Genomic DNA, 72,089 nt, shown 5'->3' on the forward strand with positions numbered 1-72,089 from the left:
ACCACCAGGGAAGTCCCCAAAGTACTAATATTTCATATAAATAACTCATATATATTGGAAAGGAAACATTAAAACTTCAAAAAATAATTGGGAAAAATTATGAACAGATATTCCTGAAAAAAAAAAGAGAAGGAAATCTGGTTTTATAGAAAGCAAAACATGTTCAAATGTAGTAGTTAATAACAAAAAAGAACAAAAAAAACCACTTATATTAAAATTTTTTTTAATTATTCAATTTTGGCAAGGTTTTGGTGTAACTGGGCTACTCATGCATTACAGGAAGCAGTATAAACTAACACAGTTATTTGGGATATAACTGGAACCCACATTAAGAGTCATAAAAATGATCACTTTCTTTGACTCAACAATTATGAATATTAATCCCAAGGAAAAATTTAAAAATAGGAAAACATTAAATATGTAAAAATGTTTATTACAGTTATTAATTTCACAAATAAAAATTGAAAGTAATATGGTATGGTTATGTTATGAAATGTCTACTCAATGAAATATGCTGTCATTGAAAATTATAAGTATGAAGACAATCTAGACACATGAAGAAATATATATGCTAGATATGTTGCATGATTACAAGCATGAAAAATGTATATATATCATGACAAAAGAATATACAAAGAACAGTGAGAATGGCTGCTCTATGATGTTGAATAATTACTAGCCACTTTTTCCCCCTTTCCAATATTCATTTAATACCTTTATATGATTTCACAGTAATTATAACTTGAAACAATATTAAATATACTTCATTGACATGGCCTCTACAATTTAGTAACTCTAAGGAGTATGCTTTCACTCAGTAAGACACACAGGAAAGTAAGGAAGACAGTAATCTTAAGGGCATAGGTAGCTTTCATGGAGAAACAGTAACAAACCAGGACTCATGAAGATGGGAACATAGGTCCAGAACTGAGAGTTTATATACAAGAACACTGGATATGGGCGGGTTTGCCTACACTGGATCCTGCCTAGGTGAGACTTACATCATGGAATAGCAGAGGAGAACTCAAGCTCTTTCCTCATCATTAACTTTCAAGAAGAAGGGAAGAAGAGTTAGGTCAAATGTCCTTAGTTCTTAGAAGAATTTAGAACTCTTCTAAAATTTACCAATCAAATAAGTCTCTTTACTTGCTCTGCAGTGAAGTAAGTAAAGGGATGGAGAGAGGCCCGGAGTATTACATTAATTGGGCTCTTTTAACATGGAAAAAATTTGGGGAGTAGAGAGCAAAAGTAAAATTAAATGGAGTAAGCATTCAACTCCAGAAGCTACAAAAAAATCCATAGAAAGTAGAATAAAAGAAAAAATAAAGATAAAATCAGAAATTAAAATGAAAACAGAAAAATAAGAGATGATTAATAAAACCAAAAGAAGTTTGTTTGAAAAGACCAATAAAATAGGCATACCTTTTATCAAGTAATCAAGAAAACAAGAGAATGGCATTAAGTGAACAATACTAGAAATTTTAAAAGGCAACATAACTACGGAAGTTGTAAATATTTTAAAAATCAGGAACATTTTATTAATTTTGCCAGTATATCTGAAAACAGATATAATAGTCAATCTTCTAGAAAAATAAAAATCACCAACACTCACTGAAGAAGAAACAGAAAACCTTAATAGAGCAATAACTGTTAAGAAAATTTTACTGGCATAAAAAAACTCTTAGTCCTCTAAAACGTACAAGGCTGTTTTAAAATGTACCCAGGATTTGTCTTAATCAGGTAGTAAGACATTAAGACACAAAAATTACTGTCATGAAAGAAGAAGTTTTTATACTTTCAGATCCCTAAAAATAGAAGGCACAGCACACCAAGCAGGGAGGCCACACAGGAAAGCACCAGGGATGATCAAGAGGCAGAAGCAAGGGGGAAAGCATGCCCAGATCCTTTATTGTGGTTTTTGGTGGGAAGCAATGGGTGAGGCATGGCAGGCAAACTGAGCACATTTAGAATTGGATAGTTTGAATAATTTTGGCAGGCTCTGTGCTATAAAGGGGTAGTCCCTAGTTGTCTAGCACCTGGCCCTAGGGTGATTTACCACAGGGGGATAAAAGTCCCAGACTGCAGCACTCTGATAAAAGGAGGAAGTTATAGACTCAGGGTTGGTTGGTTTGCACAACAAAGATATGTTCAAAGGCAAATTATGTTATCTCTAGGAATAGCTAGTCCAGGAAGGAGCAGTCTCTCCTCAAGTACATAAGGCCCCAAGATGTCAAGGCATCATAGAATACCAAAAATAAAAAACATGATTAATATACAGGCATAGGTGAGTTTTACCAATCCTTGAAGAAAGAAAAATTCTATCTTTGCAAACTGTCCTAGAGAATAGGAAAGAGGGAAAGCTACCAAACTCACTTTATGAAGCTGGAATAACCCTGACACACAAAGCAGAGTAGAAGAAAATAAAACTTTAACTAATCTCACGAACACAAATGCAAAATATTAAATAAATCATTAGAAAACTGAATATAGCACTGTATTAAAAAGATCAGATAATATTTATAATAAGAATGCAAAAATGATAACTTTAGGAAACTATTAATTTAATTCACATATTAAGAATATTGTATGGGGGCTTCCCTGGTGGCGCAGTGGTTGAGAGTCTGCTTGCCGATGCAGGGTACCCGGGTTCGTGCCCCGGTCCGGGAGGATCCCGCGTGCCGCGGAGCGGCTGGGCCCGTGAGCCATGGCCGCGGAGCCTGTGCTCTGCGGTGGGAGAGGCCGCAACGGTGAGAGGCCCGCGTACCGCAAAAAAAAAAAAAATATATATATATAAGAATATTGTATGATTATCTCAAAAGATACATTTAAAAGCATTTGATAAAATGCAGTCCCCATTCATGATTTAAAAAAACTTCTCAGTAGGGCTTCCCTGGTGGCGCAGTGGTTGACAGTCTGCCTGCCGATGCAGGGGACAGGGGTTCGTGCCCTGGTCCGGGAGGATCCCACATGCCACGGAGCGGCTGGGCCCATGAGCCATGGCCGCTGAGCCTGCGCGTCCGGAGCCTGTGCTCCGCAACGAGAGAGGCCACAACAGTGAGAGGCCCGCGTACCGCAAAAAAAACCCCCAAAAAACAAAAAAAAAACTTCTCAGTAAAATATTAATAGAAGAGGATTTCCCTAACCTGATTATTTGGTATCTACTAAAAACATACACAAACAGTATGCTGAGTGGTTAAACTTCAGAAACATTGCCTTTTAAAGTTAGGAACATGAGGGACTTCCCTGGTGGTGCAGTGGATAGGACTCCACGCTCCTAATGCAGGAGGCCCAGGTTCGATCCCTGGTCGGGGAACTAGATCCCACAGGTATGCCGCAACTAAGAGTTCGCATACCACAACTAAGAAGCCCATGTGCTGCAACTAAGGAGCTGGCAAGCCACAACTAAGGAGCCCTGGAGCCACAACCAAGGAGCCTGCCTGCTGCAACTAATGAGCCCGTGAGCCACAACTAAGGCACCGGACTGCCACAACTAAGACCCCACATAACCAAATAAATAAATATTTGAAAAAAAAAGTTAGGAACATGATAATACTCAATACTATCACTCCTATTATTCAACATTGTACTGGAGATCCTTGCAAATCCACTGAGATTTTTTTTTAAAAGAATAAGAGCTTTAAGATCCAAAAATATATACTTTACCGTTCTTAGTTACGAGCAATAGATGCTGCTGACTCTGGCTGATTAAGCAGAAAGAGTTTGTTACAAGAATATTTGGCAGCTCACAGAATCATTGGGAGAGTTGAAAAACCAGGCTTAAGGCTGAATTTCCAGAAGTACCCATAACACGCTGTAGAAATAGTCTGACAAGGAATCCTTTGCTGCCACCACTGAGCCCTGTTACTGTTAGATCACTGTCACTTCTGCTCCTGCAACTTGACTGCAACTGCTACCCCTGCTAACACTGATGCCAGCTCTGCTCTATCACTACTGTTACTTCACTGCTGTCACCACTACAGTATCATTAAATGCCTGCTCCTCAGTTGCAAGGAAGGCTGGGAGGGAAGTTTGGAATATTTTAAGCTCCTACAGAGGAAGAAGTCTTTGTCTTACAACCAGACTCATAAAGCAGGAAATTTCCTTAAACATAGAAAGGAGTTCAGATGCTGGATGGCTAAAACAAATGACAAATGTCCACCCAGAAAGAAAAAGTAAAAACTGCTGTTATTTGAAGATGCTACAATAATCTACATGGAAAATCTAAGGTATTTTATAGGCAATCTTGTAAAATTCACGAAGTTTATAACATAAAAATCAATGGCATTGCTATAAATCAGCAATAAAAAATTAAAAACCTAACAGGAAAAACAGATACTATTCACTATAGTAAACATACTATAAGGTACCTGGGTCTAAATCTAACAAAAGATGTATACATTTTTTAAGAAGAAAACTATAGCATATTATGAAGGATATAAGGAAAGCTTGTTAAAAATGGAGACACATACTATGTTCTTGTTTGGGAAGACTCAATTTCAGGATATGTCAATTTCCAAAAATTTGACGTCTAAATTTAACATAATTCCAATAAAAATCCCACCTGAATTTTTTTTTTCCAACCTGGATTTTTACGCAACTTGAGAAATTGATTGAAATGCAAATGGAAGAGTAAATATCTAAAAATATCCCCCAAAATTCTGAAAAAAACGAACAAGGAGGTGGGCCTTGTTTTTTTTTTTTAATTCATTTATTTTTTGGCTGCGTTGGGTCTTCGTTGCTGCGCGCGGGCTTTCTCTAGTTGCGGCGAGCGGGGGCTACTCTTTGTTGCAGTGTGTGGGTGTCTCATTGTGGTGGCTTCTCCTTGTTTTGGATCATGGGCTCTAGGCGCGCGGGCTCAGTAGTTCTGGCTCACGGGCTCTAGAGCACAGGCTCAGCAGCTGTGGCGCACGGGCTTAGCTGCTCTGCAGCATGTGGGATCTTCCCAGACCAGGGCTTGAACCTGCGTCCCCTGCACGGGCAGGTGGATTCTTAACCACTGTGCCACCAGGGAAGCCTGGGACTTACTCTTTAAAATACTTAGTAATTATAAAGTTTTAGCAATTAAAATAGTTTTGTACTGGTTCAAGAGTGTTCAAAGAGATCAGCTGAGTGAAACAGAAACTCCAGAAATAGACTCGTGCCTTTAAAAGATATTTATCTATAACAGAAGTGATATTTAAATCAGGGGTGAAAGGATGGATGAGTTAATAAATAAGATTGGAACAACTCACTTTCCATACAGAAAATTAAGATCCCTACTTCACACAAAACACAAAAGCAAATTTCAAATAGATTAAAGAAAGCTCCAAGTGTAAAAAACCAAAACTTTTAAACTGCTTGAAGAAAATATAGGCAATATCTTTAGAATCTTGGGTCACAGAAGGTGTCCTAAACTAGAAACAAAAACAATAAATCATAAAGGCAAGGAACTAAAATTTGGCTACATTAACATTTTTTTTTGTATGACAGAAGACATATAATCAAAGTGTAATAAAAAGCACAAGTAACTCAATAGGAAGATGGCCATAGTGTATGAACAGAGAATGAAGAGACTAGGCAATCCAAATGGTTTATCAACATGTGAAAAGATGCTCAACCTTATCGGTTATTAGGAAAAAACAAGTAAAATAACAATGAGATTTCATGTATCATTACCAACTAAGGATTGGCATGCAAGTTGAGTAAAGGTAAATCTCTTAAACTACTGGCATAAGTATAAACAAGTATAATCACTTTAGGAGAACAATTTGGAAGTAGGCAATAATATTTAAATAACTTCTAGGTTTTTAGAAACTCTTGCTTATGTACTCAAAGAGACACATGCAAAGATACTCATTATCTTGCGACTCATTGTCACTTCATTAGTAACACCAAAAAAAAAAAAAAGGAAACAAATGTCCATCAATAGGAAAATGAATGAGTAGAATTTTCAGTAAAATGTGGTAATCCATAGATTGAAGAGTGGTTAAAAGGAACTAAATAGATCAATATGAATAGATGTCAAAAATATAATATTGATGGGGCTTCCCTGGTGGCGCAGTGGTTGAGAGTCTGCCTGCTGGTGCAGGGGACACGGGTTTGTGCCCCAGTCCGGGAAGATCCCACATGCTGCGGAGCGGCTAGGCCCATGAGCCACGGCTGCTGAGCCTGCGCGTCTGGAGCCTGTGCTCCGCAGCAGCAGAGGCCACAACAGTGAGAGGCCCGCATACCGCAAAAAAAATAAAAATAAAAAAATAATAATATTGAGATGAAAAAAAAGCAAGATGCATAATAATTCACACATTATGAAACCATTTTTGTAAATTGAAAACATATGTAACATTGTACATATTTATATATATAAAATATTCATTGATAGATATACAAAAATATATAATAATTAGATGGAAAGATACACACTAGCTAGCCCTTAAGATGGCCCCCAATGAATCCTGCCTCCTAGACTTCATGCTCTGTTATAATTTCCTCCCCTTGAGTTTGGCCTGGGCTTAGTGACTTGCTTGTAATGAAAAGAGTGATAGAAGGTCACTTCCAAGATGAGCTATAAAAAACTGTGACTTCTCCTTTGTTGGCTCTGGCTCTCCTAGCTTTGATGAAGCAAGTTTCATATTGTGAGCTGCTCTTGTAGCAAAGAACTGAGGACAGCCACTAGCCAAGAGGCAGGAAGGAACTGAAGCCCTCAGTACAACAGTTCTCAAGGAACTGAATCCTGCCAACAACCACTGAGTGAACTTTGAAGTGGATTCTGCCCCAGTTGAACCTGGAGATGACTGCAGCTCCAGGTGACACTTTGACTGAGGCCTTGTGAAAGATCCTGAGCCTGAGGATCCAGCTAAACCATACGGATTCATGACACACAGAAACTGTGAGATAATAAATGGTGTTGTTTTAAGTCACCAACTTTTGGGGTAATTTGTTATGCAGTAATAGATACTAATACTCACACCAAATTATGAGGGTTACAGCCTGGACTGGGGAAGAAGGAGTAGGAGGGAGTGGGATTAGAGGAAAAACAAAGGAGAATTTTAAAAATTACTTTTATAAAAATGACTTTAAACAAACACTACAAAATGTTATTTGTTAAAATCTGGGTAGCAGATACATGGGTGTTTGGTACATCATTGTGTTTTTCTGTATTTTCTTTATATCTCAAAAAAGAATAAATGGCCAATCCCAGACTATCAAAAAACCTAGGGCTGAGATGCTATCTTCCAGCTCTCTGGATATCAGAAATACACCTTTTGTTTTCAACTTCAGCTCCACAAAGTTGTTGGAGCCTTTCTTGGTGTATTTTTTAAGTTATTGCTTCATTTATTCTCTATAGCGCTGTTTGTAGGAGATAATGGAAAAGAGAGTGAGCTCATTTAAATTCTAAACTCGAAATCACCAGATTTCAGGAATGATGACTCTATAGACAGGAGGAATTAAAAATGGAAGGGGCATTGATTTATTTTTGAAAATTATTTCATGCTACATTGAAAATTCAAATTACCCAAGCACATGCCAAAGAGGCGTAATGAGACAAATGTAATTATCCTACAATTCGGACAAAACTCCTGTTCCGTGAGAAAGCAGCATTGGGCTACTTACATTTTTGGTCCTTTCTTCTTCTGACCTTAAGATAAACCAACTTTAAAAATGTTTATTTCACAAGGTTATATTAAATTGGTATATGATAAAGTAGCAACTAAGTTAATGGATGTGTCATTTTCATTACATTTGCTACCTACTCACTGCTCCTCATGCATTCTGGTGATTTTCTATAACTAATCATATATATTTAAATCATATGGGCCTATAAAAAAGATATTATTTGTGATAATTTAATAATCATGCAACTTCAAATGTTAGGCTTTACTTTTAAGGATCATTTCCACGTTTTATTCCTTTTCTTTGGATTAGCCAGCCATTTTATGAGGGCCATCTTGTGTTCCTCTTGTAGAAAATCCAGTATATCAGTGTTTCTTTCAATTCATAATGAATGGTACAATTAAGATTTAATTAGAAGCACACTAGTACAGGAATTGAAAGCTACTCTGAACCTGTAAATGAAACGTCACACTTTAAAAATTTTCACATGTTGCAACCCAGCCTCTCTAAAAAGCTGCCATATGTAAACTTAATTTGAGATGGAGCTTTTTAAAATAACATGATTGCTTGTTACACTGAACCTCTTTCTTGTCATGTGCTCAACAAAAAAGCTTATTTTATCTAAAGAAAGACTCACAGATGCTTCAAGGAAGAAAAGGGGAATTTTCACTACATTTGTTTTAAAAAGAACATCCTGTACAAGTACTTAAGGGTGAGAAGAAGACCTTACACTCATTAATGCATGTCCTACCTACTTCTCCTCCCTGCTTTTCATAGCTTTACAAAGAAGCACATTTGGGAAGTGATTTGTCCATCATATATGAATCAATTTTGAATAAATATGTAGCTTTATATTTATTTTTTGTAGCTTTATATTTAAAACAATGCTTTAGAAAACTAGTATTTCCTGTTAGAATTTGTGTCTTCAATACTGCTTTAAATCCCATTAACTTCTTTTCAAACTTAGATGTATCATTTCTAAGACTGAAGTAGAGGGTACATTTAAAGATGATGTTGCAATTATGGGTTTTCTCATTTTAATTGGGATTAATTAATTTTCTGAAAGGTAGAATGGAATAGCCACTTAGTGTAGAGGTTTGAGTCTTGGTGAGGTGAGAGAGATGAGTTCAAGGCTGCTGAAAATACCCTACTGACATGTTTTGGCTATAGGAAGAGGAATGGCTTTGTTCCAAAGTGGATTTCAGGCAACTATATGTATAACTGCCTAGGGCTTAAAGGGCTACAAGTAGAGAATTAGTGTCTTAGAAATTTTTCCTATCTGTTTTATTGTTACATCTGGGTCCAGAGGACCTAACCACGGGATGAAGCAGAGAAATAACCAAGTGCTTATGATCATTATGGAGATGAGGACTTGCAGGAAATCCTAAACATCCAAGGTCTTGATATTCACAGGATGATCTAGAATTCATGTTCTAAAGGGAGAACATTTCTGAAAACAACTTATTACCCACAGGTCTCTGTCATTAAGGCATGGTAGTATCCTAATCAATATACCTTCTAATAATGGGGTAGATGATATTTTAATATCTTTTAAGAGGAAAGTAGAAGGATTTTCCAGAGATCATTATTTTAGAGAGCTGGCTAATTATCTCATGTTTATAGATCTCCAGGAAAGATGACTTTAGTAATCTTGAGCTTTAAATTTCTCTTTCTACAGTCTTTATATTATAAACAGAATAATAGCAGCCATATATACATTTATTAAAATCACATTTCTCCCAGGACGGAATTCATTTACCCAGAATTTATTTAACCAATCACTGTATATGTATATATCAATATCGATATCTGTATCTATGTATTAAGCCAGAGCTTAAAATCAGCATAGAAAAACAGACTTGCTGCCCTGACTTGATATAATTCCATTCTAAAACAGAGAAACTTGATGTTTTAGGTAGCTTTGTGTCAGGTAAGTATATGATTTCCTTTCGATTTTATGAAATAGTGCAAATAGCTTACGGATCTTCAATTCTTCCCTTACGGACTCCTAGATGTCTAGGGATCTCAGGCTGGAACCCACTGGTTTACAGGACAAAAACAACTGAGTCACTGCTTGTCCATTATGGTCATTTCAGGCACTATGATAACTTAGTTGAATCTCTGCAAAGCTGACCTGGATAATTAACATACATTTGAATTTGAAGATGGCTCAAAATCCAGGAATAAATTTGCTACAGTCAATTAAATCTCTTTGTGTAAGAATCGTTCAAATAATGAGCTATATTTTTAAAAAACACACTTATGGTATATATTGAAGTGACCCCCCAAAAGCCCAATTGCCTCAAAATTCCTCCTTTTACCCAACATACCTTAATACCATCCACTTCCTTTTCCACAGCATGGACTCCAGTAGGCTACTGTTTAAGATCAATTTTCCATGAGGAGGTCCTTACAGTAGATACCTATTAAGTGTGCCATCCAGCCTCCCTTCTCTGCAAACTTCTCCCTTTCCCTTTCATCTTCATGGTCACAGGATAGCCTCCAAGCAGCCATGGGTATAAATTATGAACCCTAATTTTTGTCCTGGCTACAGGTTGGGCTGAACAGAGATTCATCCTTGGAAAACTTCAAATTGGGAGTAAAAGATCTGGTCTTTGCCTAGGTTTAAATCTTTAATGCATGAAATATAAAAAATGGAGTTTGTTCAGCCATATTTTCTACCATGAAGACTGGGTAAAGAGATACATAAAGTGGGCAAAGACAGAGAGAGTGTCTGGTGCATAGTTTCAGTCCCATCCTGAGACATGGCCTTGGTTTGATCCTTATGTATTTTCCACTTTTTGCTTAAGTTAACTTGAGTTGGGTTTTGTTTCTTGAAATCAAAAGAGACCCAACAGACAGACTGTCTTGATGGAAGCCTGTTGTCAAGTCCCACAGTCACATTATTGCCTCTATCAGATCAGCCAGTAGTTAGTCTCAAATGCACAGAGAATCTCTGTCTCTGAAGATCTAGGAATACAAGCCAGGTACCCAGGAGAGTCAAAATGATATCTTAGTTCACATCTGACAAGTCCAAGATTGACTGACTGATTTGCTGTAAAACCAAGTAATTATTTTAAATAGTTGCCATACCCTTTGAAATGTTAGCAGACTAACAAAGGGAACACAGATAGGCAACTATCTCCTCCATGGTACTCAGAAAAGCAGAACGGTTGTTTTTGTGTGGGTAATTTATTTCTCTAATTTTGGAGAGAAAAAAAAATGACCCAGTCCATAGTTTTATTATTCAAATACAGAAAGCATAGTTTTCCATTCTTCATACAAAGCTGAGGTGGACGCAGCTGGAAATAACTGAATAATTAAAATATCAGTCAGAACAGGGGAGATTAAGTGACTTTACTTGAATAGAGCAATTGGGCAGAATTAGAATTGGAAGGAAAAGAAAATAGTTTACAAAAGAGGGAAAGCAAACAATTTAACATTGGCTGGATCTTCAAGTAAGGGATGACAAGTGGTACTTGCTCCAAATGTTGCCATAGGTAAACTGAAGAACATCCATTTCTCTGAGACATGGACATTCATACATTTTACCCTGTTTGTAACATTTGCTTCCTCCTGCTTCTGTTGCCATGTACACAGTGAATATGACTTAACTTTCAAAGAATACTTAAATTATGATATTTAAAAAGGCATACTGTATAGAAATAGCACCTTATTTATTTCTCTAGCTATCTATGTATCCCAGGAAATCTAATAATGGATAACAAACAATAAATAATAAAACATACTTTGAAACTGCCAAGAGATACATAAAATCTATAGTATATGGTTATTAATAAGAACTGAATAATTAACAAGATTTTTAAAATAGTGCAATCACCTTTCTATTTATAATTAGGTATCTGTATTAGTCAGGGTTCTCCAGAGAAATGGAACCAACAGAAGATAAAATATAGATATAGATATATAGATATACATGGGGAGGAGGGAGGGATATTTATTATGAGAAATTGCCTCACATGATTATGGAGGCTGAGAAGTCCTAAGATCTGTAGTGGGTATAGTTACTGATGTATAGTTACAGTCTGTGTCTGAAGGCCTGAGAACCAGGAGAGCCGATGGTGTAACTTCCAGTCTGAAAGCTGGCAGGCTCAAGACCCAAGAAGAGCTAATGTTGCAGTTAAAGTCCAAAGGCAGGGAAAAAAGTCAACGTCCTAGCTCAAAGCAGTGAGGCAGAAGGAGTTTCCTCATACTCAACCCTTTTGTTCTCTTTAGGTCTCTGCTTGATTGGATAAGGCTACCCACATTAGGGAGAGCAATCTGCTTTACTCACTGTGCTCATTCAAATGTTGGCTTACCCAAAAACACCATCACAGACACAACCTGAATAATGTTTGACTAAATGCTGGACACCCCATGGCCCAGTCAAGTTGACACATAAAATTAACCATCACAAATCCACCCCTTGTAAACTTGGCACCCATGTGCATCTCCTTAAAACAAGCTTAATCTCTAAATAAAGACAATAACAAGGTCATAATTCTACCCACCATGATACAACTATCCTGCATATGGCCAGAAACACACTAACCACTTCCACAGAAGAGGAGGTAATGTCCTGGAATGGTGTTTGCTCTTTTCCTTGATATCCCATAACTTAAATTCTACGATGTAAAATTAACGATACTTAAATACTATGACATAAAGCCAATATATCTTATTTTATATGATAAAGGAATAAGAGAGGGAAGAAAACAAAGATATTTGAGATACACACACACACACTCATAACAAAATAAGGAAGAGTACTCATGACAATTACGTCCTCATTTCTATAACTAGTTATGTGGTCACAACTGGTATTTATAACTACCCTCTTCCACTACTAATTTTGTATTCCTTTTGTCTTCAGCACTTCAGCTGATCATGGTTCTTTACCTGGTGGAGTGACCCAAATCTTCATTCCCGAAGGGTCTGGGACATCAGTAGTCCTGCCTGGATTGGGCTGTTGTTATTTTTCCATTGGCCTTAATCACAGGGCATGGTGATACTAAGGGATCTCCTATATTCCAGACATACTCTTCCTTACCTCCATCGTGAAGCAGTAGTCCAAGTCCCCCTTGGTAGTCAGGATCAGTCACCCCAGCCAACACAGAAATTTCCTTCTTTGCTTACTGATTAAAATGCATGAGGAGCCCAGTGTGGTCAGGCAGCAGTTTTAACTTCCAGTTCAATGGAATCATTGTGTCTCCTGGTGGAAGCATTCCACCTTTTGCAACTAAGACCTCTAAGCTAGCAAAACATAAGGTCACATGGACAGGAAGCAAAAATTTTGCTACTAAGTCACTAGGGGTGATAGTGAGTGGTGACACTCCCATTTCTACCCCTTGAGTCCTGGACCTGTGAATCCTAGGAATGGGAGAAACAGCATCATGTATTAGGTATCTAATTAACAACCAGATTTTCCTGTTATATTAGGACATGGATTCGGCGATCAGAATTTGGTCACTGATAATGTACAAATACTGAACACACATATTAATGTGTATCTCTATTCATTTCTTTATTGAGCAGATATTTATTTAAAATATAGATACAAACATTAAGTCCTAATAAGATTCATCTGTTAGAAATACACATTTACAATCAGATAGTCTGTCAGGTAAATGTAATTAAACTTCACTGTTTTAAAAATATCTTCTAACGCAGAGGCTATAAAATACTCTATTTAGGAGTAGGAGATTTGGAAATGAGATTGGCCACCAGAGTGAGTACATGAGACTCCCTGCGAAGTGTCATGAATGAACAACATGATTTATGTGTTCCACGTGTTCAGGTCATTTTAGTCATGCATGCAAAGTTTACGGACATTAGGAGTTAACTTATTGCATTTTTGCATATTAAAGAATTAGGAAAATAGAAGTATAAGTTTCCACTGATATATTAATGGAAAAAGCATTTAAAGCAGATGTGAATTTGCATTACATAAGTTCAGTGTAGCAAATGTACTGAGTACCTATTAAGGCCAGGTACTTCTGAGTATACAAATACAAATAGGACACAGTTCACATTCTCCATGAGGTTATCATCTCATGGGAGTGGGGGGTAGTGAATAAGAGACACATTCTAATTACTTTAACGAAGAGTGAGGTAAAAGAGGGGAAACTGCCATTTAAGATAGCAAGTTGAATGCATGATTAGATCTGCTTCTTCCTGAAATCTCACCAAAATGACAGTAAAAGGATTTTTTTTAAAAGACACACAAGGACATAGACAACAGGAGGGAAGAAAATAAAATAAGAATATTGGAAGCTGGAAAGCAGATGGACTAATGATAACTGACTTAGCAGAACCAGGAAAATTAAATCCTAAGCCTGCAGTGGGAGGGGAAAAAAAAGCAAGTGAATTACATTATAGAACTCTCAAATAACCCAGGAAGTGGGGGACCTCAGGTATCTCTGAAAACGTAGGTGGAGGAGCTAAAAAGAAGATGATGTTTGAAAGTTTGTTTACAATACCCTCCCTACAACTCTGTCTCACTCTGATTCCATCAGAATACCCCTGAAGTTCTGATCTCTGGAGAAAGTGAAACAGAGGGAGTCTGGACCAAGAGGCACAAGCATATTTGAAGGCAGGAGTGTTTTACTAAAAATAGGGTAATTAAATAAAGGTTTACTAACAGAGTGCAAAGACTGAGTCTTTTTCCATTGCTAGGATCTCAGAATGCTGGCAGCCAGATAGCATATTGGCAAGTCTTCTCTGAAGAGCGTGATCTGCACAAGAGAAAAGATCTAAAATATTTATGTTTTCAGTTCTTTGTTTTGGGTGACCATTCTGTGCATTGTAAGATGTTTAGTAGTCCTGGTCTCTACACACTAGATACCAGCAACACTCCTCCCCCTGTTGTAACAACCAAAAATGTCTCCAAACACTGCCAATGTCCCCAGTGGAGGAGGATAAATTGTCCCCAGTTGATAACCACTGGCCTATAGTGATCCCTACAGTCAAAAAGCCCTTTCCATGAGCTTCCATTCAGCTTTGTAGTGCCTCTCTCTTAAATATAAGCAGAAAGAGCCAAAGTTCACCAGAAATCCAAGGAAAAATGAAGAAAAAAGCAGCTTGGAGGAACCAGGCTGTGAGGAAGAAGAAAACTTTAAAGAGAGCATATAGCATCTACAAAAAAAGAACTACTGGAAATTAAAAATGTAGCAGCAGAAATGAAAACTTAGAAGCAGCACTGGAAAACAAAGGTAATGAAATATCCAGAAAGTAGGGTAAAAAGACACAGAAATGGAAAAATAGGAGAGGACATAGAAGATGAGAAAATTAAAGTAACGGCCTAGGGGGACTATATTAGGAAGCAGCTTAAGTTGCTATAACAAAGAGACTCCAATATATAGTGGCTTAAATAGCAAAGAAGTTTATTTCTCTGTAGCCTAGGGTAGGTAAATGGCTCTGCTTTATGAACAGCTGGCTCTGTCATGCCAAACATGTTACATCCATATCCATCCCTGTAGCCAGGGCTGCTGTTTCAGTTGTTAACATTCCCTAACTAGCAGGAAGGAGGTCAAGAAAAGTCTAAACTTAAAGATATGACTCATAAGGTACATGTATCACTTCTGTTCACATCTAGCTGCAAGGGAGGCTGGGGGATGTAGTCCTGCCTATGCCGGCAAAATTCAGGAGAGAGTTATTAAAAGGAAGAAGAGGATGGATATTGAAGGAAGTTGAGCAATTTCCTCAATAAAGTCTAACATCCAAATAAAAGGAGATCCAAAGAGAGAGAACCAGAGAAAATAGTGGGGAGAAAATCAGCAAATACATATATATTAAGATGACTAGGTTTTCCTGGGGTAAAAAGCAATCCCTAAATCTTAGTAGCTTATAAAAACAAAGGTTTATTTCTCATTCAAGTTGCACGTCCATCACAAGTCAGTCAGCTGGGAGTTCTGTTCCATGCTTTCTCACTTAGGCCAACAGAATTTCCATCATTTAGAAAAGTGTTAGTCATTGTGATGGCAGGTGGGTGGGACCCCTGGTGAATCATACACTCATCTCTAAAGCTTCCACCTGTCATTCTTGCTCACATTTTACTGGCCAAATTAAGTCAAATGGCTAACCTAACTTCAAGTCAGGACAAACTTCAAGGGCACAGCAAAATGCAATCCTATTATGTGCACAGGAGAAACACTGGAAATATTTAGTGAAAAATATTAATGACTACCACAGCTCACCTAAATAACTGGTTCACTCTCCTCCCTGCAGGCAATATACACACTCATTCCCCCTCCATGGGAAACAGCTCCAAAGTCGCATGTTGTCATTGTATAAAGCTCAAAGTCTAGACTCTTGGGCTTCCCTGGTGGCGCAGTGGTTGAGTCTGACTGCCGATGCAGGGGACGTGGGTTCGTGCCCCAGTTCAGGAAGATCCCACATGCCGCGGAGCGGCTGGACCCATGACCCATGGCCGCTGAGCCTGTGCATCCGGAGCCTGTGCTCCACAACGGGAGAGGCCACAACAGTGAGAGGCCCGTGTACCGCAAAAAAAACAAAAACAAAAAACTATGATGAAAGTTATGTCATTCTTCTCAGAAAGATATACATACATACAAAATTCTATAAAAAAGTTTCGTAGGATTCACAAATGCCCTGAACTCACTGATAGCTGACAAGTTAAGAAACTATCTTTTCATTTTTATTAATTTTTTGAGTAAGAATAATATTCACACGGAACAAAAATTTTAAATAAAGTTTACAATGAACAGTCTCTCTTCTAGCCCTGTTCCCATACTACTCAATTCAATTCCTCTTCTATCAAAGTGACCACACTTAGTGTATCCTTCTGGAGACAGTCTATGCATATGTATGCATGAGGATTAAAAATTCTTTTTCTTGACACTTTCTTTTTTTCTATTTAATTTATGTTGGCAATTGTTCCACATTGGGTACATAAGACGTCAAATGCACAGAATTCTATTGCATTGCTGTACCCTAATTTTTTTACAATGTATTTTAAATTTTGAAACAATTTCAAGCTTACAAAAAAGTTGGAAGCACAGTACAAATCATTTCTTTCCAGAACCAACTGAAAGTAAGTTGCTGAATCAAAACGACAATGAGATATCACCTCACACTGGTCAGAATGGCTACCATTAAAAAATCTAAAAATGATAAATGCTGGAGAGGGTGTGGAGAAAAGAGAACCCTCTTACACTGTTGGTGGGAATGTAAATTGGTGCAGCCACTATGGAAAAAAGTATGGAGCTTCCTTAAAAGACGAAAAATAGAGCTACCATATGATCCAGCAATCCCACTCCTGGGCATATATCCAGAAAAGATGAAAAACTCTAATTTGAAAAGGTACATGCACCCCAATGTTCACAGCAGCACTATTTACAATAGCCAAGACACGGAAGCAACCTAAGCGTCCACTGACAGATGAATGGCTAAAGAAGATGTGGTACATATATACAATGGAATACTACTCAGCCATGAAAAGAATGAAATATTGCCATTTGCAGCAACATGGATGTACCTAGAGAACATCATACTAAGTGAAGTAAGTCAGACAAAGACAAATATTATATGATATCACTTACATGTGGAATCTAAAAAATAATACAAATGAATGTATATACAAAGCATAAACAGACTCACAGACAGAAAACAAACTTATGGTTACCAAAGGGGAAAGGGAGGGGGAGAGGGATAAATTAGGAGTATGGGATGAATAGATACACACTACTGTATGTAAAATAGATAAGCAACAAGGATTTACTGTATAATAGGGGAAAATATTCAATATCTTGTAATAACCTATAATGGAAAATAATCTGAAAAAAAATATACGACTGAATCACTTTGCTGTACACCTGAAACTGACACAGTATTGTAAATCAATTATACCTCAAAAAAAAAGTAAGTTGCTGACCTGATGTCCTATCACCCCTGAATGCTTTCCTGTGTATTTTATATTTACAAATAAAAACATTCTCTCACGTAACCACAATTATAAAAATCAGGAAATTAACATTATACATTACTACCTTCTAATTTTCAGATCCCATTCAAATTTCGCTAGTTATCTGAATAATATCCTTTATGTCAGGTGCAATTCCTCAATCTTTTCTTGACTCTTGTAGACATAACACTATAGATTATAGGCTAGATATTTTGCAGAATGAAACAACTTGATTTATCTGATGTTTTCTCATGATTAGAATCAGGTTATGCATCTTTGGTAGGAATATAACAGAATTGGTGCTATGTTCTTCTAACTGCATTCTATCAGGTGGCATACAATTTCTATTTGTCCCATTATGATGACGTTTATGTTGATCATTTGATTAATGTGGGATCTGACAGACTTCTCCACTGTAAATTTACTCATTTTTTCCATTTATAATTCATACATTTTTTAGCAGATGACTTTGAATATATGTAAATATTTTAATCCCCATGAAACATTCAGCTTATTCATTTATTTAAATATATCACTATAGGTTCATGGTTTCCTGTTTTATTCAATGGTTTACGACCCATTAACCATCATTATTTATTTTGATGCTCAAATTGTTCCAGATTTGGCCAGTGGGAACCTAGTTAAGCTGGCTTCTGTGTGTTCTTGACACATCCCCATCATTCTCTCAGCACTTCCTTACTTTCTGGTACAAAATGATGATCCAGGCTAAACTTCTGCTTTTCCTACCCCAGTGGTAGAATTGGCTATTCCTCCAAGGATTCTTGATTCCTTTTAGTGGGGAATGACATTTAGAAGCCACAATCTATTTCTATATGTATTTGCAGCCACTAATAATACATACATTGCTAATTCTAATCCAACACTACAGAGTTCATTCTACTTTTCTCCCTTTTCATATTTGTAACTCCCTTCTTGGACAATGAGAAACCAGACTCCCATTATCTTTAATATATTTACCTATTTGATCAATCCTTCTGAAGGTAAGCAAACTCCCAGTCACTGCTGTACCCTCCCTTACAGGGAAACCCTTCTTACCCAACTCAGGATCCAATACCCTGCATCAGGATACCCCCGCCCCCACCCCGGTCATGTCTTCCTCTTCTTCCCTGTGCTCTGACACCCCTCTCTGGGCCTCTGACACCCCCACCCCACCAAGCATGGATGCCAACCTTACGCTACTTGATCTAACGGCTTTAGGATGGAATTGCTCCAGGAAGGGAAGTTTGAAATTGAGTGGTTTGTCCAGGATTTTCCAGGTTTTTGCATTGGATGCAGGTTTGTGCTGCACTCTAGGAACTCCTTCAGTCCTAAGGAAACCTGGACATTAGCCACCCCAGTAAAATAAGTTGTCTTAATTTTCTCAAATGTCATCCTATAACTTCTAGATCTTTCTACATGTTAGAATTACCATTCTTTAAGAGTGCTTTAGGAACCATTATGAGTAAATTATTAAACCTCCGTGGAAAGTAATATAGCACAATCAACAACATCACAAATACACATACTCTCTGACCCAGCAAGTCTGCTGCTAGGAATTTATCTTAAACATATACCAACCTTGTATAGATATGATTATTACCTGCAATATTGTTTGTAACAGTAACAGAATAAAGAGGCATGTTAAAGAAATTATGGGCCTTTTCTCCCTTCCCATTAGGAACACAAAACAATAATCAAACAGACTTAAAAAAGTAACTCTACCAACTCTCAGAAACATAAATTAGCACCATAAGATGAATAGGAATTAGTACAGTAGCTCTGCAATTTACAAGGCAAAAACGAAAGCGGGATGACACAAAACAGCCAGGAAATTATTTTTCTACCAAATTTGTTAGCATATACTTGTCAGAAAACCGTTTTCCAGGTCATTAGCTAAATTCTTTTTACAGCCCAGTAGTGGTATCAGGAAGCTTTTCCGAGTGTCCCCAAAGATTGCCCTGGGCTTGTCAGAAACTGGACAGGAGTTTGATATTGAGCGGTTTGGCAAGGATTTTCCAGGTTTTTGCACTGGGATACGGGCTTGGGCTGCACCCCAGGAACCCCTTCAGTCGCAAGGAAACCTGGACATTAGCCACCCAAGGACCAGGCTACACAGTGAGAGAACTCAGACCTGCGCTGTCCGACACAGCACCGCTCGCCAGATAGGGCTATTTACATTCACATTAAATACAGTTAAAAATTCAGTTCCCCGGTGGCAGTAGCCACATTACGAGTGTTCCACAACCGCAAGTGGCTAGTGGCTACTGTACGAGCGCAGATACAGAATCTTTCCATCACCTCAGGAAGTCTATCGGACAGCGCTGACACAGATTAGTTTTTTTTTTTTTTAAAAAGCTTTAAGCCGCTAGGCTCCACTATCAAAAATAATCAACACACGTCATTACTCTTTCCAAATATTTTGAGGGGGAAAATTATGCTAAGAAATACAAAGTAAAAAAACCTGCCAAGGCACGTGCCAGCAGGTTTTCTCAGAGAACTCACTCGTAATTCCCACGGCGGAGGCCGTCCGTCTTTCTGTGGCACATAACTCCTCAGACTTCTAGAACTCAGCGAACTCCTAAAGTGGTGGGCAACCGAGGGCAAGACCCCCGAGATTTAACTGCTCAAAGCGGCCGACGCCTGTATTCATAGGGCAGGCGAGCCTCAGCTCCGGCCTCCACAGCAGACGCCAACCGGGTCTCGCGCGCCCCTCGGTCAGGCGCTTGCCACAGGCTGGGAGCGCGAAACCGCCCCTGTGTGCGCGCTCCCGCACGCGCGCCGGCCCGCGGCGCGAGAGGCTCTCTGCAGCCAATGGGGCGGGGCGCCGTACGCCGGAGGCGGGGCCGTGACGCGCGCGCCTCGTGACCCTGCTCGCGGCCTGCGCCCAGAGAAGCCGGAAGCGGCCGCTGTCCGCAGCATCGATTAGGGGCGGAGAGGTGGAGGTCTGCACCTTGGGGTTCGTCAACCCCGCGATGGACCCGGACCGGACAGTCGCGCGGCGGAGGTCATCGTTGCTGCTGCTGCGGCTGCTGCTTGTGGCGCTGCTGTGGTCGGGGCTGGCTCTGGGCACCTTCTCCTTGGGCAGCAGTCCCCATCGGGTCCTCCACGACCTCTTGTCGGAGGAGCAGTTGCTGAAGGTGGAGGACTTGTCTCTGGCTCTACTGCAGGGCGGAAGGATGGGGCCACTGTCACTACCCCCAGACTTGCCGGATCTGGATCCCGAGTGCCGGGAGCTGCTGCTGGACTTCGCCAACAGCAGCGCAGAACTGACCGGGTGTCTAGTGCGCGGCGCCCGGCCGGTGCGCCTCTGTCAGACCTGCTATCCACTCTTCCAACAGGTCGCCAGCAAGATGGACAACATCAGCCGAGCCGTGGGGGTGAGTAGAAGGCACACCCGGGACCTCTGGCGTGGATTGTTGGAAAGGGAGGAGGATGGAATGATGGTTAACTCGGGGTGGGGGGGGGTGTTCAGTTTCCCCTTTTGTGAGAAAGAGAGGTTGGATTGGGACTGTGGAGTTAGGGGCATCAGAAAAGTGGGTGGCATTATGGGGCGTGGGGTTTGAATTTTTGCTTTCATGGCTGCTGTTGGGCATCTTTGGGTACATATTTGCAGATAGGTATGACTAGTTTTCTTGGGGCTTCTGCACCCCAACTCTACCTTTCGTCACCTCTTTCCCCCCAGTCGGCCACAGCTTTTTCCCATCTCCACCTGGAGTTCCCAGGAAGGACTCTTTCCTGAAAAACCCCAGGTGGAGTGGGGAAACTATAGTGTGCTGGTGGTAAGGAGCTTGAGCTCTGTAGCCAGGCATTTTCAGATCCACCACTTTCTAGCAGTTGGACCTTGGATTAATTATCTTGGAGTCTATCTTGGAGTTTCCTCCTCTGTAGAATGGAGAAAAACCGCTGCCAGATGTGACTGTTAAAAAAATAAAAAGAGATAATGCATGAGAGTTCATTTTAGTCATTAATACAGTCTGGAGCCATTCTGCCAGGAGACCAGTTCTTCTCTGCTTATTAGAGGTGTACTCTGGGCAAGTTATATTCTCTGTAACTGTTGTCTCATCTGTAAGATGGGGATGAGAGGAACTCTTAGAAAAGTATTACACATAGTAACAGTTCTCAGTAAATGGGAACTAAAATTTTACAAAAGGGTAAATCTGCCCTCCACTCTTGGTACTCTTCGAGCTCTTCTGGTCATGTGGTTGGTGCTGTGAGGGTCTTAATTAAAAGAAAGAAAGAGAAAGAAAGAAACGAAGGCAGGGAGGGAGGAAGGAAGACAGGCAGGCACAGACATGTCCTTGTTCCTAAGTACCTTAAAGGGGCTAGAGTAGGAAAGGATTAGAGTTTCAGGGCTGGTGGGAGTCATGAGGTATGGGCTGGATATGCCTTGTAAAGGAAAAACAGGAGAAATGACTTTGCGATTATGGAGTGGAAAGTTCCTCTTGTACTGGGAGAAAAAGTCTCATGAAAATGTGGTTGGAATTATTTCATAAATCATAGTTGATTTGACAAAATATAAACATATATAGTTGCATCCTACTTTGTCAGCCTGATATTACTTGACATAAATATGTATTTTTTACAAAAATAGGGAATTTATTTGCATTAAATAAATTCTGTGTCCAGTCTCTGTAAAGAGCTACTTTTCAAGGTACTTTAAGTAAATGTAGACCTACATGCAGTATGTTTCAGGCATATTTCTACTGGGTATAGCAAGGGATATATATGTGTGTGTGTGTGTGTGTGTGTGTGTGTGTGTGTGTGTGTGTGTGTATGTATATATATACATATATATATAGTATATCTCACCATGATTTTAAAGTAAAACACCAAAGACTTGTCCCTGTCAACCACAGCAGGATATGATATGGCATCATATTCTGTTTTAAGCAGTTAGGTGCATTGTTCTGTGGCCAGAATGACCGTGAGTCCTGAAGCAAAGCTTGGATCTTTTGAGGCAGCAAACACATTCCTCATTTGTGTAGTTTCTGTGGAATTAAGAAGAGGTTAAAAAATTACCCCAGACTCTGGTGGCACAGTGATATGGGCATCTGTGGGCCAATTATGGGCATATTTGTATATGAATTTCCACATGAATTCCCTACTGCCTACAGGAGGCTTCCCAGTGTGGAGACGGCAGAAACTTGCTTCCTCTGCTTTGTGTCTGATTCTACCAGTGACCTGCACACCCAGCTCGCCTCACTGTTGTGTGAAGGAACGGGGTAAAGAGATAAAAAGAGGCAGAAACCCCTTTCCCCAATCCGTATTTCCTCTCCAACTCATCCTAGATCTTGCCTACCCCCCACCCCCTTTCCTCAGTAGAGCTGGATGTGGTAGCTCAAAAGCATGATTTCTGCAGTTGTGAGGTACTTCATGGATTTTATAGGCCTTTTCAGATTGGTCTGGGAATTGAACCATTATGTGTAATGATGAACCTATGGAAAATTATGTCTGAGTCTCTTAGGAGTGAACTTAAAGGAATCAGTTGTCCTTTGTGTGTGTGTGGCAGGGAATTGTTTCTGGAGAGTAATGTATTTTCTTTGACTCACATAGACTCAGTCTTTCATTTAAATCAGCTTAATTAGCAAGCACATGCTATTCTTAAATATTGGGCTGGTTAAAGGGTATTTGAAGGAAAAGGAGGGTAAAGTCCAGGCCTTAAACTGTCAGTGTAGTTGGGGAAATAAAAATAAATCTATACTGAGAAAAAGAAAAAGGGAAAAAATCATCAATGTGAATGTTATAAATTGTACAATAGGATTTTAGAACCAAAGAGTGAAGGAGATGCTGAATTAAAGGAGGGAACAGAGCAAGGTGGGGTTAATCAGAGAATACCTACAAGTGGAATTATGAACAAGACATTCTTTCTCACCTCTTTAGGGTGAATCAATGTCCATGGATTGATTGAGAGAGGAGGGGAGTATAACAAGGAGAAAAAGAATCAAAGGTAGAAATTAGCAAGCTATTTCTGTAGTACAGCAAGCTGATTCATTTAACTGTAATAGAGTTATCTGATGAGAATTCTATTTTCTAGTCACTTCCTCTTGGAATTACTGGGTCAAGGACTAATAATATAAAACTAATATAAAACTAACAATATAGTTTTATTATCTCAAGGTAAAGAATACAGTGATTTGTGAAACCTGAATAGTAGAATTGATGGATTCCCTCTTACTTAGAGTCATAGTTTCTTCTTTAATTTAAACTGAAAAGAGATGTAGTTTCATTGAGCTGTTCAGCATCACCAGAGTGGTTGCCAGGTTGCTTTGGCCCCCCAAATTCTGAATTGCTAATCTTCATCTTATTATACTTGGTTTGTTTAAAATTTATATAAGCAGATAGACATATAGATATGTATATATATATTACCTATGATTGGAGGTATGTATCTGGAAGTGTTCAGCATAGTTTTAGTGTAGTTTTAGTCTCTTTCATTGGAGATCAGAAAATGTAGTGCTTATTCACTAAAAAAAAAAAAATTATTGAGTACCTATTATGTGCAGGGTAGTGGTAGTAACTAGGCATATAGCTGTGAATGAGCAGAGCTTGTAGTCTGGTAGGGGAAACAGACATTAAACATATTGTTATAAAAGTAATTATTTAATTCAGGTGTGATAAGTGTTGCAAAGAAAAAAATCCCAGATGCCGCCAAAGCATATAACAAGAATGCAGATCTTGAGCATTCAAGATCAGCTGAGAGTAGATAGAAGTGGTCAGTGATTAAAGCTGACACCTAAAATTTGAGGAGGTCGGGGAGGAGAGAGAATGTATACATGTTACGAAGTAGAAGGTGTGAAAACTCTGAATGGGAGTCTGGTATGTTTAAGGACTAGAAAGAACTCAAAGCACTGAGCCAGGAGGAGACTAGTGATCTGAGCCTGAGGAAGTGGGCAGGTGCCAGGTCATATTACCTGTAGGGTATTACTAAGGGTTTTAGTCTTTGATTTTAAAGCAGTGTGATATTACTGAAGGGTTTAATTCTGTGAATGATATGATCCGATTTGTACTTTAAAAGGTCATTACGGCTACATGAGAGAAAATGGAGGGGACAGGGACTGGGGAGGGTAGGGGAAGAGTATGTGTGGGGAAATGAAGTAAGAGACTCTTACAGTGATGTGAGAAATGGTGGTGGCTAGGCTACATGGGGGCCATTGTGACGGGGAGAAATGGATAGATTTCAGAGATATTTAGGAGGTAGAACTGACAAAACTTGGTAGTTAATTGAATATGGAATATGAAGGAAAGGAAAGATGATTTCCAGGGTTTTAATAAGAGCAGCTTAGTGAATAGGGTTGCTATTTACTAAGATGGAGGGAGGAACCTGTTTGGTGGGGGAAGATCATGAACTTGATATTGAACTTGTTGATTCTGAGGTGTTTATGAGACATCTGGGTGGAGATATTGCATATGTGGTTGGATATGTATGTCTAGAGATGTGGATTGGGGATAATAGGTTTGGGAGCAGTCAGCTTAAAAGTAGTGTTTGAAACCATGGCATGATGAGTTTGAGTAAGAAGTGAGAATACATAAGAAATGCTGGGTTGAAGATTTGGTTAGAAGATAAAATATTGAAAGAGACCAAGAAAGAAGAGTCAGAGAGATTAAGAAAAATCAGGAGAATGTGCTGTCCTATAAATCAGGGAAAAGGGAAGGGGTGGTTATTTGTGTCAAATCCAGCTGAGAGGACCAGAAGTGAATTTATCAACATTGGCATTCTTGGTACCATAAGAGCCATTTTGAGGGAGCACTTGGGGGTGAGAGTAAGATTAAAGTAGATTAAATAGTGAATGGAAGATGAGGAAGTGGGAATAGTGATGTTACACAACTAAAAGTTTGGCCATAAGGAAGAGATAAGAAAGAGAGGTCACTAAAGAGGAATTGAGACTCAGGGATTTTCTTTTAATTTCTTTCTGTTCCTTTGTCCCTCCATCCCTCTGTCTCTACTTCCCTTCTTCCTTTCTTGAGATGGGAGAGACCTGAACATGTTCAGATGCTGATAGGAAGAATCCTATAGAGAGAGTGAAGATATAGGAAACAGTGGGAAAGTAAACAAGGTCAGTTTTCCTGAGAAGGCAGAGTAGTTGAGATCTAAGGCATCCACAGAGAGAGAGAGAGAGGAGCCTTTGACAGGGGCAGGCACGTTCTGCACTCTAACAGGAGGGTAGAAGGAAAAGTTGAGTGTAGAGGGGTAGGCAGATCAGAGTTTCAGCTTGATGGTCTCTGTTTTCACTGTCAACCAGGAGGCTAGATCTTCATTTGAGAGTAAAGGATGAGAGGGATATCAGAGTTTCAAGGGAGAGTGGAGAAGATTGCAATAGTGGTGTTAGTCAGGGGAGAATGAGCAGACAGGCAAGTGAGGAGTACAGTTTGGGATTATGGATTTATTGTGGAAATAATCTGTTTGGTTGTTTGCATTTTGCCAAATAGGCATGATGAAAGTGGATTGTTGGATTCATTGTGGTTAGGTTTCTGCTAAGTGATTGTGACAGATTTGAGTATTAAAAGTTGTAAATATAAACCAAAGGCCAATGTTTTTTGTCATATGCTAGGTGTTGGGAATACAAAGGTATAAGACAAAGTTTCCATCCTAAAGGAACTTTTGTCCAAATAAGGAACCTAGACATATATAGGTGGATATCATGCTTTAAGAAACTGACCCTCGAAGTGATTAAGTAACTTACCCAAGACCATGCAGTGAAAGAGGCTGGGTTTGAATCCAAAAGGATACTACTGCCTATTTCATAGAGTTGTTACAAGGATTAAGTGAGTTATACATTTAGAGCTTTTAGAACCATTAGGTATTCAGAAGTACATCATCGTTGTTGGGATTATTCATCACTAACCTTCCATTCTCACTGTTGCTACTATCTTCTCATTATACATGAACTATGGAAATAGTCTATTTAGTCTCCTGCTTCACCCTACATATTGTGACATAGACCTATGCTCTCCAAACTCTGCTTTTCATGCCATCTTCCTCAAAAATCTTAAAAAGTTTCCCACTGTGTGACTCTCATAACCCTCAAGAACTTTCATTACCTTGCCCTGACTTCTCCCTCTACTGCCTCTACTTTCATAGAGGTACCTTCCACTGGCCTCCTGAATACTCCCTGAATACAGCATAACCATTCCTACTTTCACCCCTCGATCATTTTATTTACCCCATTTTAAAACCTTCTTCCCTTTCTTAGTATAGGGCTTAGTTCAAATCCTGCTTCCTCCATGAACTCTCCTTATTTCTCCCAACTACTCTGATGTCTTCCTCAACTGAACTGTTCCTCACGTTGACCACTCATACAGGTTATTCTGTATTGATTTTGATTTTGACTTATTTATTTATTTTTATTTTTTTCTTTGTACAGCAGGTTCTTATTAGTCATCGATTTTATACACATCAGTGTATACATGTCAATCCCAATCACCCAATTCATCACACCACACCCACCCCACCGCAGCTTTCCCCCCTTGGTGTCCATACGTTTGTTCTGTACATCTGTGTCTCAATTTCTGCCCTGCAAACCGGTTCATCTGTACCATTTTTCTAGGTTCCACATATATGCGTTAATATACGATATTTGTTTTTCTCTTTCTGACTTACTTCACTCTGTATGACACTCTCTAGATCCATCCACGTCTCAACAAATGACCCAGTTTCGTTCCTTTTTATGGCTGAGTAATATTCCATTGTATATATGTACCACATCTTCTTTATCCATTCATCTGTTGATGGGCAGTTAGGTTGCTTCCATGACCTGGCTATTGTAAATAGTGCTGCAGTGAACATTGGGGTGCATGTGTCTTTTTGAATTGTGGTTTTCTCTGGGTATATGCCCAGTAGTGGGATTGCTGGATCATATGGTAATTCTATTCTTAGTTTTTTAAGGAACCTCCATACTGTTCTCCATAGTGGCTGTATCAGTTTACATTCCCATCAACAGTGCAAGAGGGTTCCCTTTTCTCCACACCCTCTTCAGCATTTGTTGTTTGTAGATTTTCTGATGATGCCCATTCTAACAGGTGTGAGGTGATAGATACCTCATTGTAGTTTTGATTTGCATTTCTCTAATAATTAGTGATGTTGAGCAGCTTTTCATGTGCTTCTTGGCCATCTGTATGTCTTCTTTTGGGTCTATTTAGGTCTTATGCCCATTTTTGGATTGGGTTGTTTGTTTTTTTAATATTGAGCTACATGAGCTGTTTATATATTTTGCAGATTAATCCTTTGTCCGTTGATTCATTTGCAAATATTTTCTCCCATTCTGAGAGTTGTCTTTTCGTCTTGTTTATGGTTTCCTTTGCTGTGCAAAAGCTTTTAAGTTTCATTAGGTCCCATTTGTTTATTTTTGTTTTTATTTCCATTACTCTAGGAGGTGGATCAAAAAAGATTTTGCTGTGATTTATGTCAAAGAGTGTTCTTCCTATGTTTTCCTCTAAGAGTTTTATAGTGTCCAGTCTTACATTTAGGTCTCAAATCCATTTTGAGTTTATTTTTGTGTATGGTGTTTGGAAGTGTTCTAATTTCATTCTTTTACATGTAGCTGTCCAGTTTTCCCAGCACCACTTATTGAAAATACAGTTATTTCCATTGTATATCCTCCTTGCCTCCTTTGTCATAGATTAGTTGACCATAGGTGTGTGGGTTTACCTCTGGGCTTTCTATCTTGTTCCATTGATCTATGTTTCTGTTTTTGTACCATATTGTTTTGATTACTGTAGGTTTATAGTATAGTCTGAAATCAGAGAGTCTGATTCCTCCAGCTCCGTTTTTTTCCCTCAAGACTGCTTTGGCTATTCGGGGTCTTTTTTTTTTTTTTTTTGCAGTACGCGGGCCTCTCACTGTTGTGGCCTCTCCCGCCACGGAGCACAGGCTCAGGACACGCAGGCTCAGCGGCCATGGCTCACGGACCCAGCCGCTCCACGGCATGTGGGATCCTCCCAGACTGGGGTACGAACCCGTGTCCCCTGCATATGCGGGCGGACTCTCAACCACTGCACCACCAGGGAAGCCCTTATTCGGGGTCTTTTGTGTCTCCATACAAATTTGAAGATTTTTTGTCCTAGTTCCATAAAAAATACCATTGGTAACATGATAGGGATTGCATTGAATCTGTAGATTGCTTTGGGTAGTATAGTCATTTTCACAATATTGATTCTTCCCATCCAAGAACATGGTATATCTCTCCATCTGTTGGTATCATCTTTAATTTCTTTCATCAGTGTCTTATAGTTTTCTGCATTCAGGTATTTTGTCTCCCTAGGTAGGTTTATTCCTAGATATTTTATTCTTTTTGTTGCAATGGTAAATGGGAGTGTTTCCTTAATTTCTCTTTCAGATTTTTCATCATTAGTGTATAGGAATGCAAGAGATTTCTGTGCATTGATTTTATATCCTGCAACTTTACCAAATTCATTGATCAGCTCTAGTAGTTTTCTGGTGGCATCTTTAGGATTCTCTATGTATAGTATCATGTCATCTGCAAACAGTGACAGCCTTACTTCTTCTTTTCCAATTTGTCTTCCTTTTATTTGTTTTTCTTCTCTGATTGCTGAGGCTAAGACTTCCAAAACTATGTTGAATAATAGTGGTGATTGTGGACATCCTTGTCTTGTTCCTGATCTTAGAGGAAATGCTTTCAGTTTTTCACCATTAAGAATGATGTTTGGGGCTTCTCTGGTGGCGCAGTGGTTGGGAGTCCGCCTGCTGATGCAGGGGACGCGGGTTCGTGCCCCGGTCCGGGAGGATCCCACATGCCGTGGAGCGGGTAGGCCCGTGAGCCACGGCTGCTGAGCCTGCGCGTCCGGAGCCTGTGCTCCGCAACGGGAGAGGCCACAACAGTAAGAGGCCCGTATACCGCAAAAAAAAAAAAAAGAATGATGTTTGCTGTGGGTTTGTCATATATGGCCTTTATTATGTTGAGGTAGGTTCCCTCTATGCCCACTTTCTGGAGAGTTTTCATCATAAATGGGTGTTTAATATTGTCAAAAGCTTTTTCTGCATCTATTGAGATGATCATATGGTTTTTATTCTTCAATTTGTTAATATGGTGTATCACGTTGATTGATTTGTGTATATTGAAGAATCCTTGCATTCCTGGGATAAATTCCACTTGATCATGGTGTATGATCCTTTTAATGTGTTGTTGGATTCTGTTTGCTAGTATTTTGTTGAGGAATTTTGCATCTATATATATCAGTGATATTGGTCTGTAATTTTCTTTTTTTGTAGTATCTTTGTCTGGTTTTGGTATCAGGGTGATGGTGGCCTCATAGAATGAGTTTGGAAGTGTTCCTTCCTCTGCAATTTTTTGGAAGAGTTTGAGAAGGATAGGTGTTAGCTCTTCTCTAAGTGTTTGATAGAATTCACCTGTGAAGCCATCTGGTCCTGAACTTTTGTTTGTTGGAAGATTTTTAATCACAGTTTCAATTTCATTACTTGTGATTGGTCTGTTCGTATTTTCTATTTCTTCCTGGTTCAGTCTTACAAGGTTATACCTTTCTAAGAATTTGTCCATTTCTTCCAGGTTGTCCATTTTATTGGCATAGAGTTGCTTGTAGTAGTCTCTTAGGATGCTTTGTATTTCTGTGGTGTCTGTTGTAACTTCTCCCTTTTCATTTCTAATTTTATTGATTTGAGTCCTCTCCCTCTTTTTGTTGATGAGTCTGGCTAATGGTTTATCAATTTTGTTTATCTTCTCAAAGAACCAGCTTTTAGTTTTATTGATCTTTGCTATTGTTTTCTTTGTTTCTATTTCATTTATTTCTGCTCTGATCTTTATGATTTCTTTCCTTCTGCTAACTTTGGGTTTTGTTCGTTCTTCTTTCTCTAGTTCCTTTAGGTGTAAGCTTAGATTATTTATTTGAGATTTTTCTTGTTTCTTGAGGTAGGCTTGTATAGCTATAAACTTCCCTCTTAGAACTGCTTTTGCTGTATCCCATAGGTTTTGGATTGTCTTGTTTTTATTGTCATTTGTCTCTAGGTATTTTTTGATTTCCTCTTTGATTTCTTCAGTGATCTCTTGGTTTTAGTAACGTAGTGTTTAGCCTCCATGTGTTTGTGTTTTTTACGTTTTTTCCCCTGTAATTCATTTCTAATCTCATAGCGTTGTGATCTAAAAAGATGCTTGATATGATTTCAATTTTCTTAAATTTACCGAGGCTTAATTTGTGACCCAAGATGTGATCTATCCTGGAGAATGTTCTGTGCACACTTGAGAAGACAGTGTAATCTGCCGTTTTTGGATGGAATGTCCTATAAATATCAATTAAATCTATCTGCTCTATTGTGTCATTTAAAGCTTCTGTTTCCTTATTTATTTTCATTTTGGGTGATCTGTCCATTGGTGTAAGTGAAGTGTTAAAGTCCCCAAATATTTTGTGTTACTGTCGATTTCCTCTTTTACATCTGTTAGCGGTTGCCTTATGTATTGAGGTGCTTCTTTGTTGGGTGCATATATATTTATAATTGTTACATCTTCTTGGATTGATCCCTTGATCATTATGTAGTGTCCTTCCTTGTCTCTTGTAAATTGTTTATTTTAAAGTCTATTTTATCTGATATGAGTATTGCTACTCCAGTTTTCTTTTGATTTCCATTTGCATGGAATATCTTTTTCCATCCCATCACTTTCAGTATGTATGTTTCCCTAGGTCTGAAGTGGGTCTCTTGTAGACAGCATATATATGGGTCTTGTTTTAGTATCCATTCAGCAAGCCTGTGTCTTTTGGTTGGAGCATTTAATCCATTCACGTTTGAGGTAATTATCGATATGTATGTTACTCTGACGATTTTCTTAATTGTTTTGGGTTTGTTTTTCTAGGTCCTTTTCTTCTCTTGTGTTTCCCACTTAGAGATGTTCCTTTAGCATTTGTTGTAGAGCTAGTTTGGTGGTGCTGAATTCTCTTAGCTTTTGCTTGTCTGTAAAGCTTTTGATTTCTCCATCGAATCTGAATGAGATCCTTGCCAGGTAGAATAATCTTGGCTGTAGGTTCTTCCCTTTCATCACTTTAAGTATATCATGCCACTCCCTTCTGGCTTATAGAGTGTCTGCTGAGAAATCAGCTGTTAAACTTATGGGAGTTCCCTTGTATGTTATTTGTCATTTTTCCCTTGCTGCTTTCAGTAATTTTTCTTTGTCTTTCATTTTTGCCAATTTGATTAGTATGTGTCTTGGCGTTTTTCTCCTTGGGTTTATCACTGCGCTTCCTGGACTTCGATGGCTATTTCATTTTCCATATTAGGGAAGTGTTTGACTATAATCTCTTCAAATATCTTCTTAGGTCCTTTCTCTTTCTCTTCTCCTTCTGGGACCCCTATAATGTGAATGTTGTTGCATTTAATGTTGTCCCAGAGGTCTCTTCGGCTGTCTTCATTTATTTTCATTCTTTTTTCTTTATTCTGTTCTGCAGCAGTGAATTCCACCATTCTGTCTTCCAGGTCACTTATGCGTTCTTCTGCCTCAGTTATTCTGCTATTGATTCCTTCTAGTGTAGTTTTCATTTCAGTTATTGTATTGTTCATCTCTGTTTGTTTGTTCTTTAATTCTTCTAGGTCTTTGTTAAACATTTCTTGCATCTTCTCGATCTTTTCCTCTGTTGTTTTTCCGAGGTCCTGGATCATCTTCATATTATTATTCTGAATTCTTTTTCTGGAAGGTTGTCTATCTCCACTTCCTTTAGTTGTTTTTCCAGGGTTTTATCTTGTTCCTTCATCTGGTACATAGCCCTCTTCCTTTTCATCTTGTCTATCTTTCTGTGAATGTGGTTTTTGTTCCACAGGCTGTGGGTTTTTTCCCACAGTATTGTAGTTCTTCTTGCTTTTGCTGTGTGCCCTCTGGTGGGTAAGGCTATCTAAGAGGCTTGTGCAGGTTTCCTGATGGGAGGGACTGGTGGTGGGTAGAGCTGGGTGTTGCTCTGGTGGGCAGAGTTCAGTAAAACTTTAATCCACTTGACTGCTGATGGGTGGGACTGGGTTCCCTTCCTGTTGGTTGTTTGACCTGAGGCAACCCAACACTGGAGCCTACCTGGGCTCTTTGGTGGGGCTAATGGCAGACTCTGGGAGGGCTCACGCCAAGGAGTACTTCCCAGAACTTCTGCTGCCAGTGTCCTGTCCCCACAGTGAGCCACAGCCACCCCTGCCTCTGCAGGAGACCCTCCAACACTAGCAGGTAGGTCTGGTTCAGTCTCCCCTGGGTTCACTGCTCCTTCCCCTGGGTCCCGACGCGCATACTACTTTGTGTGTGCCCTCCAAGAGTGGAGACTCTGTTTCCCCCAGTCCTGTCGAAGTCCCGCAATCAGATCCCACTAGTCTTCAAAGTCTGATTCTCTAGGAATTCCTCCTCCCGTTGCCGGACCCCCAGGTTGGGAAGCCTGACGTGGGGCTCAGAACCTTCACTCCAGTGGGTGGACTTCTGTGGTATAATTGTTCTCCAGTCTGTGAGTCACCCACCCGGCAGTTATGGGATTTGATTTTGCTGTGATTGTGCCCCTACCATCTCATTGTGGCTTCTCCTTTGTCTTTGGATGTGGGGTGTCTTTTTTTGGTGAGTTCCAGTGCCTTCCTGTCGATGATTGTCCAGCAGCTAGTTGTGATTCTGGTGTTCTCACAAGAGGGAGCGAGAGCACGTTCTTCTACTCCACCATCTTGGTTCAGGCCCCTAGTTTCTATCTATATTGATTTTTTTTTTTTTTCGGTACATGGGCCTCTCACTGTTGTGGCCTCTCCCGTTGCGGAGCACAGGCCCCGGTCGCGCAGGCTCAGCGGCCATGGCTCACGGGCCCAGCCACTCCGCGGCATGTGGGATCTTCCTGGATCGGGGCACGAACCTGTGTCCCCTGCATCGGCAGGCGGACTCTCAACCACTGCGCCACCAGGGAAGCCCTATATTGATTTTTTAAATATCCAATCATTCACTTATAAGACTCTACTTAAGTAACTGTTTATACTTAGCCAGCTACACCCACTTAGAGCACTTCTTGTTGGCAACAGGTAGCTAGGTAAAATAGCATATATCAGTTACTAGGTGCCAGACATTGTGCTAAGTGATTAACATATGGTATTTCATTTAATGCTGTAACTGTAGGACTCACGATCATGAAACTGAGCCTCAGAGAGTTTACCTCAGCTGTCCAAGATTACCAGCTAGTAATCCAGGTTTGTCTGACTCTTTAGGCCATGCTCTACTTTAATCTGGTGGGTAAATTATCACAAACCATTGTTTGATCTTTTATGAAATCTTCTTCTATAGCTGATATTGCTCTGAAAGTAATTCCAAGAAAAGGGCTTTTTAAAATGTTTTATTCAGGGCTTCCCTGGTGGCGCAGTGGTTGAGAGTCCACCTGCCGATGCGGGGGACACAGGTTCATGCCCCGGTCCGGGAAGAGCCCACGTGCAGCAGAGCGGCTAGGCCCGGGAGCCATGGCCGCTGAGCCTGCGCGTCCGGAGCCTGTGCTCCGAAACGGGAGAGGCCACAACAGTGAGGGGCCCGCGTACCACAGGAAAAAAAAAAAAAAAGTTTTATTCAATTTACTATTTTAAAGGCAAGCATTCATTTGGCTGCATGTTTTAATGAGACAACAAAACTAAGCCACAGAAAGGGTAATCATCCCAAAATGATCTTCAGAGATATTTTAGAACAAGAATTCTGCTATTAAGCCCTCCTTCCCCCTTTTCTTATCCCATATGGCTGATCAGTTCTTTTCTAGAGTTAACATATTCTCTCTTTTATTACTAATGACACTATTTAATTCCTTATCTGTATGTCTCTGGGAAGGTTTTGAAGACCCAGTGTTGATGGCATTCCTTTATACTCTTTGTATACTCAGAACTGCAAGATTCTTATAGTGCCTGGTAAATAGTAGGAGTTAAATAACTTTTAAAGAATGAAGAGTCAGCAGGACTTAGTTCCTTGCTTGGGGCAAAAAGGAAAGGAAATGGATAAGGATCCAATAATTTAGGAACTTGAATTTATTATTTGCATAGTGTGAGTTTCATTATTAAAACGATCTGTGGAAAGCATGTACTATCTGGGTACAAACTATTTCAGTACAAACTAGATGTATCACATTTTCTTGTGGATTTTAAGATTTTGAGCCAAAAAATGCCCAGAAGATGAAACAATTTTTTTTTTTGTTTTTTGTTTTTTGCGGTATGCGGGCTTCTCACTGTTGTGGCCTCTCCCGTTGCGGAGCACAGGCTCCGGACACGCAGGCTCCGGACACGCAGGCTCAGCGGCCATGGCTCACGGGCCTAGCCGCTCCGCGGCATGTGGGATCTTCCCAGACCGGGGCACGAACCTGTGTCCCCTGCATCGGCAGGCGGACTCTCAACCACTGCGCCACCAGGGAAGCCCTGAAACAATGTTTTGTGATCATTTATCCACCAGGTTTTTAAAAATGTGTAAATAATATATGTTCATTGTAGAAAAATTTAGTGTAAAAGAGGCAAAAAAGAAAATGAAAATCGCTGTATTTTCATCATTTCAATCGCTGTAACTACTGCTACATTTTGGTGAATAGCTTTCCAGAATTTTTTCCTGTGCGTAAGGAGTAAGAAATATTACATGTGGGCCTAAGCAGTTGAGATTGTATCATAGAAGCAAGTACTTATTTATTTAAGAAGCAAAGATTTTCTTCCCTTGCAAGTGAACCTGGTACCAATAAATGTTAGCTGCTATTGTTTTATTACAGTTGTTATTATTAATGACATCATTATTTGATTATAGCAGAAAAAAGTTAAATGCTTATAATAAATATTTGAATTATTTTTATAAGGTTTTTTGCCTCAAGTAGTTGTTTGGGAAGTCTAAAAATATTCAGATTGTATTTTTCTTTCTTTTTCTTTTGTCGTTATAGAATTCCTCAGAGAGTCATAGTTGTGCCAGAAGTCTCTTAATGGCAGATAGAATGCAAATAGTTGTGATTCTGTCTGAGTTTTTCAATTCCACATGGCAGAAGGCAAATTGTGCAAGTAAGTAATTCTTTCATTTTCATGTTGCTGTCATGGTTCAACAGTATAGATGTCATTTTATTTGAGTCTGAAAATTTTGAATATTTTTTGTTACTAAGTTTAAATGAACTGTGATTAGCATCACAGTTTATTAGTGAGAAATGCTTGGGCAAATACTGAAAGGCAGAAAAGTGTAGCAGTTAACAGTGAGCTTTGCAGTCAGACAGATCTGGAATTTATTCTAAGCTCTGCCATTTATTAGCCCTAACCTACTACTGTCAGACCTTGGGCATGTGATTTTACCTCTTGGAGCTTCAGTTTCCTCATCCGTAAATTGGTGGTAATAATGGAACCTACTTTATATGATTGTTTTGAGGAGTAAATGAAATAAACTGTGTAAAGCACTTAGCTTAGTATCTGGCATATAGTTAATGTTCAAGGAATGTTAGCTGCTTAATATACTAGTAATTATGATGTTTATAATAATCTGTGATGGGGGAGGTGATAATGTCTGTTCTACCAGTTTTGCAGGCTTGTATAATGAAATGAGATCTATTTTCAAGCATTCTTTAGGAAAATTAAAATCACTATTTCAATTCATAAGTTTTTGAATACCAACTATGTACTAGGAAATTCTTATTTTCTATTCCTTATAATGTTTGAGGAAAGAAGTTATAGTTACAATATAACCTAAAGCAGACAAATAACTGCTATAATAAAGTTATAGAGTCTTGGGGAAGCTGAAAATAAATCAGATTGGAGAGAATTTGAAATACTTCCTGGAGGAGGTACCTTTTGATCCTACACTTTTGTGACTGGGCGTGATTTCAATAAGTAGAGATGAGAGGAAGGACATTGCAGATAGGGAGGCATTGTGAACAGAGGCACAGAGGTATAAAAGAGTAGTAGACGTTACAGGATGCTGGAAGCACAATGGGAGGTAAACTTGGAAAGGGAAGGTAAGACCTTGACCTATATAGTAGTTTATCACATGCCAACATTTTTCGTACTGCCTAGAACACCAGCATAGTATTAAGAAATGGTTATATACTATAGTATCTTGGGAATTTACAATACACATAGAATATTAAAGGCAGTGAGAAGGACTATAGGTTAAAAAAAACTTTTAAACATCATTTAACCTAGCACTTTCTGAGCTTTTTTTTTTTTAAACTACAAAGACCCTTTCTTTTTCTTTTTTTTTTTTTTTTTGTGGAACCCCATTGGAAGAGAGAGACCAGTGAGGAAATTCTTACAATGGTTTAGGCAAGAAGCAAAGAAAACATTAAGTAGGGCATGGGCTGTGGAAATAGAAAGGATAGAGTGAATTAAAAATCTGTGTATCTGTAAGTCATTAAGAAACTTAACTTTTTAAGGACTTTGTCTTTTTGTTTAGTTCATATGAAGAAAAACTGTAAATGGAAAAAAGACTCCCTGCTAAGTTTCTTTTCCTTTGTAGTATACCATGGATATTAAATATTAACTTTTAATTTTGTCTCTATTTATTAATTCAAAATTTCTGGTAATTTGAACAGAGGCTTGACTGACAGCTAACTTTTTTTTAAAGCAAATCTTTACTTTTTTGGAGTAAAACTTTTTAGTGTAAATATGATTGAACAGAGTTTGCTTAACTTATATGGAAGAGCTGTTTTTAATTATTCTTAAGCCCTTCCGAAAAATCCATTGATATAGGAAAAAATATGTTAATTGCAAATAATTTAAAATCAGTTAATTAGAATAAGTGGGGTATGTGTTGGGATTCACTTCTTTTGACTGATGTTACTTAATTTACATACTTGAGAGGTAAAGCATGTTTTCTTTAAAAGGTATTTTGTAATGAATTTACTAATTTAAAATAGCTTTCTTCTCTGGCTATTTAAAAAAAAATAAAAAGGAAAGAAAACATTTTGCTGCATATTTACTCAGTATGGTAGATTTAAAACTCTTTAGAATAAATTCTTAGGGTACTTTTGTTTTTCTGTGAGCCATCCTATCTTGAAAATATTCCTTGATTGAACTTCTGAAGAAAAAATGAAATGTTTACTTCCTAATTAAAATTAATTTGGCCAAAATATATGACCAAGCAAGGTGCAGAGAAATATGACATCTTTTGGAGAATTAGATAGCTGAGTGGGCAGGAAAGACAGGAAGACTTAGTTTTCATTCTGCTTACATTTGTACCCTTTGGATTGTATACCATAGCATTTAATACCTATTCAAAAATACATAAAAAATTTTAATACTTGATGGACTGTCCAAATCTGCCATGATTATTCATATGTTAGATGTAATCAGAGAGATTGGCTATTTTCTTTTTCCAGATTATGCATTTAAAAAAAGTTATCTTCCATTCATTGTTTCATTCACATTTTAAAATTTATCATAATTTATATTCTGTATTTTATATGGAAATAAAATAGTTTTATAAATTTGTGCTCCTCAGATGTTTTCCCTTGGGTATTCATTCTAAAGTAATCATCTAGGACTTCCCTGTTGGTCCAGTGGTTAAGACTTTGCCTTCCAATGCAGGGGATGTGGATTCGATCCCTGGTTGGGGAGGTAAGATTCCACATGCCTCGAAACCAAAAAACTAAAACATAAAACAGAAACAATATTGTAACAAATTCAATAAAGACTTTAAAAAAAATGGTCCCCATCAAAAAAATCTTTAAATAAAATAATAAAATAAAATAATCACCTTACCTAGAAATGAATAATCTTTACCAAATTACCTGGAAACACTTCTAATTATGTTTTCTACAAATCTCTGTAATAAAGATAGCATGAACATTTTCTGAAAAATTTAAAGAATTGTTCAAAAAACTTTGCAGTTTTTACCAAAATTTAATAAAGCATTCTTACTTGAGCAACATAGTCTTCTGTTACAAAGCAGTGAGAAAAATTTGAAGGAAGGAGAAAATGAGCTAAAGAAGGTGAATAGCAAGTCAGCAATTAAATTAAATAATATTTCTCAATGTCATGGCCCTTGGTTCATTTGGACTTCACAATAAGCCAAGCCCTGTGAGGTAGAATGGGGGCTCAGAAAGTGTAAATGAACTGCAGATCAAGAGCCTAGAACTAAAATCGGAGGGCTTTAAGATTGTTCATCTGCATAGACAGTGTTCATGAGTTAAGGCCTAATTTTGTTTTTAAAGTGCTATTTGACAAATTCATTGCACAGTCTCTATTTTAAGAAATATTAGCCCTGCACTTTAGCCCTACAAAGTTTAATATCTATGCTATATACATGTTTGATATCATGGAAAACCTAGTCTTTTACTAAAAATATAAATGTAAAATACTCTTTTTTTTTTCTAAAGACCTATCAGTACTACATAAAATTAAAACTAGATAATGTGAAAAAAAGGTTTTTAATAGGGTTGCACATTTTCTAATGTTAATGGTCAGCAATGATCAGGAATCAGGCATCAGGTTCTGAGACAATCGCATCTCTAGCAACCAGATCTATTAAACCACTGATTTCATGGAATCCTCACTCTTTTATTTTCTTAATAAATGATGCTAAAGGCTTCTCTTTTCCTTTTACTTAAAGGATAATCCGTTTGTTACCTATCCAGTCATTGTTTTTAAAAAATCTTTGGCCTTTAGAAATAGGTAAAAGAATGAATACAAAGGATATTTACTCTATTAATAAAATGGAAGAAAGCAATCATATCACGCTATAATTTTAAATGAATTTGTGCCTGATCAGAAGTTTGCCTAGGATGTTGTCATTTTGTATTGTAGGAGACCAAAATGTGCCATCCCAAAATATGCCTCTTTGGCATAAGGATTATTTTGAGCTGATTATTTTGAGAAACCGCAGACACAGGAGAAGCTCTGAAAACAGAGTAGAAATAACCATTTTGTATGAGAAATTTATATTTATTAAGGAAATCTCCACTTGTAAGGGTGTCTCCCTCTCTGTACCAGGATGAAAAGGATGACTTTAAATCACTAGAGAATCTTGTAAATGGAGACGTCAGGGACATAATCTGCATAACCTTATGCTTGTTTACCTCACTTTTCCTGGTCATTTCCCCATAACTGACCTCCCCCACACCCATCTTTGCTTTTACCTGAAGATGATATTCAAGTCTGACTTCTAAGCCACCCCTTTGAGTTACTCAGTTTCCCTTTGTATCTTCTGTGTATATGTGGAAGATATACAAGTTAACAAACTTCTGTTTGTTTTTCTCCTATTGATCTGTCTTTTGTTACAGGGGACCCAACTGAGAAATTACAAGGGTAGAGGGAAAATTATGTTTCCTCCCCTACCGTATATACATGAAAACACAGTATAAATATTCCCCCCAAAATCTAGATTATTTGCTTTTTTATTTAAACATAAAAAGACTGGTCGTGCTTGCTTCGGCAGCACATATACTAAAATTGGAACGATACAGAGAAGATTAGCACGGCCCCCGCGCAAGGATGACACGCAAATTCGTGAAGCGTTCCATATTTTTAGCAATTATACTCCAAGAAAGATGTTAAAAAAATAGACATAAAAAAAAGACTGGTCAGTTTTCTCAGAACTTATGTAAAACTGTTAAATACAAGCTATGAACCCTTTTATCTCAGTTAACTTTTTGTGGTGATCTAGTTATTAAATTTGCAAATACAGAGCGGATAAGTGATGCCAGCAATAGAACTCTTTAATGGTAAATAATCTGGAATCTATTCAGTCTGACACCTAAAAGATAAAATGGGAAGGAAAAAAATTACGAAGGAAGAACAAAAACTACTGAGATGTTTTTAAAATTTGTTTTTAATTGAGACTTAAACCAATATGTGATCCATTTTGTAAGAATATATATTTTGATATAAAATGACTATTCCTTTTTCATCCTCTGTGCTAGAAAATGCAAAACTATAATTATATAAATATTTTTTTTTTTTTTTTTTTTTTTTTTTTTGCGGTACGTGGTCCTCTCACTCTTGTGGCCTCTCCCGTGGCTCACGGGCCTAGCCGCTCTGCGGCATGTGGGATCTTCCTGGACCGGGGCACGAACCCATGTCCCCTGCATCGGTAGGCGGACTGTCAACCACTGCGCCACCAGGGAAACCCTATAAATATCTTTTAAAGTTAATTTAAGGGGCTATTAAAATTTTTCTAAATAATATTATTGAAAATATAAACATGTAAAGCTATAAAAGCTAAAATATTGTTTAAAAGAATACTTTTAAAAGTAATACGTTGCCAAAAAAAATCACCTTTCTACTTGATCTAGCTGTGGGTTGGCACGTAGTCTTTGCCATTATTACTTGATGAAAGGAAGGCTAGACACTCAATGAAAGAGAGTGCCATCCTAATACAACATTGTTAATCAAGTATACTCCAATATAAAAAAAAAAGAGTGCCATCCGTTACCACTACCATCTATTTTATCTTTAGAATTTCTGTGTCTTTGAATGATATTAGTCTTCATTAGAAATGAGTTTTTGGAAACTGATTGAAACTCAAAAGGAGTGTACACAACTCTTCCAATTCATATTACAAATAACATGGAAATTAATTCTTGTGGAGAGTGACTGTTAAGAAGTAAAGAAAATATATCAAGGATTTCTCCTCTTCACAATTTTAAAGCTGTTATCAGAAGTGTATTGTTAACGCATATATGTGGAACCTAGAAAAATGGTACAGATGAACGGGTTTGCAGGGCAGAAATAGAGACACAGATGCAGAGAACAAATGTATGGACACCACGGGGGGAAAGTGGCGGGGTGGGGGGTGGTGGTGTGATGAATTGGGAGATTGGGATTGACATATATACACTAATATGTATAAAATGGATAACTAATAAGGACCTGCTGTGTAAAAAAAAAAATTAAAAAATGTCTATGTGTTTGAAAAAAAAAGTTTTTTTTTAAAAAAAGAAGTGTATTGTTGATATAGGGATAGCCTGGTTGTTGAGATGCTTCTTGGTTATCTTATGCATATGACAGGTGCATAATTAGTAGAGTGACCAGATTTGATGAGACTATGAATTGCTTTATGGTAAAGTGTTTTGGTACTTTGTTTTTGTTCTTTTTTCAACTTTATTGAGATATAATTGACATATAACATTGTTTAAGTTTAAGGTGTATAGTGTGTTGATTTGATACACTTATATATTGCAGAATGATTACCACCATAGTGTTAGGTAACACCTCCGTCATGTCACATAATTACCATTTTGTATGTGTGTGTGTGTGTGTGTGTGTGGTGAGATCATTTAAGATTTATTCTCTTAGCAACTTTCAAGTATAGAATACAGTATTGCTAACTAAAATCACCGTACTGTACATTTGATCCCCAGAACTTATCTTACAGCTGGAGGTTTGTGCCCTCTGACAAATATCTCCCCATTTCTCCCACCCCCCAGCCTTTGGCAATCACCATTCTGCTCTCTGTTTCTGGGAGTTCAGCTCATAGTTGACTGTATATGCAGGAATTTATTTCTGGACTCTCCATTCTGTTTGATTGATCTCCTTTCCTCTGATAGGAGAAAATCTTCCCTAGTTGATGAAACTCCTGGAGAAGGGATTTATGACAACTGATTTTCTTTTGGAAGCTCTGTCTTCAAGCAGATAAAGGGAACTCACAGAAAGCTTCTCTCTGCCTTGGCTATTTTCCAAGTGCTGTCAGCTCAGAATAATCCGTATGGCAAATATTCTGCCACTCTTCACTTTTTATGTCTTGATTCTTTAAATATCAATAATAAAACTTGATAGTTAACCAGAAGATCAATTAATCAGAACCCATCTTTCCCATATTTTATCTAAATGGTAACATACTAAGCATTGGACTCGTTTATATCTTATAATTTAAAATGTCCTAGTTTTCATACTTATTAAACTTAATTATGTTGTTTAAGTACAAAGTTCCCATAGTTTAATACTATGTTTTCCGAAGCTTGCCCTATTTTTCAGAAATTGATAATTGTCTCTGTTGTTCTCTATAGAATTAGTTTTGAAAAACAGCAGAGATCCTTATACAAGCTCCTAATAGATGCCAAATACTTTATCTAAAGATGCATACATAATTCCTGTTATGATATTTAGTGGGTTTCTATGTAAGGTCTTAACTTGAATCCTTAACACCTTTAAGAATGCCTCTTGAGCTGATGCTTGAGCCCTCACTGAGAAAGAAGCTATGCTAATCTGTCCTTGATGAGGCTGCATTGATTATCTGAGATGAGGAAAATTCATAATGACCACTTCACTTAGTGCTTATAGGAAGCTTTATTACTACTAATATTTCTTTTTTTTTTGCGGTACGCGGGCCTCTCACTGCTGTGGCCTCTCCCATTGCGGAGCACAGGCTCCGGACGCGCAGGCTCAGCGGCCATGGCTCACGGGCCTAGCCGCTCCGCGGCATGTGGGATCTTCCCGGACCGGGGCACGAACCCGTGTTCTCTGCATCGGCAGGCGGACTCTCAACCACTGTGCCACCAGGGAAGCCCCATATAAATTACTTTTTTATAAAGAAATTATTTCAGTTACATACTTTGTATAGAAGTATGAATCACTCACATTCATGCTTTATACTGCTTTTGTAAGACAATCCAGGGACACACACACCCCCATATTGTGCATGTCAGTTGCCATGATGTGGCTCATTATACACAGATGTACAGTTGTTGTGGATGAAATTGTATTCCCTCTACTTCCCTCCAAAATGTCAACTACAAAAACTGAAAACTTCTTCAATCTCGTTAGCACAATATAATAATATTATGCATATTTGTAACTTTGTTTTTATTTATATATACTCTACCTCGTGTAAAAAGATTCAAGTCTACTTTGTGATGATGTTAAACCAGGATTAAGAGAGACTTATGTTATTTTTTTTTTTTAAGAATTTAGTGTGTGAACGTTTTGAAAGCCAACAGAGAGAGTAACATTTTTAAATAGTAAAGGAAAAATGGTATAATTAAGATAATACTTAATCAAGAGCCTGGAAAGTATATTTTGTATTTCAATGCCTTACTAACTTGATGTATGATCCTCAGTATATCACTTTATTTCTCTAGCTGTTTCCTAATTTGTGAAGTGATCCCTCAGATTTTTAAATAATAAGGTGAACAGTCAGAACAGGACTTACATGCTGAAGAAGATAAAGCTGCAGAGAATGTAGAGTGTGTGAGTTCAGAGAGGGAAAGACTCTTGGAATAGGTTCATCAGCAGGGCCCCAGGTATGCCAGGTGCAGGCCAAGTCCTACACTAGGGGCCATGTAAGGGGATGAGTGGGGCTGGATTCCAGCTCAGCTTCTGGAGGTAGGAGCACTTTTTTGTAAATAATCTACCTGGACAGAATCTTTTTCCAGTTTGCACAAAGGAGTCTTTATGTGCTAGTTGCTGCCCTGTTTACCAGTTTTAGGCTTCATCTCAGTTGCCAGCACTGATCAGTTGGTAGCGACTGCCTGAATCCCTGCATGGTGTAAGAAATCTATGGGTGGTGGAGGGAGGAGCAGTGGCATGTATTTATTGATTCCCAGTATTGAACTTTAATTGTCTAGAGTGTAGATATTTTATATTTGTAGTGTTTGCAAGTGCAGGCTCAGGAATTAGACTGAGTAGAAATTCCAGGTTTTTACTTACCAGTTTTATGACCTTGGGTAACTTCTTAATTCCTCTCTGCCTTTGTTCCTTATTTAGAAAATGGAGATGATAGTTCTCGCCTCATAGGATTGTTGTAAGAATTGAATAAATGTGTTTAAAGTACAAGCTTGGAACATGGCAACTACTCAGTTAACATTAGCTTTCATTGTAGTGATTGTTGTTTATAATAGTGCATGCATCATATAGTGTGTCATATCCTAATGTCTACTCTAAGGGAGGGAAAAAATCTTTTTCCTCTATCCATTTTAGGTTCTCTGGCTGGAACTCTCTAATTAGACTGGCCAAAGACGGAGTAACAAGAGAAAACAAACAGAAGTTTATTAACAAGTGCATTGCATATGTACACACGGGAGCACCCAGTGATGAGTAACCCAAATGGATGGTTAGAATTTGGGTTTATATACCATCTTAGGATAATCAGAGGAGAAAGGGTTTTGGTCTTCTGGATGAAGGAGGCAAGTTATGGGAAAGTGACCAGGAAAAGTATAGTAAATGGGATTGTTTAGTAAGGTTTGTTACATAGATTTAAGTTAGAACCATCTCCATTGTTAAAGAGTTAGTTGTTAAGAGTCCTCCCTTTTCTTTTTCTTGAGAGAGAGACATCTTTGCAAATGGAACTTTCCTTTACAAGTGTAAATTTTATCTACAAAATAAAAACTTGTGCCCTGTTTTTAGAGTTCTTCCTGAATCTGTTGGTTCTTACAGGCCTTTACTTTTTAAAAATTTATTTATTTTTGGCTGCATTGGGTCTTCGTTGCTGTGCGCGGGCTTTCTCTAGTTGCGGCGCGCGGGGGCTACTCTTCTTTGCGGTGCGCGGGCTTCTCCCTGCAGTGGCTTCTCTTGTAGTGGAGAATGGGCTCTAGGTGCGCAGGCTTCAGTAGCTGTGGCACGCGGGCTCAGTAGTTGTGGCTAATGGGCTCTAGAGCACAGACTCAGTAGCTGTGGCACACGGGCTTGGTTGCTGTGCAGCATGTGGGATCTTTCCCAACCAGGGCTCGAACCCACGTCCCCTGCATTGGCACACAGATTCTTAACCACTGCGCCACCAGGGAAGTCCTTAAAGACCTTTAGCTCAGAGTAATCCATATGCCAAAGAGACATATTTTGAGTTGGCATATTCTGGTACTCTTCACTACCTATTCAGCGTATCTCTTATCCATTGATTTCTTTCTGTTTGCACTGCCACCTTTCTCCTGGATAACTGCAACAGCCTTCTATCCTGTCTCTCCCCTCCCAGTTGAAAGATCATAATAGATGGCCCTGAGTGTGTATAATATACAGCTCTCAGTTAAATTTAAGAAGAACAAGAGTATGGTTGAGTACTAGAGAACAGAAAGTATTTGAACATCCCTTGTGGAGTAATTGGTAGGGCATCTACAAGGATTGTTTTGTGGCCCTGAAACTAGTTTGAATTGAGTCCCCTCATTATAACTTTAGAATTTTCTATAATAGTGTTCTACAACCACAATTGGGAGTAGAGAAAGTTAATGAAGGTTTTAAATATTTGTGAGTATGTGGAATGTAAAAAGGGCAAGGATTCTAGGAAAGTGAGATTGAAATGGTTGACTATGAGTTCCAGGATATGGTGCCAGGCACTTGAACCTAGATCCCAGAGGGTAAGCTGAGAGCACAGGGAGAGGTAAAAGCAAACTGAGGATAAAGAATAATTTCATCCAAGAAGGGAGAATAGATTAAAAAATTGTGCTATGTTCATACATAGAAATAGAAAACAATTCAAAGGAATGAACTTGAGCTAATGCTAAGTGAGAGTAGCAAGTTGCCGAGGAATATTATTTATGTAAGATTTTTAGAAAGACATAAAACAAGTGTATTTATTTCCAGATTTTACTTGAAGTCCCTTTATCAGTATTTTATGCAAGATTCTCACCAGCTTGTTTCTCTGGTCTCCCAACTCACAATAGATTAGAAAGAGCAGATTTTAAAAGATTAACCTCTTAGATGCAATAACTGACCCACTAGTGAAGATGGAAGAGACCCAGAACTACTAAATGTAACCCAGAAAACAATCAAACAGCATATGAGTTTAGCTAAAATTAATGCAGGATAAATAGTCTTATGCCTAAACAGCACTAAGAGTACTCCTATTAAGGTGGCATTTGATAACTGATATTCATGATTAAGACTTTGTACCATCAAAAATCAATTTCAATTTTACTTGGTATATGGTTTTTACAAAGAGAGAAAAGTATGTGACTATTTTAATATTTTCATTTAAATGATTATGATGTAAAAAAAACCTTTTGGAAATTAAAAGGGGTAAGCTTCATGTATTTGGAAAATTCTCTTAATGTGGAACACTTCATGCTTGTTTGAATAAAGGATTACGATAGTGTGAAACAGAAGATAACAGCTTGAGAGATAAATGACTATATACAATTGTTGCTTGAGATATATTAATCTACTTTTTGGTTTCTTGACAGATTGTTTAACGAACAAAAGTGAAGAATTATCAAATAGCACAGTATACTTCCTGAATCTGTTTAATCACACCTTGACCTGCTTTGAGAATAACCTTCAGGTATTTTATATATGACACTTGAAATTAAAATGCTGTCTTGTCCAAGTGAATAATAAATAATTCCAATTTTTATAGCATTAATTGTTGATATTTATCTACATACACAGTGTAGAGGTAGACCTGGATTTCTGCTAAATTCTTCTATTACTAGCCCTTAGGCAAATCATCAAAACTTCAGTTTTTTAATTTGTAGGATGGGAATAGTAAGATCTACCCTGCCTACCTTCCAGTATTTTGTAGTCAGGATCCAATGAGTTAATGAGTGTGAACATATTAACTGAGGCATGTGATTGTTTAATTAAAACACAGTGTTGTTCTATCAGACAATAATTTTTCTTGACTTTGTTTATGCAATAATGTATTTTGCAATTCAGTATGATTCTGTCTATAAAAAGCTTATTCTTTGCCTCAATATTTGCTTAAATATATCTTACCTACTTTAAAAGGTGCTGTTTAATAAGGTAACTTTGAGTTTTGAATTATAATATAAAAGGTAACCTTTAAGAAACCTACCTTCTTGGGTTTTGTTTTCTCCACCTCTGACCCTTGAATGTTAGTACTGGAACGTTCCTGGTAGCGGTGAAATTGGAATTCTGGTAAAATCCTAGTTTTGAAACTTGCTTTTTAACAAGTAGGTAATCCCCACAAATAGATAGAAATACATTTAGGATATAGGTATGTATAACTTTCTCTTTAATAAATGTGATAACATAGTATATGAATGTCCCTGAGTATAATAAAAACTATTAGATGAACATTTCCAAAATAGTGCTGCAAGATTTTAATACATAGCCCATAAAAAAGGTTTAGTGTTCTTAATAAGGGTAAGAAATGCTTTAATACAGGACTGCAGAACTTCAGTGGACTAATGTACATTATATAGAACTTCAAATGGTAACTTTGTATACAGCATTTACCAAGACTATTTGACTAGGAACTCTGGTTTTAGAGACCAAAGACACTAGTTCTGATGAATGTACTTTAGGGAAATTAGCATTTTTCCTGGGATGTTAGTTGCAAATATTTTTTCCTCATTTGTTGTTTGTCTTTTTATCATGCTTCTCTTTTTGATATGAAGAAAATTTTAATTTTTATGTTGTTAGATTTACCAAAATTAATTTAATGGCTTGTGGATTTTGTGTCACACTAGAAGGCCTTTTCCCACTTTGAGATTATTTTAAAAATTTCTCCTGTGATTGTTTTAGGACTTTCATGGTTTTGTTTTGTACATTTAAGCATCATTTTATCTGTTTGAAATTTATTTTGGTGTAAGACGTAAGGTTTAGCGCCAACCTTTTTTTCCTGTTGGCTTCTTGACTTTCAAAACATGATTTACTAAATAAATCCATGAAATGAATTTTAGAACCAAGTTCAAAATAATCAATCATTTTGATATTTTATTAGTATTGCATTACATTTTAGAGTCATCATTTGGGAAAAATTGACCTGTTATGATATTAAGCTTTCCTATCTAGGAGTACAGTATATATTCACTATTTTTTATTTCAGTAAAATAGAATATAAAATTTAGCACATTACAACTTTTAAGTGTACAGTTCAGTGGCATTAAGTACACTCACATTGTTGTACAACTCTACCACCATCCATCTCCAGAATGTTTCATCTTCTCAAACTGAAACTCTGCACACATTAAGTAATAACTCCCCATTTCCTCCTTCTCTAGCCCCTGGTAACCACCATTATTATTTTTTAATGTTCTCTAGCACAGTTTTACTTATTTATTTAAACTTCCTATAGGTTTATACATTTCTTAAGTCTATTTCAAGGTATTACATAGTGTTTGGTGCCCTTATGAACGATATCTTTTCTTCCCCCACTACAGATTTTTTTTTTTGATTTAATAAAGCTTTATTTTTCAAAATATACAGCTGGTGGGACCTGTTAATGCATCTTCACCAGCAGCTGGAGCATCTCCACCCTTGGTATTTCTGGTGTAAATTACTTGAGCTCTGTGCTTTGAAACCAATTTAATAAGTCCTTTACTAAGCAGCTCCTGCAGGGCTGCCCTGGCCAGGGAGCCACGAATCTTCAGTCTCTCAGAGACGACAGCTGGAGTTATAAGCTTATAGTTGGGAACTTCTTTACAGAGTTTGTCATACGTTGCTTTGTCAAACAAGACTAGGTTATTGAGCTTGTCCCGAACTTTGCCTTTGGACCACTTCTTCTTTTTGGCCTTGCCCCCAGATTTGTTCACTGGGTCTTTGTCTTTCTTGGCCAACTTTCCGGCATCTTTCTTCTTCTTGTCATCCTTGGGCGGCATAGCGAAGCCGGGAGAGCAACTGCTATCACCTCACCTCCCTAAGATGTTGGACAAAAAGGCCCCACTACAGATTTTAACTGCCTATTTTTAAATGTTTTTTTTTGGGAATAATTTTAGACTTACAGAAAAGTTGCAAAGCTAATACAGAGAATTCCTGTATATCCCTGACCTAGTTTCCCCTAATGTTCACCTTATGTTACCAAGGTGCATTAGTCAAAAATAAAAACTGAACATTGGTATATAACTATTAACTAAATGCCAGACTTCATTCTGATTTCACCAGTTTTTCTACTAATGTCCTTTTCTGTTTCAGGATTCATTCCAGGATAATGCATTGCATTTAGTAATTGGTTACTCCTTAAAATTTCTATCATATATATAGCTACATTTCCTTTCTATTTCCAAATGCTATCCTTGTGAGTTCTTTTTTCCCTTGAATTTTCTTTAGGCTTGTTGAAGATACATTTATATTTATTGATCTTTTTGAAAACCCACCTTTGGCTTTATTTATCAGTTTCTGTTTTATTTTTCTTAATGTGTTAAGTTATGCTTTTGCATTTATTAATTCCTCCTATATTCTTTTGGTTTTGTCATTTTTCTATTTCCTTAAATTGAATGGTTTTAAAAAATTAATTAACTAATTAGTTAGTTTGTTTATTATCGGGGAGAGGTATGAGCTGGAGCTGTAGATTTGAGAGTCATCAGGTACAGACGGTATCAAGCCTAGAGACTTGGATGTGAGTGAGTGTAGATAGAGATGATGAAGAGGCCCCAAGGACTGAGTTCTGGGCAATGCCAGTGTTTTACAGGTTGTGTGTGTGTGTGTGTGTGTGTGTGTGTGTGTGTGTGTGTGTGTTTGAAAAGGGAGGAGAACCAGCTAAAGAGATAGGTGGTAGCAGTGAAATTAATGGTATTGGCTGTGGCAGTGCCTTCTGGCTCAGTGATGAGGCAGAGATGTGGGTTTAGGTTCCAGACCAGCTCCACCTTATGTAGTATGTGTTTGCAGGTGGCTTCTCTGGGAACCTGGACTGTCTGGGTGACTGTGGAGACTGCTTTTTGTGGGTGGTCCCACAGGTAGGGTGGGGCTATTATTCCAGCCCCTCGCATCTCTAGAGGACAGTAGGTGGTTGCAGGGGATAGAGGGTCACAAGAGACTGTGGTTCCGGCTAGTTTCTCTGGGAGTGGTATGACAGCTGTCATACAACCTTCCTGTGATGAAATGTGCATGTCATGCCTCTATAATTAACAGTGCTATCAAGGGCCTGGGTTTACTCTTCTGTTCTTGAGTCTCTTCAGAAAAGAAATCAGGAATGGCACGTGCTGATGTCATCTTTTTCCCAGAATCCTACTTTCTCATTTGCTTTAAACGTTGCAGGGCTTTTTGTTGTTTGACTATGCCACCATTTAGTCAGTCAGTCCCTGTATCAATGGAGAATTTTGTTTGGTTCAGTATTTTACTATCACAAATATGGACAGTCTTTTGCAGGTATTTGTATCTTTATCTGTCTGGTAGATTCCCAGAAGTGAAATTGCAATGTCAAATGATATGTACATTTTAAGTTTTAATATAAATGACTAAATTATACTCCCCCATCAAGGTACTGTGCTCCATTTTTGATCGAACACATTTAGCTGAATGTACAATTGTTCTGTGAAAAACAGGCAATGGGCTATTTCTTGTGGCAGAACTAAAGAGAGTCTTGAGTTTCTCTGTCAAGTAGATAGTAAGGGTAATGTAGGGGCTACATCAGCTTAATTCCTTTAATTTTTCCTTTTCTCTTTCATTCTGATAGTTAATATTATTTCTCCAGGCTATAAGGTAAAGAATAAAGGGAATAGAAAACAAAAGTGTGAATTGACTGTTTAGCAAACTTGTTCTTGAAATACAAGCATCAGTCCCAGAAGTGGAAAAGATTGAGATTCACTAACATAATGTCTTATATCCAGTACCTGAGGTTATATTTTAGGTTATACAATTCATTGGTATTAGTCCCTTTTTGTTGACTTGAAAGGCCTGGATTAAAAGCATTGGGGTAAGAGGGCTGGGGGAGGGATGTAGTTTGGGTGCCTTTTCCTAACTCATTATAAAGTCTTCTCTGTCTCAATAAGGCAGACTTCAGGGTTCAAGTCAGCACAGGCAAGGGTATACTTTATTTATTTGGTGAGTGTAGGATAGATAAGGGCAGATGTATAAATGACAAGATAACTTAGTAAATTTTTGGTATTTAGGTATCAATAATTTGGTATATGAGCTAGTGTTGCCCTCAGTTAACAGTGGCTAGTGCAGTGGTTTTCAAAATTCAGGGGCGACTAGAAAGTACCAAATATTTTGCTGTATGCTACATACCAGTCTCTATTCCTTGGGACCTGTAATACAGGTAAGGGTATCCCTATTTTATAGATAAAACCAAGGCTCAGAGTGGTTTAGCAACCTGCCCCACACCACAGCTCAGCACTTTAACATACTCTATTATTTCCTCCAGGAGGGCAAATAAGTTTAAAAAATGTAATGTTTATTGCGTGTATTTTATGTGCCTTTGACATTTTAGGGGAGCGCACACAGTCTTCTTCAGTTAAGAAATTATTCAGAAGTATGCAAAAACTGTCATGACGCATACAAAACTCTGAGTAGTCTGTACAGTGAAATGCAAAAAATGAATGAACTTGAAAATAAGGCTGAATCTGGAACGCACTTATGCATTGATGTGGAAGATGCAGTAAGTACTTTGCTCCTGATACAACACATGTTCTGCAGTGTTGTTGAATGTGCCTTCAGTATTATTATTGGAATTTGCATATGGTGTCTTCAACCAGAAATAGCTAGTTGTAAGTAGTAAAGTTTTAGAATATCCTGATGTGTCAAACTAAAATGGAAATTAATCAGATACTTCATTAGTAAGTTGATAATTTGGTATATTTGACTTCTTTTTATTAAAGTATAGTTGATTTACAATATTATATTAGTTTCAGGTATACAACATAGTGATTTAATATTTTTATAGATTATACTCCATTTATACATTTTGTTTTTTTTAAGTTTGATAATGTGTGTCATTTTCAGAGGTGTGGGTATATTGTTAAATGTTTTCATTTCAGTTTCTTGTGCACTTGTTGCTAATTCAAGAAGTCTCTAGATTTTGCTACAATATGTTTCTGAAGCCATTCCTCAGTTACTTCCTGTCCTGTTGCTTTATTTCTTTATATCTATTACCATCTGAAAAGTTTTGTTTACTTATTTGTAGTCTTTCTCCCCTTACTAAAATATAAGCCATATAAAGACAAGGACATCATTGTCCTTTTTTGTTCACTGTTCAGTATCTAGAACAGCGCCTAGCAAATTGTGGGCCCTTAGTAACATGTATTGATTGAATGAATAGTCAACAAAAACTCTTTTTTCCTCCGTTGAATAGCCTGCCTTTACATGGGGCACCACTAGATGGCAATCATGCCTTTTTATGGGAATACGATGCCTGACTATTGAGGCATTAGAGGAAACTGAAAATTTATTGTCAAAAAGCAGAGAACTTGTGGTCAAAATTGGTAAACTTAATGTTTGAGAATGATGAGTGTGAATTATAGCAGCTCAGAGTGAACATAGTGGATCTGTAATATTCAGAATGGTAAAAAGCACTTAAAATGGATACACCATGGGGATTTTTGTTTGTTACTGCTGTGTTACTAATGTTTAGAGTAGTACCTGTCTTCTAGTAGGTTCCCAATAAATAATACCATCTTTTTAAAGAATAATAGTCTCTTTCTTTTTTTTAAAATAAAGAAGAAAAATGAATATTGGTTCTATGACACAAGTTGGATTACACAGGAAATCAACATGACCACCTATTTTAGAACATCCATCTTGCAATAAGCAAAAATTACAACAGACGTACAGTGCACCATTTGTAAACCATATCTCAATTAAACAAAATCCAGGCAAGAACAGTTTTAAACGCTAAAATTGATAGTTTCCTTACATCATTTAGCCTGTTTGACAGAAATCATGAGCTCAATGAAAGTGAGGTACTGCAGCCCCTAAGTGTATCTAGGGGCTAAGTAAGATATTAGTATTGTCTAATAAAGTTTCCATGACTCATTAGCTATTATATACTTAAAAAATTATTTGCTGTGAGTATGAATCTTTCATAATATCTTAGATAAGCTATTAAGCATTTCATAGATATCATCTCTTGAAGAGAAGCCCTATAAAGCTGATATTTTTATCTCCATTCCAAAAATATTACAACAAGCTCAGTGAGATTACGTAGGTAACACATGAAAGAAAATATTTTGTTTGTTTATTTTGTGAGACTTCCCCTCCCCCCCAGTTTTATTGAGGTGTACTTGACAAATAAAATTATAATATATTTAAAGTGTACAATGTGATGATTTGATATACATACATATTGCAAAAGGATTCCCACAGTCTAATTATTGACATTCATCACCTCACATAGTTACCCTTTTAAATCTTTTTTAATGAATGAAGCAAAGTATATTTCTATTGATACAAGTTCTGTGTTTGAAGTCTGTGAAAAGCTGACATTCTTTGGACAGTATTATGAATTTACAATATGAAATTTCTGTATGGATATAAATTTATACAATGACTAATCGTGAACCAGCTTATTTCCCTGACAGAAGAAATTGTCCTCAACTATTAATAGATTTTTTAGGGATGTGTATTTAGTCTAAATTTGGGGTTCTTTTTACTGACAAAATAATTTTATGAAATTGAAGACAAATTAAATATAAAATAGAGTAACATTATTTGTTATTGTTTCAGATGAATATTACTCGAAAACTTTGGAGTCGAACTTTCAACTGTTCAGTCCCTTGCAGTGACACAGTGCCTGTAATTGCTGTTTCTGTGTTCATTCTCTTTCTACCTGTTGTCTTCTACCTTAGTAGTTTTCTTCACTCAGAGCAAAAGAAACGCAAACTCATTCTACGTAAGTTTCTTTTTATGGTTGTTTATTTACTTAGATTAAAAACCTGTATTTAAAAAAATCTAAGCCTGTTTTAGAAATAATATATACTCTGAGAACTCAAAGTATATTAGCCTAAAACATCTCTGTTCTTCAAATTTTACAACTGTGCTCACTACCAGAAGAGATGTGTAAGTTAAGTGACTTTATAATCAAACTTTAACATACAGTATCTTTCAGAAGCTTTAATTGAGAAGGCTAGATTCCCTGGAATAAGGTTGACAACAACAAAGGAATAGCAACAAAGGCTTTGCAGACCTGAAATGGCCATAATAGGGAGATAAATAGTAGAGAGCTCTTAGGCCCATTGGCAGAACCACCCATGACAGAACCACCAAACAAGTAGCAGGCAGGGAGAAACTGTAGCTTACACACAGACAATTTGTTTATGAACAAATTGGAATTGTAGTTGCAAGAAAGTTACTTGACATATAGCATGTGCTCAGTATGTGTTCATTCCTTTCCTTTCTCCCCATCAAATAAGGCAGAGCAGAAAAAAACACTAACTAGAAGGTCCCAACTAGCCAAAGAAAAGTGACCTCCAAATCTCATAGGTTTCTTGTTTATTATCAGAATGAAAGTATGGGCTTATCCCTTAGTAATTTTAGTTTTTTTAAAAAAGAATGTTTTCAGGAGAAAAAAAAGTCAGGCTTTTTTTCTCTTAAATATTATTCCTAGTTTAGGAACCTATGATGTAAAAATTCTTTCCCTTATAAATTTCTTTCTGGCATTTTTTCATGATTTATCTAACTTCATGTCTAATATATCTAACTTAAAAAAAAAACCAGATTGCTTGTAGATCAGTTTACATTGAATTTGTAATGTCTTGTCACCTCAAAAAGCTAGCTACCAGAGGAGAGAGTCTTTATCATGGGTGTATTTAGTAAAGTATTTTGAAGATTGCCAGCATTCTGTAAATATGTAATAACTCGGGCCTAAAAGTGCTTCTTTAGGGTAATAACAAAATATTGCAGGGACCTCACTGTTGAGAAACTTTATTTTTCAGGACTTGGTGTACTTTTAAAGTTTAGCATCTTATTTGCTTTGCAAATCTATTTAACTCTACAGAAGATATATAGTACTTCTGATCAGTGTTTTTGTTCGTTTGTTTTCACAATAAAAGTCATTACCATCCATCTGCTTGTATAAGCCACAAATCCTTTTAATATCTTTCAATTTCTTAACTTTTTATTTTCTTTTCTTTCCCCATTCCCTTATTCCCTCCCCTACCCCTTTTCAATTCATCAGCAAGTACTGCCAGCTCTATTTCCAAAAATATATCTTAAATTATCTTTTCTCTATCCCCACTGGTAATACCTTAGCCCAGGCCATCACCGTCTCTTACCAGCACTAAGGCAGAGGTCCCTTAACTGGTATCCCTACTTCTACTTCTTGACCCACTACAATCCATTGTCCATATAGTGGCTAGAGTAAATTTTTAAACACAAATTTTACCACGTGCTCCTCTCCCATTTGACACCCTTCTTGTGTACCCGTCGCACCTAGAATAAAATACAGACTTATTCCAAGGTCTGCTCTCCAAGCTGCATGTGACCTGGTCCCCATCTGCCTTCGTAAACTCCTGTGTCTACCCCTCTCCTTTCTCATGATGCTGTATGTAGGCAGTCCAGCCTTCTTTCTGCTCCTCTCAAACACCAAGCTCATTCACACTGCCCTCTTTCCGAGGTTCTTGTATTTTTCCCTCCCTGCTTTCCTTGACTGGCTCCTTGTCATCCAGGTCTTAGGTCAAAGGTTACTGACACAAAGAGAACTTTTATGACCCCCCCCAACCTAAGAATACACCCTTTTTAAAATTCTTCTGTATCATCTTTCTTTAATAGCATTTAATCACTATTTAGTCTATTCCAATTAACTTTTCCACTTATTTTCTACCTCATTTGTTTGTCTACCCTGACTCAACTGTGAGTTCCATCAGAAAAAGGATTTTGTTTATGTTGCTCACCACTATATCACCAGCATCTGGAAAGTACCTGGCCCATAGTAGATACTCAAAAATATTTGTTGAATAAAAGAACATTGTACGTAATGTGAGCAACTCCTAGAGTGAGTTCCTTAAAATACTAGTCCTGTGAAATTCCTTTTCATGAGCTTCGTAATGTACCTGAATATAAATTAAGGCCTCTGAGATTACATCCCCCAAACTTGACAATAGGACCTTTGCATAATACCTATTAATGTTTCATAGAAGCATTGTTTACGAATTAAATGATGAACTTAAGGAAATGCTAGTGTAAGCAAATAGTTCTTGTGCTGATACCTCATAGAAATTTTAATTTACTTTTCTTTATGCTACCATTTTATATGCTTCCATTCATCAAGTCCTATGGTAGGAATTAGGGATTTAAAAAGGAACAAAGTACAATAGATGCCCTCAAAGAACATACCAACCATAATCCAATCATTACAACAAATGTAGTAGAAGTGCATACAGTGTGGTTGGACCACAGAGGCATAGAAGACGAACTCTGCATTTGGGGTGTTGGAATTCACCATTAGAAGATCCCTGGAGTAGAATTTTGGAGAATGTAGGGATTTATCAGAGAATAAGGAAGCAAGGAAGTTGTAGTTATACGTACTCACTGGTATTGCTACCTGGTTAGTTTAATGAATTTGGTAATTAGAAACTAGACTACTTTTAATAGTTTTAAACAACATTTAAAACAAAATGATTTAGTTTGCTTCCCAGATCCACTGAAGGCTTAAGAAGTAGACTTTCAGTTTAGGCTGTTTTTTAGTTTAAGTTGCTTTTTAAGTTTAGGCTGAAACAACGCACTGGTCCAGGAAGCCATGTTGTCATCTTCTACTTACAGTTGTCAGGGGAGACCCTGATAGAAACTAGAACAGTGGTTCTCATCCTTGGCCACATATCAGAATTGTCTGCAGAGCTTTCAAAACACAAAAACAAAAGTTAAATGTTTGAATCCCATTGCAGACCTTCTAAATCATAACCTGTATTCTAGTGTTGAGAACCTCTGAAGTAGAGAGATTCCTAGTTATCCAATGTAAGATACTTTCACTATGGCATGGTTGTTTTTAAATTTCTGGAACATGAGAAACATTCATGTTTAACTGAAGAACAAAACATATTACCAAGCCAAATAGCCATGACTCAGTCCCTTTAGCATTATGATCAAAACTGATTGTACATATTTTATTAGCTGCCATATATGTTTGTGCACATGTGTGTAATATCCAACTCACTTTTCTTTGTAAGCCATTTGAATGTTTGTTTGTTTTTTTAAACATTACAGAGTTCTTTTACTGAATTCTTTTAAGAGAAATTTGGATTTCTAGATTAGACTTTCAAATATATAATTTTATTATTATACTTTACAGCACTTCCATTTTTAAAGTAGAGTACTTTCATTTTTATTACATATTTAAGACTGTATTGTTCAGGATGATATAAATTACATCTGTTTTATTTGGCACTGCTTCTAACAAAATCGTGCAGCTTCTAGCAAAGTTATATCTTTTGAGGTTGGTAGAAAAAAATAGATTTAGGTTTAATTCTTATAAGATTGAATCTATTCAGATTCAAACATAGAATTAATAGATGAATACTATAGTTTACATAAAATAATGAATAATTATGTTTAGAGAATTAAATTTAAGTTAAAATATAATACTTTTGATTTATTTAGCCAAACGTCTCAAGTCCAGTACCAGCTTTGCAAACATTCAAGAAAATTCACACTGAAACCTACAGAATGGAGAATTGACATCATATCCCATGGATGAATGGTGGAAGACACAGCTTGGTCCAAAAGAAGATAAACCGTGATTTGACAAGTCAAGTTCTTAAGAAATGCAAGGACTTCAGATTTATTTTTAAATAAGAATTTTCAATTTTTCTTTCCTGTTCCACCCCCTTTTTAAAGGTTTGGGTATTTTTAATTTACAGGCATAGCAATGTTGTCTATTTTAAAGTGTATTTGTTATAATAACAAAAGATGCAAGAACAATCTTGTTTTATTTTGTAGGCATATTGTTACTATTTGAGACTTCCAGTATCTCCTTAGTTAACATAGTATCTCTAGTAGCAAAGTTTTTGAGAACTAACATTTAAAAATTAATCAGTTATAGCAAAGACTTTGAAAAAAATTTACTTGCCGAAAAGTAGCAAGTCCAAAGATTAATTTAAGTTTCTCACCATTGCAGTATTATTGTCACATATATTTAATATGTCATATATTACAAATAATATGTAATTCAATCTCTGGTTTCCTTAAAGTCATTTTTGAAACCACTAGTTATAAACCTCCCCAAAAATTTTTAGAAATGGAAAGGCCCATTACATTTATCTTTGTAAAAAGATTTATGGTAACTGGTTTCTTACTTAACTTTTATAAATAGTGTTTTACACCTTATTTTTGCCTTTATTTCATAAGTAATTTGAAATCACTGGACTGCTTTATTATATTCAGGGCAAGATGGATTCTTTTTATACCAGGGATTTGCATTGTGAATTATATTATTTGGCAATTTATAATTTATTACCACTTTAAATCAAATGTAACATTGTCACAATGTATTTAAATTATGATTTTTTAATAGGAATTTTCTCTTGGGATATATGGGGAGTTTTGGAGGGGAAAAAAAAGGAGGAGTAAAAAAAGCTTTTAAGATTCAGAAAATAGACAGGGACCTGAGGGGATGCTCACTATAAGAGTATTGAATGGTTCGTACTGGGGGCCGTGAGTCAGAAAGAGAATCTGATACAGAAAGTAGTTCAGTTAAGATGATGCTTATTTTTTTTCTAAATTATTTAAATCAGATAAAAGTGATAAATGATTGAAATGAAGTCAGATACTTCACACTCGAAAACAAATTCCTTTTTGGAATGTTTATATCAACCTTTCAAAAAAGCTTCATTTCAGAATTGTTCACATTTTTTTCCCTCAGGTTTTTAGCATTAGGTGTTTCACTTGTTAATTCCTTCTAGCTGTCTTGGTGGAAATAGGCTTTCTTTTCTCTTTCTTTCCTTCTTTCTTTCTTTAATATAAAGCCTACTTTATATAGAAAAACAGTTTGCTTAATTGGTACAAGAATCTGAATCCTTTTATACACTGTAAAATGCTCTTATAGAGAGACAAGAAAGTGTTTTTATTATTTTTTAAAATGTTTACCATATATGCAGAGTGAAAGAGAAGCCTCATCCTTGGATATGCAACATATCCAAAAGCTGTTACAGTTTTTCTAGTCTGCTGTGATCCATTTAAAATGTGCTAGAGTTTATTCTGCTGTTACTGTTCATGCTGCTGATGCTAATAGCACTATCTTGATTTGAAGCATATGGTTGAGGGCCATTGAAAGCAATCTTTCATTAATGCAGATAAAATCAGTTTACATGTACAAAGTTACAAAATGGCATATTTGATTCTGTAAGAGGTGACTCTTTGAGCACCTTTTAATATCATGTATTTCTGAAAACCATTGCTTTTGGATATGGTTGCTAATAAGCACTTTACAAAAGAAAAGGCAGCCTTTAATATTTTCCTGGTTGAGTCATTGCTCTTTAGAGGAGCATCAGCAATAGATTTCAAATATAAGCATTAAGCACCACCAGTAAAGTGTGTAAGTATTTCACTTGTAAAGTCGTATTGAAAAGTTCTTTGCATAGTTCTGAATTCTTAGATTCACAGCATATGTGTGTGCACCAGAACACCTTTAGTTTTTTGGCACTTTGAAATAAACAAAGTAGCTTAAGGAAATTAAAGTGCTATATTTTATTTTTATTATTTATTTATTTATTGGCTGCATTGGGTCTTTGTTGCTGCACGCAGGCTTTCTCTAGTCGCGGCGAGTGGAGGCTACTCTTCGTTGAGGTGCGTGGACTTCTCATTGTGGTGGCTTCTCTTTGTTTCAGAGCATGGGTTCTAGGCGCGTGGGCTTCAGTTGTTGTGGCATGTGGGCTCTAGAGTGCAGGCTCAGTAGTTGTGGCGCATGGGCTTAGTTGCTCTGCGGCATGTGGGATCTTCCTGGACCAGGGCTCGAATCCGTGTCCCCTGCATTGGCAGGTGGATTCTTAACCACTGCGCCACCAGGGAAGTCCATATGCTGTATTCTTACAATAAAGTAAGCTACAGAAAAGAAAATGTTATTAAGAAAATCATAAGGAAGAAAAATATGTTTACAGTACTGTATTTATCAATACTATAAGTTTATGTCATCTGTTTACAAGATGAATTGTCTGTCAGTACCTACATCAATACTGTCTTATATGATGCAAAATACTGTAGATGTTATACGTATTACTAACACTAGACATCAGAAATGAAGAGATAACATGAAAAAGAAATTCAGTTTATTTACAGGTATAACAATTCATGCATTGATAATGAAGAAACAGCTATATGATTGCTTTATGGTAGCCTAGGATAATCAATACAATTGCTTCATGGTAGCCTAGCCTGCTCACTAATGAATGAATTGTTATAAAATTTTTATGGCATGCATAAAATTTTTATGGCATGCATTATTGCAGTCATATTCATGATACAGTATTGGAAACATAATTATGTATTTTTAAAAAACACTTCCCTGTGATGAGAGGCTGATACACAGTTTCTCCAATTATGAAAGAGAGAGGCATACTGTACAGTTACATAATTCTTTGAAAGCAAAGTTATAAAACAGTAAGAAAACTAATATCATTAATGTTATCTTAAATATCACTCACCTTGTGCCTATGTAGGGATAGGCTATCCACTTCAATACAAGTCTTGCACATGATGTTCTACACATATATTTTTGTATATATGTTGAAAAAAGAATCTGTGTGTGAGTAGACCTGCACATTTCAAAGACATGTTGTTCAAGGGTCAACTGTACCTTAAAGAAATCACTATTGCCTTCTGGCTTGCAAATTTTCTGATGACAGGTCTGCTGTGATTCTTATATTTGTTCTTCTCTATGTAACATTTTTATTTTCTGACTGCCTTCAAGATTTCCTCTTAACTTTCAATTTTCAACAGTTTTACTATGATGTGTCTTGGTATGTTTATCTTTGTATTTATTCTGCTTGGGATTCTCTGAGCCTCTTGGATTTTTTGGTTGTATATCATTAATTTTGTAAAATTCTCATCCATTATACCATCAAATATTCTTCTGTCCTGTACTCTCTCTTCTCCTTCTGGGACTCCAATTAGATTTATGTTAGACCATTTGATATTGTCCCACAGCTCTGTTGGATGCACTCTTCTGTTTTATTCACTCTCTTTTACTTTTATGTTTCAATGTGCATCATTTCTATTGACCTACTTCAGGTTCACTGATTCTTTCTTGTGCTGTGTCCAGTCTACTAATAAGCCTGTCAAAATGATTCTTCATCTCTTGATACTGTATTTTTATTCCCAGGGTTTCCATTTAACTCTTTTTTATAGTTTCTATCTCTCTGCTGAAATTCTCTGTTTTTGTATGCTGTCCACTCATTCCACTAGATCCCTTAGCATTTTAATCACAGTTATTTTAAATTCCTGTTGGATAGTGTCAATATCTAGATCATCTCTGGATTTAGTTCTGTTAACTACTTTATCTCTTGACAGTGGGTCATTGTCATTTTTTCCTCTTGCTTTTTAATGTGTCTTATAATTTTTTTTTTTTTTTTTGCAGTACACGGGCCTCTCACTGCTGTGGCCTCTCCCGCTGTGGAGCACAGGCTCCGGACGCGCAGGCTCAGTGGCCCTGGCTCTCGGGCCCAGCTGCTCCACGGCACGTGGGATACTCCCGGACTGGGGCACGAACCCGCGTCCCCTGCATCGGCAGGCGGACTCTCAACCACTGTGCCACCAGGGAAGCCCTTATAATTTTTGATTGAATGTCAGACATTGCGTGTAAAAGAACAGTAGAAACTGAGGTAAATAGTATTTATACGTACAGTGGGCACGCCTCTCCTTCTCTTGGGCCGTTAGTGTGGGGGTACCAAGTAACTGTCAGTAGTAGTTGATCTGGGCTTGGGTTTTATTGTTGATATTGTAACCTTCAATATACCACAGCTTTAAAATTCATCCAGTGGTGAACTGCTGCTACTTTGTGTTTAGTGAGTGGCCTAGAATGCCAGGGAGTTTTTCTGTGTCCCTGCTTCACCCTCTTGCTCTCAGCAGACTGCACAACTGTACTACAAGTGGAATCTCTACAAGTCCTGCCCCTCCCTTAGCTCTAGGGATCTGTTGCTTGTTTCTTTGAGCAAGTTTTGTGGTTGGGGCAGGCAGTGTTTTCCCCGCTAGCCTCAGTCTCATGCAGGCCCCGGGCTCTTGAGCTTTATAGGTGCACCTCCTTCTCCCCATGGCAGTCAGACTCTGTATTGTAATGGGGGGTGGGTTCTTAAATGAGAGTAAGTTTCCTGTCCCTCTCTCACTGGCAGCAGACCTAATGCTTTGCATTAGGGCAGGATCCTGGTCACAGGTGGGTTTCCTACCCCCCTCCAGCATCTGATGCTTTTTCCTTCAACTCCTTCTCTACCACAGCCTTTTCCTGGAACCAGGGAACAGGAAGGTTTTGTACCACTCCACTAGTGGCAAATGGCTCTTTCTTTGTATAAAAGAACATGGGTTTCATGCCTTTACCCCAGTGGCAGATGGTTGTTATCTGCATGCCTGTGTCACCAAAGGGTGGCTCTTTCAGTTTTCCTGATCTATCCCCCATTTTTCTTATGAACACCCAGTGGAGGCCTATAGAAAAGAACTGGCAAGTGAGGGCAGACTCTTCTTGTATCTGTGGCTCCTGGAGATTCTAAGCTGTCACACTGGTCCATACTTTGTCTTTAAGCATTTGTTAAAATTTCGGGTTTTTCCTCTTACTGTTTTGGCTGCTACTCTTCCTTCTGTACTCTGCCCAAAGAAACATAGTTTGTTGCAGCAGAGCTTCTTGTTTTTCTATATCCTAAGTGGGACTGGAGCTCATTGATTGCTTCTCTGTTGTCAAGTTTTTTCTTGACAGCAAATTGCTGTGCAATTTGTTTAATGGGTAAAGAGATGAAACAAAAAAAGCAAGGTTGATAATGATGGAAAACATAAATAGGAACTAAATCCCAAACCAAAAAATATAGTAGCTGAAATGAACTCAGTGGAAGGGTTTTATAACCAATAAGACATGGTTGAAGAGATGATTAAGAATAAATTAGAAGAAAAAAAAAAAGAATAAATTAGAAGAATATCTCCAGAAGGAAACCTGCAGAGAAAAAAGTTTGTAAATACAAATGGGGGTGGGGTGTGTAAGAGATATAAGGGATATCGTGAGAAGATTTAATATAAGTGTATTTAGAGTCCCTGAAGCAAAGGAGAGAGAAAAATGGAACAGAAACAATTTTTGAAAAGATAATAGCTGAGAATATTCCCGAACTGGTGAAAAACATTGTCACAAATTAAGAAGCCCAAAAAGGATTTAAAACAAACCCAGAAACGTAGTCACATTCATAGTAAATGAAAACCAAGGAGAGAATCATACATACCTACAGCTGGAGAAAAAAGACATTACCTTCATGAGAGCAATAATTAAACTTATTGTTAGTTTCTCAAGAGAAATAATGAAAGCGGGAAGGTAAACGGAGTATTTTCAAAGTGCTGAAAGAAAGTAACTGACAATCTAGAATTCTATGCCCAGCAAAAATGTGTTCTTCAAATTGAAAGGGGAATAAGGCACATCTGGGCATAAAGTCTGAGAGAATTCTCACAAGCAAGGCCTGCATTAAAGGGAATACTAAAGATCGTTCTTCAGGCAGAAATAAAATGAACTTAGGTGGAAACCCAAAGGCACAAGAAGGATAAAATAGATAAATAAATCTGAATAATTATTGACTATACAACAATAATGCCCTGTGGGATTAACATATATATAATGAAAACACATAACAATGGCATAAAAATCAAAAGACGATTCTTGGAGTTAAAATGTGGTCGTTGTATTATGTGGAAAGAAGGTTATTTCTTTAGGCTGTTTCTGGAAGTAAAATTGATTGTCAAGTGGGTACTGGTAAAGAATTTTTTTGTTTTTAAATTGGATTGAAGGTGCATTCTGACTCAGATCCAATTCCACTCCTTTCATGACATCTTTTATGATTTTCTTTTGCTCTTGACTCTTCATATTTAAGAAAGCAGCTTGTCATAAAGGAAAAAACGAGGCCTTTAGAATTAGACCTGGATTTAAACTCCTGCTTTTTCCCTTCCTTAGACAGGCAATTTACTTCCCCTTCCTTGGACAAATAGGAGGTAATAATACTGGCCTCACAAGATTATTGTGGAAATTAAATGAGATTAGGTATATGAAGAGCCTCCAGTGCAGCGCCCAGTATCTAGTACTTCATACGGCTCAATTGCACTATGCAATTTGGCACTTGATTAGACACCCTCTCACATTGTTTCCTAGGTTCCTTATGTTTGAGATGATTATCCCTCCTCTCCTGACCAGATTGTAATCCTTTCCAGTTCAGGGACTATATCTCTTTTTTCTCTTGTACCTGTAGTTCAATGAAGGGTTTTTGGAGTCAGGGTAACACTTGTTTGAAGAAAGCACATGTAAACAAGATAAAATACATTCCTGAACTACACACTGTTTTGTAGCAGGTCCACACAGAAGGATGTTTGAGACCTTGAAGAAAAGTCCTTCAGCTGCCCTTGAAAAGCATAAATGGTGAAAACATAACTATTTAATGGAAAGAGAGAAGTGCTATCTTACCATTCAGGACCCCTCCAGTTTAAGCACTGAAGATTCCAGGCTAGAGCCAGTATCGGGTGTCATGGATTGCTGCCCTTAAAAGTGGCATCTTAAGTTGCATATAATGCCTTTTCTGGGCAAGAGTCCCATCTGCTTAATCTCTGCTAAATGAGTGTATATTAGATCTGACTCTTGAAAAATACCAAGTTAAATCAGACAGTTAAAATAAAATCAACATTATAACCATAACTGGTTTAATTTATCTTTCCTTTCAGTAATCCCACACGCTGCCTACTTAGTTGCTGTAAGGAACATGCCATTCAGCTAAAATAAGATTAACTGCTTAAACTGCAGCGTTACAGGCAGAGAACGTTAATGCCACTTTGTGTTTCATTGTAAGGTTCAGCAGTTAAGCAATATGGTGGTGTCATTTCTTCCTTTGTAATCAAGATGGTTTCACTTAGGATTAAATGTGCTCCCCAGCCGATTCTCCCGATGGAACATTGGAAGCAGTACGTTTATATGTCTAGGTTATAGCCTGGCAGCAATAACAATCTTCAGAATCAAACCTGTTGGCCTCATCAGCACTCAGATTACACTGCTCTTTGTGAAGCCCCCCTCTGCTCTAACGGTGATGAAAACCTCGCCTGCCATGCAGACTGTGGAAGGGAAGTTGGAAGGGGACTTGACTGTGCATCTGGAAAATAGCATTGTGACTCAGGTGGAATCAGAGTCCAGAAAATTAACCCAAGTTTTCCCCAAGTGAATGCATATTTGTCTGTTCTCTGCGTCAAGGTCAAATCCCACTTCAATGGATCTTTCTAGACTGTTCGAGCCCCACTCATCTCTCTTTTCTTTGGACTCTAATTGCAATTATAGTTCTCCCTACATTACTTAAGACCGCTTATTTAGTGATTTATATGATTCATATCATTGTTCTATATGGGCTAAGACTATCTCTTCAGTTAGACTGCAAGGTCTCAGAAGTCAGGGACTAATGTCTATATGGTCCTGAACCCAAAAGAAGGGCCCAGTAATTGCTCCTTGACTGAAGGAAATAACCTCTGTGTGATGTGACCCATCAGACCCATCAGACTCTGCCTGGATAGTCTGGAGAGGGGACCATTAGCCTCAGCTAAGCCTGCAAGGAGCCCCATCCTCGTCATGCCTTCTCTTCCATGGAGCATATTCCATTTTTGTGGTTCATCAAAGAGAGTCAGTATGGTGACCAACAGATTTTTTCACCCATTCACTGATTTATTCATTCATTGAAGATTTATTAAGCACCTGCCGTGTGCTAAGCTAAGTCTTACTCGTCAGCACTGTAAGAACTGAGAAACTTCTTGCTGGCTATTTTGGCTGAAATGGGGAAAACGGTTTAAAAGAGCTAGAAGAAAACTCCTTTCTTCTCAGACACTACCCTTCAACCCCAACTTTTGAGCAGGAGCACACTTCTGTAGAGCTTTCTTTCCCCGTGTTTATTCATCACTTCTTCCCATTCTCATCTCTCCTCCTACTTAAATTGCTTTGATGGGGGGCTTCCCTGGTGGCGCAGTGGTTGAGAGTCCGCCTGCCGATGCAGGGGACACGGGTTCGTGCCCCGGTCCGGGAAGATCCCACATGCCGCGGAGCGGCTGGGCCCGTGAGCCATGGCCGCTGAGCCTGCGCGTCCAGAGCCTGTGCTCCGCAACGGGAGAGGCCACGCCAGTGAGAGGCCCGCGTACCGAAAAAAAAAAAAAAAAAAAATTGCTGTGATGGGTAGGAGTGCTCCTCCCCTGCCTCCCTGGCTGTGACAATAGCAGGCAATTGAATTTTCCTGTGTGAAACTGGTTTGCTCAGGTCTCTGCTGGGCAGGCTGCACTTGCTATGTTGGATGAGTTCCAGCATGCTCCTCTGGATAGGATCTAATATGGATCAGGATTCCTCAGTGGGCAGGAAGAGGGTGGGGAGAGAAGAAGGGAATTAGGTGGGTTCTGCCCTGTCTGCCCAGGGCATCTGATGAATTCTTTAATGAGTTATAAACAAGGAACTCTGTCTTGGATATACCTCTACCCCCAGCCCAATAATTGTTGACCAAGTTTTGACCCTTCCAGGGAAAAGCCAGAGCCTCAGTTGCCTGGGATGATCTGAGGCTGGTTTGGGGGTATTGGAACAGCTGCCTTCTGAGCTAGACCTCTTGGGAAACCTGAGGTCATGCTCTTGACAGCAGTGAATCCAACAGTGATGCACCCTACTCCCTTGCATCCTTCATTTTCCTGCTAGAAATAAGGATATACTAGAAGGATCGACTATTAGAGCCAAGATGGACCTTAATCACCTCTATTCCAGGCCTCCTTATTTCTCAGGTGTAGAAATTACAACTAGTCAAAGTGGTTCACCCAAGCAGATGGAGCAGTAGTGGCAGAGCCAGGGCTGTGACCCAGGTCCCCTGACTCCCAGGCTGGAGCTCTGATACTCCGTGCCATCTCTCACTATTCCCTTCTCCATCACTCTGTTCCCATACCTCCTTTTACTACCTCTCTGTCCCTTCTCTCTTGACTGACTCATTGTTTTTCTTCTTACAATTTCAAAAGCAAAAACTGCCAGTGTAAGAAGGAAGACAGCAAAAATGAGCAAAACTGACTTCCTCAACATTCTCCTAAACACCTTTGATTTGTCCGTAGTATGCTAACGAATATTTCTTAGATACCAACCTGCTTAAGCATTCATCTCGTTGAATTTACTGTGGACTCATGGAAGTTTATTAAGTGTATTTCTAATAGAAAGAGCATGTTGTTTAACTTTTCTTTTACTTTTTTTTTTAGTTCAGACTTGTACAAGTGACAGAAATCCAACTCAGACTAGCTTAAGCATTAAAGGAGATTTATTGGATTACCTAACTGGGAAGTCCAGAAATTGATCTAGCTTCGGGTTTGACTGGACTGAGGAACTGCAGGGAGGTTGCCACCTGTGCCCTCTACCCATTTGTCTATATTGTCTTCATTCTTTCCTACTGCAGACAGGTGTTCTTCATGTAGTGAAAAAAAATATGGCTGCCGGCAGTCCTCATTGAAATACTTCCAAAAAGCAAGACCCCTTCTCCTCCAGCCCCAAACTGGTCTCAGAAAAGGTCTCTAATTGGCCCAGACTGGGGCACATGCCCTTCCCTGGACCAATCACTGTGCCCAGGAGAATGAGGTGCTATGATTGGCTGGGCCATCCCTGGTTGGGGAGCTAAGGTCCCGCATGCCACGTGGCAGGCTGTCTCCACCTCTCAGATATGAAATGTATTCTGTAATTCCAGTTACAGTCAATGCTATCTTTACCCAGATTTGTGCTCTGACTGCTTGGTATGTTTGGGCAGTGGCAACAGTCTAAGACAAAGTCTACTGATTGCTCATGTTTGGAAACCAGGCTCTGAGCAGAGTTCAAGTTGGGGCAGAATGAGACAGTACAGCTTTCTGTTTTGTTTTTGTTGTTTTTTCTGGCCTTGCCACAGCAGCATGCAGGATCTTAGTTCCTCGGCCAGGGAGCAAACCCGTGGCCCCTGCAGTTGAAGCGTGGAGTCTTAACCACTGGACCACCGGGGAAATCCCTCTGGTTTTCTTTTAGTTTCACACCGTACCTCTTCTGAGAAGCTGAAAACCACTATAAAATGCCCTCTTCTACTGTCAAGATGGCACTGCTTTTTTTTAAAAAAAAATCTCCTTGCCTTCTTTTCCTATTGACTGTGGTGAGGAATGAGAGCGGTAGAGAGGAAGACGTCTTTAACAGAGGTTGCTTGTTGCCCCCAGTGGATGCTCTTCATTTCTTCCATAGCTATAGAAGTTTGCACTGGATGACTGACTTCTCAGGATAAAGACGTTTCCCAGCCTCCCTGATGTGGGGGAGAGGAGCGGCATCCAGCCGAGGTTAGTGGCCCACGGGCTCACAGCAGGAGTGTTGAATGGCAACTTCTAGGACGCTTGTTTTAAGAGAGAACTGGTGTAGGTGAGTTCCCACATTCCTCCTTTCCTCTCACACTACTACTACACTTCACTTCTGATGCCAGGTGTGTGGGGTTTAACACATCGAGCAACTCTCTGGCAGCGGCTGGGTGTCCTACAATCTAACTCCACTCTGACACTACCTGGAGATAGCCTCAGATCCCACCCCCACTTCAGATGTCAATCACAAGTTTCAGCTTGTCACCTATACTTCTGACTGACTGGCTATAATTGGGGTTCCCATGACTCTCTCCTTGTGAATGGCTCAAAGAACTCAGGGAAACACAGTTACCAGTTTATTATATAATTAAGGATGTGGTAGAGGATATGGATGAACAGCCAGATGACGAGGAGAGGTCCAGATGGGTCCTGAGTGCAGGAGCTTCTGTCTCTGTGGAGTTGGGGTCTGTCACCCTCCCGACATGTGGATGTGTTTACCAACCTGGAAATTCTCCAAACCCCCGATACTTTGGGGATTTTTATAAAGGCTTTGTATGATCAATTATTACCTCAATCATCAGCCCCTTTCCAGACCTTCCCAGAGGATAGGGGTGGGATTGAAGTTCCAAGCTTCTAATCATGGATTGGTCTTTCTGGTTACCAGCCCCCATCCTGAAGCTATTCAAGAGCCCACCAAGAGTTGCCTCATTAGAATAACAAAATTCCTATCATCCAAAATTCCAAGGCCTTTAGGAGCCCTGTGTCAGGAACTGGGGTCAAAGGCCAAATATTAGAACAAAAGATGCTCCTAGTGCCCTTATCACTTAGGAAATTACAAGGGTTTTAGGATCTCTGTGCCTGGACCTGGGAGGCAGAGACCAATATATATTTTCTATTATTTCACAAGGCCCTTTATCTTTCTCCCCTTTCTCCATCCTGCTGCTTGGAAAGTGGCTGTGATGGCTGGAGCTCCATCTTGAAAGAAAAGGACAAGGGCCATGCATAGCAGAGTAACAAGCCTGAGTCCTTGACACCATGGAGCACCCTACCAACTCAGGCCTGCCCACTCAGATTTTATGTGAAGGAGGAATAAACTTCCATGTTGCTTAAGCTACTATTGTCTTGAGGTTTTGGTCATTCACAATTAAACCAATACCAATTGATTTAGTATATTTCAGGTGGAGCAGATGAGCAGAGGAATTCTATTTTGTACTAAAGGGCAAGGGAAAGTGTCATATCACCCAGGAAGGGCTGGGTGTGTGACAGCCTGGAGTGAAAAGCGTGAAAAGCTGGGCAGTCGTTTTGGGGGGTTGGTAGGAACAATGCTACTTCCTAAAAGTAACCAAGGCCAAGGCTTTTGAACTCCCTTCTTTCTCTGGTATTGGTCCTTAATCTTAAACCAGTGCAAATCCCTTGAGCATTCAATGTCCATATTGGTAAACTAATAATAATGTTTTATAATGTGTTTGGCTTTTAGTTTCACAAGTAAGAAACACTGAACAATTAATAGAGAGAAACTGCAGTATCACAGTTTGAAAATTGAAATATACTTAAATAGGAATAAGAAAGAAGCACTCCAACTTATCGACAGTCTTTTAAGCGCTGTGCTAGGCTAAGTACTTTATAAACATTATCTCATTTAATCCTAACAATTTATGTGCTAAATGAATTAAATACTGTTTTTAGCTCCATTTTCTGGATGAAATACATAGAGATACTTAACTGACACTTGGAGAAAAAGATTAAGCATACCTAGAATCACACAGTTAATAACAGATCTGCATGACCCCAACACCCATACTCCTAAGCAATACTCTGACTGAAGTTGTGAAGAAATATATTCTACAAAATCGAGATCTCTTTTAACAATTTCATATTAAAATGAGCGTCAGTTGGTGTAACAGCCAGGTTCCCCACAGGAAACAGAATTTATCCCAACAGGTAAGACTGTTAGTACAATGGGGAGACTGTAATAAAGGGACTGCCTCCAGAGGTGTGGGCAGGGTTAAGGAAATGAATGAAGGATTTTGAGGCACCCAGAGTCTGGCACCAGCAGGAAGCCATTAATTCCCCTAGGGCTGAAGGAGAAGAAAAAGTGGTCTTGGAGCCTGGCGAGAGCTGGAGCTCCCTGAGGGGAGCCATAGGTGTGGAACATCACAGCTATCAACAGAGACGCAGCTACTAAGGAGGGAGGGCAAAGAATAAAGCCTGACCCCTCTCTCCTCTTGCCCTCTCACCAGAAGGGGTCAGTCTTCTTGGGCACAGAGCAGGGCTGGGAAGGATGGAGAATGGGTCAGGAAGGCAAGCAGAGGAATTACAGCCAGCACCGTCCATCTCTGAGCTACAACAGCTCTGTAATCCAGCCATCATTCAGACTTTTCTAGAAAACAGACTCTTTGGGCAATTCTTTGGGGAAAAATAGCACAGGACTGAGAGCAGCTATCAGAGCTCAGGATCCACTCCCTTTCTTACCCTGCTTTGCAAGGATAACCCTGCTGCAGGGAATCTTCAGGGCAGCATAGGCAGTTCAGCCCTGCAATCCCAGGGTTCTCTTTTCCTCCATGTAGCCTCTCCAGCCATCCTTTAGGACAGTCTCTGCCTTTAGTGCTGTATCCTTTCATGCCACAGGAGGAGAGGCAGCTGTCAGAGTAAAGAAGTGAGTAGGTGATGATCAGACAAAAAGCTGCTAGTCATTTATTTTTGGAAAATCCATGGATATTATATCCACAGGAACCAAAAATTAGTTTCCAACTGCAGTAGACACCTCTTAAATGGTAAGCAATGATGGGCCAAGGCCCGTACCACTATCAGTTGTGTTTACTTCATATTATTCATGAATTTTTTGTTAAAAGGAGGTAAGAGTGGTGCAGGGAATCTGTGAGAAAATATTTTGTGGGAAATGAAGGATAAATAAATTGATAATCTATTGTCTTTTGACTTCTGAAAAAGGAAAAATTCTAAACTCTGTAGCTTCTCCCCAGAGGATATTTTACACCCATTAACTATGAAACAAAATTGGTATTACAAAGAAAAGGAAAAGGTAAATTCTGACCTCTTAAGCCTCTGGGAAGCATGAGTGAGAAAGTGACACTGCCAGTCTACCGTACAATCTTGTTTTAATGAGAAAAAGCCTGAAAAAACTTCAGCAGCCCACACAGTCCAAATCAAGTCTTTTATAAGCAGATGTTGCCACCTTTGGGGCCACTAGAATATCAAATCAAATCCTTGGGCAAATTATAAAATGGTACCCTTAGGAATTACAGAAATAATGAGTCATTCTACTTTTCAAATACTTGGTAATAAAACCACATTATATCTCTGTTTTTATGGTTAAGTTTTATGTATTTATTTATTTATTTCCGATACGAGCGGGCCTCTCACTGTTGTGGCCTCTCCCGTTGCGGAGCACAGGCTCCGGGCGCGCAGGCTCAGCGGCCATGGCTCACGGGCCCAGCTGCTCCGGGGCACGTGGGATCTTCCCGGACCGGGGCACGAACCCGTGTCCCCTGCATCGGCAGGCGGACTCTCAACCACTGCACCACCAGGGAAGCCCAAGTTTTATTTTTAAAGTATTTTTTTAAAGTTATATTTTGGTAAATCATTTTTCTAACTTTGTGTTCTTTCACAAAGCAGTTTTGTCATATT

At 38.2% G+C, this 72,089-nt stretch overlaps 2 protein-coding genes and 1 non-coding gene across 3 annotated transcripts; 2 read left to right on the plus strand and 1 right to left on the minus strand.

Annotated features, from left to right (window-relative positions):
• The first annotated feature begins 20,391 nt into the window (after positions 1-20,391).
• OSTM1 (osteoclastogenesis associated transmembrane protein 1) lies at positions 20,392-59,595 on the plus strand. The gene is made up of 6 exons (XM_032651178.1): positions 20,392-20,889; positions 35,363-35,477; positions 46,505-46,602; positions 51,433-51,600; positions 53,664-53,829; positions 57,531-59,595. The coding sequence occupies exons 1-6, from the start codon at positions 20,485-20,487 to the stop codon at positions 57,584-57,586; spliced, it is 1,008 nt and encodes a 335-aa protein (XP_032507069.1). The 5' UTR covers positions 20,392-20,484; the 3' UTR covers positions 57,587-59,595.
• On the plus strand, positions 39,819-39,925 carry LOC116763816. Its single transcript, XR_004352631.1, has one exon. It is a non-coding gene; the product is annotated as a U6 spliceosomal RNA (small nuclear RNA).
• LOC116763448 (40S ribosomal protein S25-like) lies at positions 48,447-48,949 on the minus strand. Its single transcript, XM_032651179.1, has one exon. The coding sequence runs from the start codon at positions 48,881-48,883 to the stop codon at positions 48,479-48,481; it is 405 nt and encodes a 134-aa protein (XP_032507070.1). The 5' UTR covers positions 48,884-48,949; the 3' UTR covers positions 48,447-48,478.
• Positions 59,596-72,089: the final 12,494 nt, after the last annotated feature.

Source organism: Phocoena sinus, chromosome 12, assembly GCF_008692025.1.
Source record: "Phocoena sinus isolate mPhoSin1 chromosome 12, mPhoSin1.pri, whole genome shotgun sequence".
NCBI classification, from domain to species: Eukaryota; Metazoa; Chordata; class Mammalia; order Artiodactyla; family Phocoenidae; genus Phocoena; species Phocoena sinus.

Bases quoted from the DNA above. Each gene is read 5' to 3' on its own strand.
- OSTM1 (XM_032651178.1), top strand. From the start codon at position 20,485: ATGGACCCGGACCGGACAGTCGCGCGGCGGAGGTCATCGTTGCTGCTG. The intron at 35,478-46,504 runs GTAAGTAATTCT...GTTTCTTGACAG, and splicing joins GCAGAAGGCAAATTGTGCAA to ATTGTTTAACGAACAAAAGT. The intron at 51,601-53,663 runs GTAAGTACTTTG...TTATTGTTTCAG, and splicing joins GCATTGATGTGGAAGATGCA to ATGAATATTACTCGAAAACT.
- LOC116763448 (XM_032651179.1), bottom strand. From the start codon at position 48,883: ATGCCGCCCAAGGATGACAAGAAGAAGAAAGATGCCGGAAAGTTGGCC.